The sequence below is a fragment of the Oncorhynchus nerka genome, linkage group LG10 (assembly GCF_034236695.1).
Source record: "Oncorhynchus nerka isolate Pitt River linkage group LG10, Oner_Uvic_2.0, whole genome shotgun sequence".
Lineage (NCBI taxonomy): Eukaryota > Metazoa > Chordata > Actinopteri > Salmoniformes > Salmonidae > Oncorhynchus > Oncorhynchus nerka.
The window spans coordinates 39,744,744-39,816,230 of NC_088405.1; the positions used below are offsets into that span (position 1 = coordinate 39,744,744).

Here is a 71,487-nt window from a genome sequence, read left to right on the forward strand (position 1 = left end):
ATGTAACTCTATGGCAACACTCAAGGGGCTTGAATTTTCGAGCTGTCCCCATAGATTTTGCGGTGACGTAGTGTCCCCATGAGTGACAGAACACTGAGCCAATCACGGCACGACTACAGAACATTATCAACCCCTATGCTCCGTATTTTCCACTGGCTTCCCCACCACCACAGAAAGCACTGAGCTAGGCTGAAACACCTGCATTTTGGAGCTGCCTTACTCAAGAAAGAGAAAAAGACACCATGTTTGTATGCAGCTTTATTAACTCAATGATCCTTTTTTATTTACATTGTTTGCAAACTAATATGTGACATGTATTAATGCCAAAGTTACATGCAAAACAGGCAAACATGTGGAGCTCAAAACAGGTGAATGATGGGTCGCCACCTAGGCGTCGTGGCCTTTTAACCATTTTAAATGAGGATCTTCCTGCTATGGCACATCTGTGAGAAGGGCTGTCCAACTGTAGACAATGAGAACAGACCCCTGCATAGCCCATGTACAAAGCGCTACAAGCTTACTGAGTGACTGCTTCAGAATACAGCAATATTTTCTGCCGTATCTATAAATAACCAGATAAAGAGATTTGCTGACCTTTTGCTAGAAATATATTTCTTTCGATGAACAAAATATCACAAGAGGGGAAATGTGCAAAGGCAAACTAGTAAATTACCCACCACCTTAACATGTAAATTACCCACCAACATAACTTGTGAATAAGAAAAATATATATAATAGAGAAAAACGTGTTCACCACCAACATCTACACAACTGTCTTGAGCACCCAACATCCGTTTTTGGGGAGACATGGGTTGTTTTTGGGTTGAGACGTAGACTGTCGCACTCGGAACCGGACGGAGCGGACTCAAGGTACTGTTAGATGATCCTGAAAAAGTTAAATGTCATGTCCCGGACAAATGCAATACGGTTGTCAGGAGGAAAACGGGGTTCAATGGCGTCAGATGACACTTGCTGGACTCTGTCGCTGTTGCATTATTTCAGCTTCCAAAGGACTCTCATCTGTCGTCCTCTTCGGCCACTGGAGCTGGGTCGGGCAGATGGGGCGGAGGTCAGAGAGTGATGGCACGTCTGGAAGGTGCGTTGGTGAGAAGGGCCAGGGAAGTGATGAGCCAGGTCGGATAGATGATGAACCACCTGTTGATGGGCCATTTGGCCTCTGCTCGGCCTCTTGGCTGTCCACAACACCATACAGACATACAGTGCATTCAGAAAGTATTCAGATCCCTTGACTTTTTTCACATTTTGATACGTTACAGCCTTACTCTAAAATAATTATTTGTTTAAAGATCCTCACAAATCTACACACATTGTATAAATTGTATAAACTTTTTCAAATATACATTTACATAAGTATTCAGACCCTTTACTCAGTACTTTGTTGCAGCGATTACAGCCTCGAGTCTTCTTAGGTATGACGCTACAGGCTTGGTACATCTGTATTTGGAGAGTTTCAAATTCTTCTTCTCTGCAGATCCTCTCAGGCTCTGTCAGGTTGGTTGGGGAGCATCGCTGCACAGCTATTCTCAGGTCTCTCCAGAGATGTTCGATCGGGTTCAAGTCCTGGCTCTGGCTTGGCCACTCAAGAACATTCAGAGACATGTCCCGAAGCCACTCCTGCGTTGTCTTGGCTGTGTTCTTAGGGTCGTCTGAGGTCCTGAGTGCTCTGGAGCAGGTTTTCATCAAGGATCTCTCTGTACTTTGCTTCATTCATCTTTCCCTCAACCCTGACTAATCTCCCAGTCCCAGCTACTGAAAAACATCCCCACAGCATCGCCACCAACATGCTTCAACGTAGGGATGGTGCCAGGTTTTCAGACGTGATACTTGGCATTCAGGCCAAAGAGTTCAATCTTGGTTTCATCAGACTAGAGAATCTTGTTTCTCATGGTCTTAGAGGTTTTTTTAAACTGCAAGCAGGCTGTCATGTGCATTTTACTGAGGAGTGGCTTCCATCTCGCCACTCTACCATAAAGGCCTGATTGGTGGAGTGCTGCAGAGATGGTTGTCCTTCTGGAAATTTCTCCCATCTCTACAGAGGAAGTCTGGAGCTCTGTCAGAGTGGCCTTCGGGCTCTTGATCACCTCCCTGACCAAGGCCCTTCTACCCCGAATGGTCAGTTTGGCCGGGCGGCCAGCTCTAGGAAGAGCCTTGGTGGTTCCAAACTTCTTCCATTTAAGAATGGTGGAGGCCACTGTATTCTTGGGGACCTTCAATGCTGCAGACATGTTTTGGTACCCTTCCCCAGATCTATGCCTCGACACAATCCTGTCTCGGATCTCCACGGACAATTCCTTCGACCTAATGGCTTATTTCTTGCTCTGACATGCACTGTCTACTGTGGGATCTTATAAAGACAGGTGTATCCCTTTCCAAATCATGGCCAATCAATTGAATTCCAAGTTGTAGAAACATCTCAAGGATGATCAATGGAAACAGGATGCACCTGAGCTCAATTTCGAGTCTCATAGTAAAGAGTCTGAATAATTATGTAAATTAAGGTATTTCAGTTATTTATTATTTTAATTAGCAAACATTTCTAAACCTGTTTTTGCTTTGTCATTGTGGGGTATTGTGTGTAAATTGATGAGGGGAAACAACATAATTAAATACATTTGGAAATTAAGGCTGTAACGTAACAAAATGTGGAAAAGGTCAAGGGGTCTGAGGACTTTTGAGTGTAACGACAGTCGAAAATAAAAGCAAACGTGCAAGTAGAGTAACAGTAGGAGCGTGTCCATTGATTCCGTGTTTATAAATACCATAAGGGTTGTGATGTAGACACAGGGACAGCGCTTCCGTTGCAAAACTTCCTCAATACTGCCCCTCAAGTCTGCTCAAGGAGCTATACGCTGCGTTCCAAATTTCTTGGGGCGCACTTGTGCATACAAGGAGCAGCCCATTTTGTGACTTACAATGACACTGCGATACTCCGTCGGCTCCGTAGAGGTCTTATCCGTTTTGTTCGATCAGATAATATCAGCCAGTTAACATGACCTTTATTAATTATGAAGCCTTTATGTGCTTATTTTGATTACATAAGCTTCAAAATTCAAAAAGTGATGTTAGTTGTTGAATATTATCTCATAGAACGAAAACGTATAAGATCTTCTAAGCTTACAGTATGTTTGCCACGTTGGCTTTGGCCAACGAGCCATCGCGGAGTTAGTCTCCATTAGCGCCTACAAAAAGACTCCATAACTATTATTGGCCTAAAATGCACTTCAATGCCAATATCCAGTAATGTCTGCTGACGCAGCATTGACTTTTGTCATTGCAATGTTGACGCTTTTTGTCTCTCTCTCTCTATCTCTCAGACCTAGCTCCCGTTTGTTGTGGTGGGTCAAAAGAGGTCTCCTGGTTGTGTGTGTCATTTATGTTTCTGTGCCTTTCATGATGCGACTGTTCCCTGACATCATAAAACACCTGGTGTATTCTCACAGAGGTGAGTGTAAGCTAATCATGATAATTATCCAAAATACTGGACAAATCAGGGATTACAAATCATATAACATATCGTCTGTTTCTCTTTCTTTTTAGTCAGGGTCCCATTCTTCGTCAACCTTAGCCAGCCAGCTGACCTGTATCTTAACCACACTGTGAACATGTACCTTAAATCTGAGCAAGGGATCTCATTGGGTGTTTGGTGAGTAGGCTTTCTCCAGGTTACTTTGTGAGTAGGTTAATGTAGCCTACCTACCTTACTTCAGAAGTACACTCACTGCCACTGGACAGTATAGCTTTTATAAAGACAGCATTGAACTTTATACATCAAAGTCTACACATCGTCCCTTCCACGTGTTGTCACTTCCTAATGTTATCACTGTACAATATCTTCAAGGCACACAGTCCCTGAAAGTCAGTGGAAGGAGGCACAGGGAAAGGACTTGGAATGGTACCAAGATTCTTTGGGAGCTGGAATTCCGATTATCATTTATCTCCATGGCAATGGAGGCACAAGGTAGCAAGAACAATGGATACCTATACAATAATATTGTTCTCACTTTGAATCTAAAAGTACACATTCTTTCATACAGGGCAGCAAGTCACCGTGTGGGATTAGTACGTGTAAGTGACTGTCGACTACATCAAAAGTTACTTCATCATGGCAGAAAATTACATTGGTGATTGATAAATTTGTGATTGGCTTTTGTGTCCACAGGTGCTGAGTGCAATAGGTTACCATGTTTTGGCTTTGGACTACAGAGGTTGGTTAAACTTAAGTTTGACTAGACCGTTAAAACATATTTGCTTTATTTATTTAGTCTGAATACATTTTAATAATTGTTACACACGTCCTTGATAACCTAGCGTTAGTCTACATTTTGTGGTGTGACAGTGTTATTTTACCTTGCTTGCTGTAAGGAGAGTCCGATAACCAACTCCCAATTCCTTACACTGCATTAGAGCTCACCCTCTGGTGTGGGTTGCCTGTGACTGCCCCCTTGTGCTCAGATACGAATCATTGCACAACTCTGCATCAAGTTTACCTCAGGCAGACAGACATGACATCATAGGCCTATACATAGTCTATTATGTTTGCATAATGAACAACCATTGATATAAGAAACTCTTAACAGGTTTTGGGGACTCCACCGGAGAGCCCACTGAAGTTGGTCTAACCACTGACACCCTCTACTTGTACCAGTGGGTAAAAGCCCGCAGTGGGAGCAGTCTGGTGGTATTATGGGGACAATCTCTTGGCACTGGGTGAGTGACCAAACGTGTGCCTTCAGGTGGATGGTTCAGTTTGTAGAGATGAGATAAGCGAGTGGAAATTATTATTTATGTCGATGCGCAGCAGACCTGGGCAAACAATAGTTGTATTTGGACGTTTCTTTTAAAATACTTTTAAAATACTCAAGGTAGTCTAATGTAGTTTGTATAGAGTTTCAACTAAAAGGCAACTATTTTCTTTAATATTCAAATACATGTCTCAATAAAACATCATATTTTAAAGTATTTTGAATACCTCAGAAAACCAAATAATATTTGAAAATATTTGGGAAAAAATGATGTATTTGATGACTGCAAAGTATATGGTGAAGAACAGTTAGTTGAATTAGTCTAAATATGTCAACATTAGCACATGGTTTGGAGGGCTCTCCGATATTGATATGAATCTTAATATAATTTATAGCCTAGAATTACATACATGAGGGACATGGAATCAATCACCTCAACATTTGAGCAGACCACTTTTGCAGATTCAAAATTACTAACAAATGCATTTTCATAGTGAGTGAGACAAAGTAATACAGTAACACTAAACATCAAGTTCTTATACATGTGTAGTGCTAGTACCTTTGTGATTATTACATTAGCAACATAGTTGTTACATAGAACTTTGGAAATTGCTTTATAATTGAATAACAATGGAGTGATTACATATAAGGAACAGTCACTTTCTCTGTGTACAGTACTTTCAAAAATGCTCAGCTCTTTGCTATGTAATTAAAATGCAATTACCAAAGTATCATGTAACAACATGCTAATAAAATGTTGCTCTATTAAGTATAACAAAATATATCCCAAAACAGCCTTCTTGAATTAACTACAGCCAAGATAGGTGGAAAATCATGTTAGTTTGTATTTCGAGTCAAATTCAGAGTAAAGTATCCCTTTAAAGATGGTGTGGTGTGTGTTGGAAATAAGAACCATTAAAACAGATGGACAAAGAATTTCAACGTTGTTTTTGCTAAGCATCCAACTCGCTGTTTGCAAAAATTCCTTTGAATTTCTCTTCAGTATTTTCAGGTATCATAAAATGAATTGCTGCTTTCGACCTTTACAGAGGCATGTTGAAAGAGTCACTCACAACTTATTTATACATATGTACTAAATATAATTGGTTAATTGGTTGGACTTGATTATGTACACATTCAGGAGAATTTACATTTACAGAAGGTTCAGATATAAATGTATTGTGTAGATCAAATATGACTGTCAGATTGGAATAGCATAGGAGATTGGGTTCTATTCATTCTCTTTCTATATGCAGTTCCATACAACTGTGCCATTAGTTGAAGGCAGCCAATTCCAATAGTTTCTGAAAAGTAGTCACTCCCTGAGGTCCGTATTCAAATGTTTTTTTATGTAGGTGTTTTCTCAGAAATGTATTCAAATCGTTTTTAAAAAGTAGGTACTTTCTCATATCTGTATTCAAATAGTTTTAAAAAGTAGTCATTTTTTGTGATTTGTATTCAAATAGTTGTAGTCAAAGTAACTATTTATTCCCCCCAAAACGAGTTACTTTCCACAAAGCATAGTTAAAACTACAGTGCATTCAGAAAGTATTTAGACCCCTTCCCTTTTTCCACATTTTGTTACGTTACAGCCTTATTCTAAAATAGATTAAATAAAAACATTTTCTTCACCAATCTACACAGAATACCCCATAGTGACTGCACGAAAACAGGTTTTTAGAAACTTTTACAAATGTACAAATAAAAACAGAAATACCTTATTTACATAAGTATTCAGACCCTTTGCTATGAGACTCGAAATTGAGCTCAGGTGCATCCTGTTTCCATTGATCATCCTTGAGATGTTTCTACAACTTGATTAGAGTCCACCTGTGGTAAATTCAATTGATTGGACATGATTTGAAAAGGCACACACCTGTCTATATAAGGTCCCACAGTTGACAGACATGTCAGAGCAAAAACCAAGCCATAAGGTCGAAGGAATTGTCCGTAGAGCTCCGAGACAGGATTGTGTCGAGGCACAGATCTGGGGAAGGGTACCAAAAAATGTCTGCAGCATTGAAGGTCCCCAAGAACATAGTGGCCTCCATCATTCTTAAATATAAGAAGTTTGGAACCACCAAGACTCTTCCTAGAGCTGGCCGCCCAGCCCAACTGAGCAATCGGGGGAGAAGGGCCTTAGTCAGGGAGGATGCCCAAGAACCCGATGGTCACTCTGACAGAGCTCCAGAGTTCTACTGTGGACATGGGAGAAACTTCCAGAAGGACCACCATCTCTGCAGCACTCCACCAATCAGGCATTTATGGTAGAGGGGCCAGGCGGAAGCCACTCCTCAGTAAAAGCTACATGACAGCCTGCTTGGAGTTTGCCAAAAGGCGCCGAAAACAAGATTCTCTGGTCTGATGAAACCAAGATTGAACTCTTTGTCTTGAATGCCAAGCGTCACATCTGGAGGAAACCTGCCACCATTCCTACGGTGAAGCGTGGTGGTGGGAGCATTTTTTTCAGCAGCAGGGACTAGGAGACCAGCCAGGATCGATGGAAAAATGAACGAGGTAAAGTACAGAGATCCTTGATCAAAACATGCTCCAGAGCGCTCAGTACCTCAGACTGGGACGAAGATTCACCTTCCAACAGGACTACGACCCTAAGCACACAGCCAAGACAACGCAGGAGTGGCTTCGGGACAAGTCTTTGAATGTCCTTGCGTGGCCCAGTCAGAGCCTGGACTTTGTATCAACCGCTAGAAAATGTCCATTAATTATAATCCACATAATAATTTACATTTCCTGTTACTGCAGGATTATTGTCGCAAACTGTCTCAAATGACGATCATTTATCTGTAAAGGTAATGTCGTGGAAATTCTTACACAGGGACACTCAAAGTCAATCTGAAATGAATGATTATTTATTGTCAGCACGCTGGATAGGTTCCAACTAACTCAATGCACCATAGTACACATGTCAAACAGGAGCTCTACCTGGGCAGACCCAGCAGTTGTCTTATATACAGCTATACACAGACAAGTTATATTTGCATGATTTAGCATAATTAATTCATCCTTATCCTTTTTTTGTTTCGTCCATGTGACAAACCAATACTGGTTCATAACATGTGACAGCCCAATACCTGACCAGGTTTCTCCTCTCTAATCTGAGACCTTGGAATTGAGATATCTTTCGTTCTCAAAACAAGGTCTGGGCGTGCTGCCAAATTGCAGCTACTGATAGTGAGGATTTGTACAGTCAGCCACTTGCATGAACACAGAAATTGGTTTATAGAACAGCACATGAATATAACACAGAAATTAGTTATAATAAAAGCCCAAACATTAAAATGACGTTATAGTCATCAAAGGTAATATTGTGTCTGTTACTAAAGTAAGCAAACACAATATAACCTATGATTACTTTTTAATGTTTTTACATTTACCTTGATTAACTTGACCTGTACGTTTTATTACCTTTGCCTTACACTCCAAATAGATATGTATTCCATTCCACTGGTAGGCTTTTCATGATTTAAATCGTATCATATTTTAACTGTTTGTTTGATTTGAAAAGTAAGCATTGTCCATTCAAGAGACTGAACGGCAGTTAGCCTAGCTATAACCGAACGGTTGCTGGTTCGAATACCCAAGCCGACAAGGTGAGAAATCTGTCGATGTGCACTTGAGCAAGGCACTTAACCCTAATTTGCTCTCTATGGCTGACCCTGTAAGAAACAACACATTTCCCTGCACCGATCAGGTGTGTGTGAGAAAACATTTTTTTTAAATTAACACTTATTTGTTTACTTTTTTGCTTGTTCCACCCCTCATAAACAATATATATATATATATATTTGTGAGATGTTTAAGTTAGAGAATCTGTCACTACTACTACTTATCTACCACCACTAACGGTGACGATTGAAATAATCCAATCAATAATTAGAAATATGACAGAACATTTTGACAGTGACTCAAAGTACGAGACATGATCAGTAAACACCATTTTACCCCCCGTGTTTGTACAGAGTGGCCACTAACACTGCAGTCAAACTAATTGAACAAGGTAGGCTTTACTGGACCCATTAAACGTTTTATACCCTCTAGTTACAGTACAATACACATTTCATGAATGTTTTTTTGTGTGACTCAGTTCATGGAAGTTGACCTGATGTAGTTAGACTCAGAATATTTTGCTTTTATCAGGGATTGTTGTTGATGGTGTGATCATTGAGGGAGCATACACCAACATTCGACAGGGGGGTGCCCATCATCCGTTTGGCTGGGTAAGACTCACATACCCTCCTCTCCATGGCAATACAGTGCATCTGAAAATGCCATGATTTAGAATGTATTAATGTACTAAACTGCACTTCTTTTCCTCTTTAATTTTCCTTGTGTCCTCAGTTTTATTGGAAGTTCCCAGGTTTTGAGTACTTTTTCCTGGACACAATGGCAGAAAACAATGTCATCTTCCCTAATGATGAAAAGTACGTATTTTCTCGATTTAGATTCAAATGAATACAAAACATTTTCTTGTACATTTATTTTGGTTTATGCAACTTTTCAGTGTTCTTGTCATCCTTTATTTTGAGATTATTAGTACAGGTTTGCGAAATGCGATAAGAAATCAAATCAAAATAACTAACTGTTACGGTGCCTTCAGAAAGTATTCACACCTTAACTTTTTCCACAATTTGTTGTGTTACAGCCTGAATTCAATATTGATTCAATTGAGATTTTATGTCACTGGCTTACACACAATACCCCATAATGTCAAAGTGGAATAATGTTTTTACAATTTTTTTTAACAAATTCAAATGAAAAGCTGAAATGTGTCACACCCTGACCTTAGTTATTTTTGTTTTCTTTATTATTTTGGTTAGGTCAGGGTGTGACGAGGGTGGTATGTGTTTTATTGTCTTGTCTAGGGTTTTTTGTATTCTATGAGGTTTTGGTGTGTCTAGGTAAATGTCCCAATCAGAGACAGCTGTTTATCGTTGTCTCTGATTGGGGATCCTATTTAGGTTGCCATTTCCATTTTGGTTTTGTGGGTTATTGTCTATGTATAGTTGCCTGTGTCAGCACTCGGTTTAATAGCGTCATGGTTGTTTAGTGTGTTCATTTAGTGTGTTCATATCATGCTGCGCCTTGGTCTCATCAATACGACGAACGTGACAAAATGTCTTGAGTCAATAAGTATTCCACCCCTTTGTTATGGCAAGCCTAAATAAGTTCAGGAGTAAAAATGTGCTTAATAAGTCACATAATAAGTTGCAATAACAGTGTTTAATGTGATTTTTAAATGACTACCTAATTTCTGTGAATTGCAAACACAGATTTTTCAATTTCTCGCAAAGAAGGGCACCCATTGGTAGATTGGTAAAAGAAAGCAGACATTGAATATCCTTTTGAGCATGGTGAAGTTATTAATTACACTTTGGATGGTGTATCAATACACCCAGTCACTACACAGACACAGGTGTCCTTCCGAACTTAGTTTCCGGAAAGGAAGGAAACTGCTCAGGGATTTCACCATGAGGCCAATGGTGACTTTAAAACAGTTACAGAGTTTAATGCCTATGATAGAAGAACACTGACTATGAATCAACAACATTGTAGTTGCTCCACAATACTAACCTAAATGACAGAGTGAAAAGAAAGAAGCCTATACAGAATAAAAATATTCCAAAATGTGCACCCTGTTTGCAATGAAGCACTAAAGTAAAACTGCCAAAAATGTGGCAAAGAATACAAAGTGTTATGTTTGGGGCAGATCCAACACATCACTAAGTACCACTCTTCATATTTTCAAGCATGGTGGTGGCTGCATCATGTTATGGGTATGCTTATCATTGGCAAGGAATAGGGATTTAAAAATATATATATTCTAACATGTATTGACTCAGAGGTGTGAATACTTAATGTAAATTAGATATTTCTGTATTTAATTTTAAAATAAATTTGCTAACATTCCTAAAAACATGTTTTCACATTGTCATTATGGGGTAGATGGTCATTATGGGTGAAAGAAATGTTGAATTAAAATCAAATTGTATTTGTCACATGCGCCGAATACAACCAGTGTAGATCTTACAGTGAAATGCTTACTTACAAGCCCTTAACCAGAGTCAATACCAAATCTTTTCAGTCTTTTGAGGGGGAATAGGTTTTGTCGTGCCCTCTTCACGACTGTCTTGGGTGTGCTTGGACCATGTTAGTTTGTTGGTGATGTGGACACCAAGGAACCTGAAGCTCTCTACCTGCTCCACTACAGCCCCGTCAATGAGAATGGCCCTCCTTTTCCTGTAGTCCACAATCATCTCCTTAGTCTTGATCACATTCAGGCTTTTAACACAACAAAATGTGGAATAAGTCAAGGGGTATGAATATTTCTGAATCACTGCAATCAAATGTGTTTGAGAATCGTTCTGAGAGATTGAGGTTGACTGTTCATGAAAAGTGATGCTTTATCAATTCTCCACAGCTTGAAGAGGATGAGGAGTCGTCTTCTGATCCTTCATGCAGAGGATGACCACATAGTGCCCATCCACATGGCTCAGCAGGTGTGGCATGATACTTTGACTGTAACTGACAATAATTCCTCTATTGTCATCTGTCCATAGTATCCCAAGCAACATTTCTGATGTTATCTGTATGGGTTGAATGAATATATATCAAGAAGAGTTCCTGGAAACATGATAGTTACAATAAAGGACTTTTCCACTTCTAATTCTTTGTTGTGTTCCTATCAAGCTGTATGAAATAGCACAGAGCGCCCAGAACTCAGAAAATCAAGTGAAGATGATACCGTTTTCCGGATCCCTTGGGTACCATCATAATGGATTATACAAAGACCCTCACCTGCCAGACATCATCCGGTTAGAAAATCTTGGCAACTCTTCAGTTGCAGTTTCTATTTGGCAAAAATTGCAATTCTGATTCTAAATCATTTCATTCTAACAATAAAAGTAAAAATGTTTTCATCCATATTGTTACAGGGAATTTGTACATACATTGGCCCCCTAATCCAGTGACCTATGCAGAAGAGCCTTTGGACATCAAGTGTTTCAACATATCTAGAGGACCGCAAATCCTAGATGCACAGTTTACACATAAATGTGTCTCTTTACCTTATGGCAAATCAGTAGGATGACCTTCAATCACATGGTCCAATCATTGACCTAATATCAGATACAAGTTACATTGTTAGTAAAGTTAAGCAGTTACTTAGCCAATGCATTATTATCTAGCTATAGCCTATGTGCAAATGACAAAATCTCTGAGATGGAAGCAATGAATTTGTTGACTGTCGGTTTATGAATGACAAATGTGAAGAATGATGACTAATCAATGTTTAAAGTGTCAAACTTAGGCACATTTTTTTGTATTGATTACAGAAAAGTTACTGCTGAAAACTTTTCTTTTTGGCTAGTATTATCCCCAGATTCCAAAATCATGTTTACAAGTACAAATAAAACCTGATCGATGCTCATGAATCTCACTCCATGACTCCTGCTTCTTTGTTGATTATGAACTTGCTTGTTTACCCGACCGTGGGAAAGACTACTCACTGGGCAAAAACTGGTTGAATCAACGTTGTTTCCATGTCATTTCAACCAAATAATTCAATGTGAGGATGTTGAATCAACATGGAAAACTGGTTAAATTAGCAAAAATGTTCAATCCAATGACGGGGTGAAATAGTTTGTTGATTTCAATTTGAATTCACGTTAGTTGACAACTCAACCAAATCAATACTAGATGTTGAACTGACGCCTGTGCCCAGTGGGAATGTTTGTTTCCACACTCACGACTCTGACTCTATTGGTTACACAGACAAGGCCTTCCATCTTATTCTAACCCTCTCTCGGCGGCTTTGTATTCGTTACCTGATAAAACTGCTGTACAATATGATCTTGTTGCCATCTGATGCACATTCAAATGTCATAAAAAATCTACACTGCAAAGCTCTCCCTGTCTTCTGCTGTGCCCTGATTGTATTACTGCTGATGATATCTGGAAATGTGCATGTACACCCTGGCCCATCTATTGTTAATAGCCCCAATAGAGAGCAATAGTAATGCTGTCTTTTTGTAGACACTGTAACTCCACCATGGTTCATTGGACAAAGCCTAATGGAAAATTAATGGAGTTTTGGGGGGGGTTGGATAAGCGCCCACTCAGGCTATCTGGAAGGCCAAAGTCAGTTACTTTAAGGAGCTGTTCTCTCTGGATCTAACCCCAAGAGTTCTGGAAAATGGTGAGATACCTGGATAATTAACCCTCCTCTTCACAGATGCCAATGTCCCTTAATGTTGATAATGTGGTTGTTACTGACAAGGAACGTATGGCTGAGCTCTTTAATCACTTCATTAAGTCAGTATTTCTATTTGACTCATCCACACCTCCTTGCCCGTCCAACACTTCCTCATCTCCCAGCCCTTCTAATGTGACTAGCCTTGATGCTCCTCCCTCTTTTTCCCATGCCAAGCTTCTCCCTGCAGGCGGTCACAGAGTCTGAGGTGCTAAAGGAGCTCCTTAAACCTTACCCTAAGAAAACATCTAGGTCAGATGGTTTAAATCCTTTCTTCTTTAAGGTTGCATCCGCTGTTATCGCTGAGCATATCTCTCACCTTTTTAACCTGTCTCAACCGTCCCGCAAGGGACCCATCAATTCTGAAGTTAAGGATGTCTCACTGCAACCTTAAAGGCCCTAAATGATGTCACCACTGCCCTTGACTCTAAGCAATGTTGTGCTGCTATCTTTACTGCCTTTTCCAAAGTTTTCTATACAGTAGACCATTACATTATTGTGGGTCGGATAACGAGTATTGGTGTCTCTGAAGGGCATTTGGAATGGTTTGCTAACTACCTCTCTCAAAGAGTGCAATGTGTAAGGTCAGAACATCTGCTGTGTCACCCGTGCAACTAGAGGTGACAAAAATCTAGATTGCCTTTATTCCACACACAGAAACACATACAAGGCCCTCCCTCACCCTACCTTTGGCAAATCAGACCATAACTCTATCCTCCTGCTTTCTGCTCACGAGCAAAGACTCAAATCGGAAGTACCACTGACACACTCAATATGGAGTGTGTCAGCTACAGGACTGTTTCGCTAGCACAGATTTGAATATGTTCCGCGATTCATCTGACAACATTGAGGAGTTTACCTCATCAGTCACCGGCTTCATTAATAAGTGCATCGATGACATTTACATTTACATTTAAGTCATATAGCAGACGCTCTTATCCAGAGCGACTTACAAATTGGTGCATTCACCTTATGACATCCAGTGGAACAGCCACTTTACAATAGTGCATCTAAATCTTTTAAGGGGGGGGGGTGAGAAGGATTACTTTATCCTATCCTAGGTATTCCTTAAAGAGGTGGGGTTCCAGGTGTCTCCGGAAGGTGGTGATTGACTCCGCTGTCCTGGCGTCGTGAGGGAGTTTGTTCCACCATTGGGGGGCCAGAGCAGCGAACAGTTTTGACTGGGCTGAGCGGGAACTGTACTTCCTCAGTGGTAGGGAGGCGAGCAGGCCAGAGGTGGATGAACGCAGTGCCCTTGTTTGGGTGTAGGGCCTGATCAGAGCCTGGAGGTACTGAGGTGCCGTTCCCCTCACAGCTCCGTAGGCAAGCACCATGGTCTTGTAGCGGATGCGAGCTTCAACTGGAAGCCAGTGGAGAGAGCGGAGGAGCGGGGTGATGTGAGAGAACTTGGGAAGGTTGAACACCAGACGGGCTGCGGCGTTCTGGATGAGTTGTAGGGGTTTAATGGCACAGGCAGGGAGCCCAGCCAACAGCGAGTTGCAGTAATCCAGACGGGAGATGACAAGTGCCTGGATTAGGACCTGCGCCGCTTCCTGTGTGAGGCAGGGTCGTACTCTGCGGATGTTGTAGAGCATGAACCTACAGGAACGGGCCACCGCCTTGATGTTAGTTGAGAACGACAGGGTGTTGTCCAGGATCACGCCAAGGTTCTTAGCGCTCTGGGAGGAGGACACAATGGAGTTGTCAACCGTGATGGCGAGATCATGGAACGGGCAGTCCTTCCCGGGAGGAAGAGCAGCTCCGTCTTGCCGAGGTTCAGCTTGAGGTGGTGATCCGTCATCCACACTGATATGTCTGCCAGACATGCAGAGATGCGATTCGCCACCTGGTCATCAGAAGGGGGAAAGGAGAAGATTAATTGTGTGTCGTCTGCATAGCAATGATAGGAGAGACCATGTGAGGTTATGACAGAGCCAAGTGACTTGGTGTATAGCGAGAATAGGAGAGGGCCTAGAACAGAGCCCTGGGGACACCAGTGGTGAGAGCACGTGGTGAGGAGACAGATTCTCGCCACGCCACCTGGTAGGAGCGACCTGTCAGGTAGGACGCAATCCAAGCGTGGGCCGCGCCGGAGATGCCCAACTCGGAGAGGGTGGAGAGGAGGATCTGATGGTTCACAGTATCGAAGGCAGCCGATAGGTCTAGAAGGATGAGAGCAGAGGAGAGAGAGTTAGCTTTAGCAGTGCGGAGCGCCTCCGTGATACAGAGAAGAGCAGTCTCAGTTGAATGACTAGTCTTGAAACCTGACTGATTTGGATCAAGAAGGTCATTCTGAGAGAGATAGCGGGAGAGCTGGCCAAGGACGGCACGTTCAAGAGTTTTGGAGAGAAAAGAAAAAGGGATACTGGTCTGTAGTTGTTGACATCGGAGGGATCGAGTGTAGGTTTTTTCAGAAGGGGTGCAACTCTCGCTCTCTTGAAGACGGAAGGGACGTAGCCAGCCGTCAGGGATGAGTTGATGAGCGAGGTGAGGTAAGGGAGAAGGTCTCCGGAAATGGTCTGGAGAAGAGAGGAGGGGATAGGGTCAAGCGGGCAGGTTGTTGGGCGGCCGGCCGTCACAAGACGCGAGATTTCATCTGGAGAGAGAGGGGAGAAAGAGGTCAGAGCACAGGGTAGGGCAGTGTGAGCAGAACCAGCGGTGTCGTTTGACTTAGCAAACGAGGATCGGATGTCGTCGACCTTCTTTACAAAATGGTTGACGAAGTCATCTGCAGAGAGGGAGGAGGGGGGAGGATTCAGGAGGGAGGAGAAGGTGGCAAAGAGCTTCCTAGGGTTAGAGGCAGATGCTTGGAATTTAGAGTGGTAGAAAGTGGCTTTAGCAGCAGAGACAGAAGAGGAAAATGTAGAGAGGAGGGAGTGAAAGGATGCCAGGTCCGCAGGGAGGCGAGTTTTCCTCCATTTCCGCTCGGCTGCCCGGAACCCTGTTCTGTGAGCTCGCAATGAGTCGTCGAGCCACGGAGCGGGAGGGGAGGACCGAGCCGGCCTGGAGGATAGGGGACATAGAGAGTCAAAGGATGCAGAAAGGGAGGAGAGGAGGGTTGAGGAGGCAGAATCAGGAGATAGGTTGGGGAAGGTTTGAGCAGAGGGAAGAGATGATAGGATGGAAGAGGAGAGAGTAGCGGGGGAGACAGAGCGAAGGTTGGGACGGCGCGATACCATCCGAGTAGGGGCAGTGTGGGAAGTGTTGGATGAGAGCGAGAGGGAAAAGGATACAAGGTAGTGGTCTGAGACTTGGAGGGGAGTTGCAATGAGGTTAGTGGAAGAACAGCATCTAGTAAAGATGAGGTCGAGCGTATTGCCTGCCTTGTGAGTAGGGGGGGAAGGTGAGAGGGTGAGGTCAAAAGAGGAGAGGAGTGGAAAGAAGGAGGCAGAGAGGAATGAGTCAAAGGTAGACGTGGGGAGGTTAAAGTCGCCCAGAACTGTGAGAGGTGAGCCGTCCTCAGGAAAGGAGCTGATCAAGGCATCAAGCTCATTGATGAACTCTCCGAGGGAACCTGGAGGGCGATAAATGATAAGGATGTTAAGCTTGAAAGGGCTGGTAACTGTGACAGTATGGAATTCAAAGGAGGCGATAGACAGATGGGTAAGGGGAGAAAGAGAGAATGACCACTTGGGAGAGATGAGGATCCCGGTGCCACCACCCCGCTGACCAGAAGCTCTCGGGGTGTGCGAGAACACGTGGGCGGACGAAGAGAGAGCAGTAGGAGTAGCAGTGTTATCTGTGGTGATCCATGTTTCCGTCAGTGCCAAGAAGTCGAGGGACTGGAGGGAGGCATAGGCTGAGATGAACTCTGCCTTGTTGGCCGCAGATCGGCAGTTCCAGAGGCTACCGGAGACCTGGAACTCCACGTGGGTCGTGCGCGCTGGGACCACCAGATTAGGGTGGCCGCGGCCACGCGGTGTGGAGCGTTTGTATGGTCTGTGCAGAGAGGAGAGAACAGGGATAGACAGACACATAGTTGACAGGCTACAGAAGAGGCTACGCTAATGCAAAGGAGATTGGAATGACAAGTGGACTACACGTCTCGAATGTTCAGAAAGTTAAGCTTACGTAGCAAGAATCTTATTGACTAAAATTATTAAAATGATACAGTACTGCTGAAGTAGGCTAGCTGGCAGTGGCTGCGTTGTTGACTTTGTAGGCTAGCTGGCAGTGGCTGCGTTGTTGACACTACACTAATCAAGTCGTTCCGTTGAGTGTAATAGTTTCTACAGTGCTGCTATTCGGGGGCTAGCTGGCTAGCTAGCAGTGTTGATTACGTTACGTTGCGTTAAAAGAACGACAATAGCTGGCTAGCTAACCTAGAAAATCGCTCTAGACTACACAATTATCTTTGATACAAAGGCGGCTATGTAGCTAGCTACGATCAAACAAATCAAACCGTTGTACTGTAATGAAATGAAATGAAAATGTGATACTACCTGTGGAGCGAAGCGGAATGCGACCGGGTTGTTGAGTGCGGAAGTTCTATTCGGTAGACGTTCGCTAGCTGTTGGCTAGCTAGCAGTGTCTCCTACGTTAAGGACGACAAATAGCTGGCTAGCTAACCTCGGTAAATTAAGATAATCACTCTAAAACTACACACTCTAAACTACACAATTATCTTGGATACGAAGACAGCAAAGACAACTATGTAGCTAGCTAACACTACACTAATCAAGTCGTTCAGTTGAGTGTAATAGTTTCTACAGTGCTGCTATTCGGTAGACGGTGGACGTTTGCTAGCTGGCTAGCTGCTGGGCAGATAGCAGTGTAGACTACGTTAGGACGACGAAATACGATAATTACGCAATTATCTTTGATACAAAGACGGCTATGTAGCTAGCTAATGATGACGTCATCCCCACTGTCACCGTACGTACATACCACAACCAGAACCCATGGATTACAGGCATCATCCGCACTGAGCTAAAGGCTAGAGCTGCCACTTTCAAGGAGTGGGACACTAATCCGGTCGCCTAAAGGAAATCCTGCTACGACGTCCAGCAAGCCATCAAACAGGCAAAGCATCCATACAGGACTAAGATCGAATCCTACTACGCCAGCTCTGATGCTCGACGGATGTGGCAGGGCTTGCAAACTATCACGGATTACAAAGGGAAACCCAGCCGAGAGCTGCCCAGTGACGCGAGCCTACCAGACAGGTTAAATGTCTTCTATGCTCACTCCAAGGCAACACTGAACCATGCATGAGAGCCCCAGCTGTACCGGATGACTGTGTGATCTCACTCTCTGTAGCCGATGTGAGTAAGCCCTTTAAATGTGAGTAAGACCTCTTACTGCAGTGGGCTAAATCAGGGTCACACAGAGTGTTTCTTTGTGGTCTTAAACTTCTTGAAACTAGGGGGCACTATTTTTATTTTTGGAAAAATAATGTTCCCAAAGTAAACCGCCTATTTCTCAGGATCAGATGCTAGAATATGCATATAATTGACAGCTTAGGATAGAAAACACTCTAAAGTTTCCAAAACTGTCAAAATATTGTCTGTGAGTATAACAGAACTGATATTGCAGGCGAAAGCCTTAGAAAAATCCAATCAGGAAGTGACTCATGTTTTGAAACCGTTGTATTCCTATGCATCCCTACTGGCTATTGAAAGGGATATCAACCAGATTCCTTTTTCTACGTATTCCCTAAGGTGTCTACAGCATTTTGACGTAGTTTCACGCCTTTATGTTGAAGAATGAGCGTAAACGACTACATTGCGTAAGTGGCCAGCTGAGGGCTCTCAGAGTGATTCTTGCGTAAAAGACAGAGGTAGTCATTTTTCCTCTCGCTCCTACTGAAAAGCCAATTGTCCCGGTTGATATATTATCGAATAGATATTTGAAAAACACCTTGAGGATTGATTATAAAAAATGTTTGCCATGTTTCTGTCGATATTATGGATATAATTTAGAATTTTGTTCGGCATTGTCGTGACCACTATTTCCGGTGGATTTCTCAACATAACGTGACCAACATACAGAGTTATTTTGGGTATAAAAATAATCTTTATGGAACAAAAGGAACATTTACTGTCTAACTGGGAGTCTCATGAGTGAAAACATCCGAAGCTCATCAAACATAAACGGTTCATTTGATTGCTTTTCTGATTTTCGTGACCAAGCTTCCTGCTGCTAGCTGGACATAATGCTATGCTAGGCTATCGATAAACTTACACAAACGCTTGTCTTGCTTTGGCTGTAAAGCATCATTTCAAAATCTGAGATGACAGGGTGATTAACAAAAGGCTAAGCTGTGTTTCACTATATTTCACTTGTGATTTCATGAATATGAATATTTTCTAGTAATATTTTTTGACCGTTGCGCTATGCTAATTGGTGTAGTTGATGACAATTCTCCCGGATCCGGGATGGGTAGTTCCAAGAGTTAAACAAAACTACTTTGATAAAAAAATATACACCTCACACATGGATATGAGCTTAATTTTTTTAATATACCTGTACCATTTCAGATATAGAGTTGAAATGTATTCAATTTTGATTTTGCATCCCTATATTACACTTTATATACATCACCGAAGACTGAAATATAACAAAACAGTTTGACATAGAAACACTGGATTGTCAGCGTAAAAAAAAAAGTTGATTAATTATGGAATTATGAAAAATATCAATAACATTCCACCTAAGAGGCCACTAGGTCATTTGACTGCAGGAAAGGGCTACACAGGTTAACATTCGCAAGGTCGCGGGGCCAGACGGAATACCAGGACACGTACTCAGAGCATACGCTAACCAGCTGGCAAGTGTCTTCACGGACATTTTCAACCTATCCCTGACCTGGTCTGTAATACCAACTTCTTTCAAGCAGACCAACATAGTCTCTGTGCCAAAGAATGCCAAGGTAACCTGCCTAAATGACTATCGCCCCGTAGCACACATCTACAGCCATGAAATGCTTTGAAAGGCTGGTCATGGCTCACATCAACACCATCATCCCAGACACACTGGACTCACTCCAATTTGATTACCTCCCCAATAGATCCACAGATGATGCAATCTCTATTGCACTACACACTGCCCTCACCCATTTGGACAAAAGGAATACCTATCTAAGAATCCTGTTAATTGACTACAGCTCAGCATTCAACACCATAGTCCCCGCCAAGCTCATCACCAAGCTCAGGACCCTGGGACTGAACAACTCCCTCTGCAACTGAATCCTGGACATCCTGATGGGCTGTCCTCAGACTGTAAGGGTAGGCAACTGCACATCTGCCGTGCTGACCATCAAAACGGGGGTCCCTCAGGAGTGTGTGCTTAGTCCCCTCCTGTACATCCTGTTCACCCACGACTGCATTGCCGCGCACGACTTCAACACTACCATCAAGTTTGCTGACAACACGACAGTGATAGGACTGATCACCGATGATGATGAGGCAGCCTGGCAGTGTGGTGCCAGGACAAAACCTCTCCCTCATCGTCAGCAAGACAATAGAGCTGATCGTGGACTACAGAAAATGGAGGGGCGAGCACGCCCTCATCAACGTCGTATTGGAGCGGGTCGGGAGCTTCAAGTTTCTCAGTGTCCATCACTAAGGAATTAACATGGTCCACACACACCCACACAGTTGTGAAGAGGGCACATTCCCTCAGATCGTCAAAAAGTTGCAGTGTTGAGAGCATCTTGACTGGCTGTATCACCGCTTAGTATGGCAACTGCAAGGCACCCGACTCCGAGGCGCTACAGAGGGTGGTGAGCATGACCCAGTACATCATTGAGGCCGAGCTTCCTGCCATCCGGGACCTCTATAGCAGGCAGTGTCAGAGGAAGGCCCAAAAAATGGTCAAAGACGCCAGCCACCAAAGCCATAGACTGTTCTCTCTGCTACAGCACTGCAAGTGGTATCAGTGCAGTTTCTACCCCCAAGCCATAAGACTGCTAAACAAGGCTGCTAAATAGCTCATCAAATGGCAACACAGACTACCTGCATTGACTCTCTTGCACTGACTCTATGCACACACACTGGACTCTATTCACACATATATACACTGACACCCCCCCACACACATACAATGCACACACATGCATACTGAAGCCACACACACACACAAATACTCACACTTTCACACTCAACACACACTGCTACTACAGGTCAGTCTATTATCTATCCTGTTGCCTAGTCATTTTACCCCTACCTATATAGTTTCCTCAATTACCTCATACCCCTGTACATTGACTTGGTACTAATATTCCCTGTATATAGCCACGGTATTTTTAACTCGTTATTGTTGTTCATTATTCACTGTGTATTTATTCCTCATGTCACTATTTCACTATATTTTGTATCTTTATCTTTAACTCTGCATTGTTGGAAAAGGACTTGTAAGTAAGCATTTCACTGTTACTCTAGACCTGTTGTTTACAAAGCATGTGACAAACAGCCTAGTTAAATAAAGATTAAATAAAACAATTAATGCAAATAAAATGGTATTATATTTTTGATTTGAGATTACGGAGACGTAATTTATAGATTGGCAAGTAAGGGCGCTCTCGAGCAACTAGATCCGGCCATCAGATTTGTCACCAATGCTCCTTATAAGACACATCACTGCACCCTGTACTCCTCTATAAACTGGCCATCTCTGCATACCTGGCACAAGACAATTGGTTGATGCTTATTTATAAAACCCTCTTAGTCCTCAATCCCCCACCCCTATCTGAGATCCCTATGACAACCCTCATCATCCACATAGGCAGCAGGTAGGCTAGCGGTTAAGAGCGTTGGGCCAGTAACCGAAAGGTCGCTTGTTTGAATCCCTCAGCCGACTTGGTGAAAAATCTGTCGATGTGCCCTTGAGCAAGGCACTTAACCCTAATTGCTTCTGTAAATCGCTCTGGATAAGAGTGTCTGCTAAATGACAAAACAAACATACTATACCTGTTCTGCCAGTCACATTCTGTTAAAAGTCACCAAACCACACACACATCCCTGGGTTGCACCTCTTTTCAGTTCGCTGCAGCTAGTGACTGGAACGAGCTGGGAAAAAAACACAAACTCAACACTTTTATCTCCACCTCTACATTCAAAGACTTAATCATGGACACTCTTACTGTAATTTGTGTCTGCTTCGCTTGATGTGTGTTTGTCTCTACCATTTTTTTCTTTGTGATGCTGTCTGTGCCTAACAATGTGCTGCTGCCATGTTATTATCCTTTTGCCTCTTGCTGGGTCGGCATTGTAAATAAGAATTTGTTCTTAATTTACTTGCATGGTTAAATAAAGGTTCAATCAAATAAATTAAAAAGTCCTTGTTGGATGTTTTACATGGCTGGCTAAGTCTGAGATAAAGACTAAAAGAGACACATCACTACAGTGGAACATGATACAGTTATACATATTTTATGTCACATGATGTAATGAGATGTACCTAGTATTCCAAGCAGATATGATAATGATGACAAATCTGTTAAATTAGTTAGATATCACCAGTGTATGCCGCGTTCAAGTACTAGTCGGAACTAGGAAACTCTGTCGAAAATTGCTGAGTTTTCTAGTTCCAACGCTGCAATAATCATACATGAGAAGTGGGCCAAAAAGGGTGCAACTGCAGCCCGCAATTTGGGGAGTTCCTGCATGTGGGCATTCCTGCATCTGCATGAACCGCTCTTTATACTTCTATTGGTCCATTTTTAAGCTATGACTCCAGTACATAGGGGGAGGCAGGGGGGCTCCAGTACAGCAGATGGCGGTAATGCACCATAACATTGGATGCCAACTGCCGATTAACCTCACAGAAGAAGAGGCGAGGCGACAACAGTAGCTACCAATAGCTATTACACACCAGTAGCAAAAATGTGTATAACTATAGCTAGTTAGCACACTGTGTCGCTCCAGCCTCCCACCTGATGTACTAGCGGGAGGCAGGGGGCGACCGGTATACAGTCCTTCGCCCCACCTGTCGGGCACTGTTCTCTCGCAGTTCTGTTAACAACTGACCTGCCAGGCGGGAGTGAAAAAACTCAGATAATACTTTTATTTCCCTTTTGACCCACATTCATAAGGGGGTTTCTGCTTGGGGGGTTCATGAAGGGGGAGGGGGGCGTTCCTGCAGATTCAGGGATGGCCACATGCAGGAACGCCCCGAATTATGGTCTGCAGTTGCACACTTGAGTGGGCCAGGTTTCAGGTTATATGCACACAAAGGTGAGGCAATTCTGGTTCTCGCAGTCGGATGACGTGGCTGAAAGTGGCGGAATGTGTAAGCCAACAGCCGGAGTTACATTATTCAACGTTTCTTCATCGTCTTCGACATTGATTGGCGAGTACAAGCCATGTGACATGTACGCGTCAATCACATGCGAATACGATGTGAGCTCGTGAGGCAATTTACGCCATATGCGTCTGAAGAGCATCCTACAAAACTGCCACTGTCATACAACCAGGAAGAAGGTGGGATAGCCCTAAGAAAGCTAACATCCCAAATCTGTAAACTTTCCCCCAGAAAAGGATGGGGTCTTCCAGGTGGAAGATTGCAGTTGTGGCCTTTTTTTCGTTTGCCGAGTTATTAATGCCGATCGAGGCAGATGAACACGAACACACGGTAAGATCATTTGAGGCCGATTGAAAATGGAAAGCCTTGTGTGTGTGGTGGTGAAAATAATGCACATTCTGGCTCGTTAGCTATATTAGTAAACCGATTAGCTTATATGTGCGATAAGAGGAATAATGTATGTAGTTAATATGTTAGGTTAAACACTTTTAACGGTTGATAAATAATTAATACAAGAACTAACGTTCGCGAACAAGTTAACGTAGGGGACCACGTAGCATTAGCTAGCTAACGTTTGCTAGCAAAGAAGCTAACTATCAAAGAAGCTAGCAAGTAAAGAAGCTAGCAAGCAGTAGTTAGCCAGCCAGTGACATCCGTGCATAGTAGTAGGCCTAGCTACATCTGATAGGGGGCAATCATTTGCTTAACCAGTCATCCATAGGATTTGGTTATTTAGTTGCTTGACTTGCTAGTTAGCTAAATATTCCAAAATATCTGCTAGGAATATGCCCTAGCCAACTAGCTAGTATGTCAGTACGAAGACTGCATATCCGGTTATTCAGGCCTGTCATTCTATGTAGGACATCCAATGGTCAAGACAAACTCAAATCGCTTTCCGTGTTTTCTGGTACAATTGGGAATAACATTATTTTGCACGTCTTGATGTGTGGTTTGATCATGCTTCAACCTGTAGTACCGTAGCCAGCTATTACGTTTGCATCCGCACTTAGTGCTGAAGGAAAATCTGGCTAGGTAACGTTAACTAACTACACAACCAACCAGCTAGCTGCATGCAGACATCCTTAGTTACCAATGCCATGTTGTCAGTGTAAATGTGATCAGGAGAGTTTTTGCATTGATAAAGCACGTTGTTGTATCTGCATTGTGTTCTGCCCATAACTGTCAAGATGAAAACGACTAATGACAGAGCTTGAACTTGATAGCTGTCACTCAGGTTGAAAAGACCTGTATGCATTTCGTTGCTGTTGACTCATGCTTGTATGTCATGTTTTCATTGGTTTTTGACATGGGTCATTTAAATATTAACTCTATGTATTTTTGTCACAAACAGCTGATATCTGATTATCTTTACGGCTGGAATCTGCTTGGAATAGACTACCATGTTGGCTGAATAGAATACCGAATGGAGCCATCTGACGACAAGCAAAACAAGTATAGCATGTTTGAAATGTGTAATGTCTTTCTTCCCCTTTGTAGTACACAGATAAAGAAGAGGTGGTGTTATGGATGAATACGGTGGGGCCTTACCACAACAGACAAGAAACATACAAATACTTCTCCCTGCCCTTCTGTGTGGGCACCAAAAAGACCATTAGCCACTACCATGAAACGCTAGGAGAGGCTCTGCAGGGAGTCGAGCTGGAGTTCAGTGGCCTAGACATCAAGTTCAAAGGTATCCAAAAAGCTACACCCACAGGCAGCCTTGCCTTTAATAAAGAGTTATATTATTAGTCACTATTTGATCAGCATTGTTTGATTTGGAGTAGTCAATATAATCTTTCCTAGCATGAGGTTAGATCCAAAAGCAGCCTACACTTGCATTTCTTCTTGTAGTGTGTTATGCCATACTAATACCAACACTTTATGTTGTTTTGTTCTCACAGATGAAGTCATGCAAACAACGTACTGTGAAATCGAGCTGGACAAAGCCAAACGGGATGCCTTTGTATATGCCATTAAGAATCACTATTGGTACCAAATGTACATTGATGACTTACCCATCTGGGGTGAGTGATCTTGCTACACAGCCTGTTGTGACTTGTCCTGTAATTTAGTTACGAGGATTCAAAGTCATGCTCCAGAGGCAGTTGAAAAGAAAGCATCCAAAGTTCATTCTGAACATTATACTTTTCTGAGCTTATCTGTTGCCTCTCACTGGTTGTTATAGAAAGTAGTTTGACCATTACAAAGGTTATGTATGGAAAAGCCTAGTTCACCACGGCTGAGATGGGCCCAGTTCTATAATGAGGAAGGTCTTAAACATAGTGGTCTTTTACATTGAATGGTGCCTACAAACCACATTTTCCTGAACTTCATTGTATTTGGGTTCACAGCAGATCTTTTCATTGGGCCTATAGTTGTAATGTGAATCAGCCTAGCCTTACTACAGATTTATTATGTTTTCAACTTGGTACAGGTAACCAAGACATCAATCATGGTCAATGACCTGTTTTTAAAGGGAAACAATCATAAATAGATACACTATATATACAAAAGTATGTGGACACCCCTTCAAATTGCTGGATTCAGCTATTTCAGCCTCGCCCGTTGCTGACAGGTGTATAAAATTCAGTACACAGCCATGCAAACTCCACAGACAGACATTGGCAGTAGAATGGCCTTACTGAAGAGCTCCGTGACATTCAACATGGCACCGTTATAGGATGCCACCTTTCCAAAAAGTCAATTGGTCAAATGTCTGCCCTGTTAGAGCTACCCTGGTCAACTGTAAGTGCTATTATTGTGAAGTAGAAACGTCTCAGCCGCAAAGTGGTAGGCCCAAAAATAGTTTTTGTCTGTCCTCATTTGCAACACTCACTACTAAACTGCCTCTGGAAGTAACGTCAGTGCAATAACTGTTCGTTGGGAGCTTCATGAAATGGGTTTCCATGGCTGAGCAGCGGCACACAAGCATAAGATCACCATGCGCAATGCCAAGCGTCACCTGGATTGGTTCTAAAAGCTTGCTGTCATTGGACGCGTTCTCTGGAGTGATGAATCACGCTTCACCATATGCCAGTCCGACGGACGACTTTGGGTTTGAGGTTTTTATTTATACATTTTTTACACCCTTTTCTCCCCAATTTTGTGATATCCAATTGGTACTTATGGTCTTGTTTCTTCGCTGCAACTCTCCAACAGACCCGGGAGAGGCAAAGGTCGGGAGTCCTTGACCTGCCAAGCCGCGCTGCTTCTTAACACTGCTCACTTAACCCGGAAGCCAGCTGTACCAATGTGTCGGAGGAAACACCATCCAACTGACGACCAAAGTTAGCTTGCAGGCGCCCGGCCTGTCACATGGAGTTGCTGGAGCACGATGAGCCAAGGAATCCCCCCTGCCAAACCCTCCCCTAAACCAGACGACGCTGGGCCAATTGTTAGCCATCTCTTGGGGGTCACGGCCGGCTGTGACACAGCCTGGGATTGAACCTGAGGCTGTAGTGGTGCCTTAGACCACTACGCCACTCAGGAGGCCCCAGTGTGGAAGAACTTGACTGGCCTGCACGGAGCCCTGACCTCAACCCCATCGGACACCTTTGGTATGAATTGAAATGCCAATTGTGAGCCAGGCCTAATCGCCCAACATCAGTGCCCGACCTCACTAATGTTCTTGTGGCTGAATGGAAGCAAGTCCCTGCAGCGATGTTCCAACTTCTAGTTGAAAGGTTTCCCAGAAGAGTGGAGGCTGTTATAGTAGCAAAGGCAGTACCAACTCTATATTAACGCCCATGATTTTGGAATGAGCTGTTCAACGAGCAGGTGTCCACATACTTTTGGTCCTGTAGTATACATTGGCTAAACAGCTGCCATTATATGCCGTGCCTTGCAAAAGTATTCAGACTCCTTGGATTTCTTCATTTTGTGTTACAAAATCTTGCCATAGATTGTTAAGCAGATTTAAGTCAAAACGGTAACATGGCCACTCGGGAACACTCACTGTCTTCTTTATAAGCAGAGCCGGTGTAGATTTGGCCTTGTGTTGTAGGTTATTGTCCTGCTGAGAGATGAAATCTTCACCCAGTCCCTGGTGTAAAGCAGGTCTTCATCAAGGATTTAGCCTGTGCTTAGCTTCATCCCATTTACTTTTTATTCTGAAACTCTCCAGTATTTGCCAATGTCAGGCATCCAAATCAAATTATATTTGTCACATGCTACTTAAAAACAACCAGTGTAGACTAACAGTGAAATGCTTTCTTACGGGCCCTTCCCAGCAATGCAGTGAGAAATAACAGAAAAGTTAAACACCCAATAATGAATACACAATGAGTCTTGACTATAGACACAGGGCACCAGTACCGAGTCGATGTGCAGGGGTACAAGGTAATTGAGGTAGATAATGTGCATATAACTAGGAATAAAGTGACAGATCATAAACAGTAGCAACAGCTTATGTGATGAGTGCAAAAACCGTAAATGCAGATACACTGAACAAAAATATAAATGCAGCATGTAAAGTGTTAGCCCCATGTTTCATGAGCTGAAATCAGAGATCCCAGAAATATTCCAAATGCACACAGCTTATTTCTCTCAAATTTTGTGCACAAATGTTTACAACCCTGTTAGTGAGCGTTTGCCAAGATAATCCATTCACCTGACAGGTGTGGCATATTAAGAAGCTGATTGTTACACAGGTGTACCTTGTGCTGGGGACAGAAGGCCACTCTAAAATGTGCAGTTTTGTCACAGATGTCTTCAAGTGTTGAGGGAGTGTGCAATTGATATGCTGACTGCAGGAATGTCCACCAGAGCTGTTGCCAGAGAATTAAATGTTAATTTCTCTACCATAAGCCACCTCCAATGTCGTTTTAGAGAATTTGACAGTACGTCCAACCGGCCTCACAATCGCAAACCACATGTATGGTGTTGTGTGGGCAGGCAGTTGGCTGATGTCAACGTTGTGAATAGTGCCCCATTGTGGCGATGAGATTATGGTATGGGCAGGCATAAGCTACGGACAATGAACACGATTGCATTTTATCGATGGCAATTTGAATGCACAGAGATACCATGACGAGATCCTGAGTCCCATTGTCATGCCATTCATCCGCCACCATCACCTCATGTTTCGGTATGATAATGCACAGCCCCATGTCACAAGGATCTGTGCACAATTCCTGGAAGCTGAAAATGTCCCAGTTCTTTCATGGCCTGCATACACACCAGACTTACTGTACCCTCTAGCGCCTTGGGGTTGGATGTCAAGCGGTTTCCATACCAAGTTGTGATGCAGCCAGGCAAGATGCTCTCAATGGTGCAGCTGTATAACATTTTGAGGATCTGAGGGCCCATGCTTAAGCTTTTCCACCTCCCAAGAGGCATTGTCATGCCTTCTTCATACCCATACCATGATGCAGCCACCACTATGCTTGAAAATAAGGTGGGAGTTACAGTGATGCGTTGGATTTTCCCCAAACATAAGACTGCATTTAGGCCAAAAGGTGTATTCCTTTTTGCAGTATTACTTTAGTGCCTTGTTGCATACAAGATGCATGTTTTGGAATATTATTATTTTTATTTTGTATATTTATTTTCACTCTCATTTAGTTCATTATTGTGGAGTCACTACAATGTTGTTGATCCGTCCTCGGCTCTCTCCCGTCACAGCCATTTAACTCTGTAGTTGTTATGAGGACATTGGTGATTTTAAACATCACTGAGCAGTTTCATTCCTGTCCTGCTGCTCAGTTCAGAAGGATGACTATCTTTCATGTGTCTGGGTGGTTTCATACATAATCCACAGCATAATTATTAACTGACCATGCTTAAAGAAATATTCTGATTTTGTTACCCATGTACCAATCACTGCCCTTTTGAGGCATTCGAAGAGCTCCCTTGTCTTTGTAGTTGATTTGAAATCCAGTACTTGACTGAGGGATCTTTACAAATGTTAAATGTCATCAAGGACACTAACCACCTGGGCCCACTACCTGTTCACCCCGCTTCCATCCAGAAGGCGAGGTCCGTAGAGGTGCATCAAAGCTGGGACAGAGAGATTGAAAATCAGCTTCTATCTCAAGGCCATCAGATTGTTAAACAGCCATCATTAGCACAGAGAGGCGGCTGCCTACCTGCAGACTTGATATCATTGTCCAATTTAATAAATGGAACACGAGTCACTTTAATAATGCCACTTTAAGAATGTTTACATATCTCGCATTACTTATCTCATGTATATACTGTATTATTCACTATCTATTGCATCTTAACCGCTCTGTCACTGCTCATCCATATATTTTATACTTATATATTCTTATCAAATTCCTTTACTAGATTGTGTGTATTAGGTGTTGTTGTGGAATCTGTTAGATATTACCTGTTAGATACTGCTGCACTGTCGGATCTAGACGCATAAGCATTTCGCTACACTGCTAACCATGTGTATGTGACCAATAAAATATGATTTGTTAGGGGGACCGAGGAAGGGTCATTCAAAAATCATGTCAACCCCTATTATTTCACAGTGAGTCCATGTAACTTATAATATGATTTGTTAAGCCAAATTTGACTCTTGAATTTAGGCTTGCTTAAACAAATGGGCTCACTACTTATGCAACGACTATTTTACTTATATAATTAAAAAATAAAAATAACATTTATTCTACTTTGACCGTTTTGTGTCGATTGGTGATACAAATGACAATGAAATCCATTTTAATCCCACTTTGTAAGACAATAAATGTTGAACAAACCCAAGGGGTCTGAATACTTTTGCAAAGCACTGTATGTATGTACAAATATATGTATGCACAGGAGGTGGGGCAGATGGCCCAAGTTTTCATACCCATACGGAATACTATTCTGAGTATGAATAAATATAGACTTTAAGCCCTGGATCTGCTTACTGCGTTCCACACCAGACTTGCCAAGTTGCCAATACATTTCTGGTAGTAGTGCACTCATCCCACACCTCTCTATTTTCTAGGAATTGTCGGTGAGGCCGATGAAAATGGAGAGGATCATTATCTGTGGACTTACAAGAAATTGGAGATCGGCTTCAATGGCAACCGTATTGTCGATGTCAACCTGACAAGTGAAGGCAAAGTCAAGCTTGTGCCCAACACAAGAATTGCAATGTCGTACTCTGTAAGTATTTGCATTTTCTTGTCAGAGATGGGAAATGGGACTGGATTTTTCTATTATGCACAGGGTTGAATACGTATTTGAAGTGTGATGAGGTTTCCCACACAGAGCTTTATATTGTTTTACATAAAGTAAGGTCACCCATGTTGTCGTCATCCATACGTGGCTTGTTCGCCAAAGGAACAGTTGAGTAAAACATATATTTATTTTTTTCACAGGTAAAATGGAAGAAGTCAGATGTGAAGTTTGAAGACAGATTTGACAAGTATCTTGATCCATCTTTTTTCCAACATAGAGTAAGTTTCTTCTTCTCCGAAAAAATTATGCAATTTTGCACTGAACTGCACAATACAGGGAAAGTGGCCAGCCTGTTTGACCAATTCTCAAGGATGCCATTGTTCTATAATCAAGTGGAAGAATCTAGGCATGGGTTCTGTGTGTGCATTTTAGATATTCCCCGTGGTGTGGTAATGAAACATCTATTTTCCCTTCTTTAGATTCACTGGTTTTCCATCTTCAACTCCTTCATGATGGTTATCTTCTTGGTTGGCCTGGTGTCCATGATCCTGATGAGAACGCTAAGAAAAGACTATGCTAGATACAGCAAAGAGGAGGAAATGGATGACATGGTAACGTTTCATGGCCTCGGTAGCATTAATGACAGAATCTTACATTGAACAACATGCACTTACATTTTTTTGCTGTGATAGTTTAGGCTCCAGTGCTTCGTCTAATTTTGGCTAGCTGCATGTCCTTTTTGTCTTTAATGTACCCCTGGCCCTTTCCCGCTTCTCCCTGCTGCAGGACAGGGACCTGGGGGATGAGTATGGATGGAAGCAGGTCCATGGAGACGTGTTCCGGCCGTCAAGCCACCCCATGATCTTCTCCTCCCTTATTGGCTCTGGATGCCAGATCTTCTCGGTCTCTTTCATCGTCATCATCGTGGCCATGATTGAGGATCTGTACACAGAGTAAGTGATGGGCGCCACCTGCAGATAGAAACCTAATAGTGTTGTTTCTTCACTGCTGTCTAACGTGTGTGTGTGCACTGCGGCTTCGCATTTGTTTCTACAGGAGAGGATCTATGCTGAGCACAGCCATCTTTGTATATGCTGCCACCTCTCCGGTCAATGGCTATTTTGGCGGAAGTTTGTATGCAAAACAAGGAGGTATGTAAGGGTTTTTCTTAAATTGAAACTCAGTTCCTACACAGCACAATTCCATTATTACTGCACTCTGCAAGGGCAGTTTTGCCGAGCAGAACATTGTCACCTATGACATTTTCTTAACCTGAACATGGAGCTTGGGTTGTCAAACCATTGTTTGTGATACCTGGTGTAGAATACTGTTTGAAACCTATTGACATGGGTATTGACAAATTAGGCTACATTGTTAGTGTGATTGTGTAAATAACACATGGTGGATTATTGCGATTCACCCATAAATGTGCACCCTTATGATAACTGATGATATTTGATCCTATAGGCAGACGGTGGATTAAACAGATGTTTATCGGGGCCTTCCTGATCCCTGCCATGGTGTGTGGGACAGCCTTCTTCATCAACTTCATCGCCATGTACTACCATGCCTCCCGAGCCATCCCCTTTGGTACCATGGTGAGTTTAGAGTGTCGACGCCCACTCCCTCCGCTTAGCCAACACCTGCCTAAACAACGAGCACATTTTTCTCTCATAGAAATTGAAATGCCAATTTATTTCAGTCTTCCTATTGGTGTGTAAAATCAAATTAACCAAAAGGTTTATTTTTGGAAATATTGTTTGCTCTCACTATGAAACCTTTCTCATGGATTCTACTGTTGCATTTTGCTTTCAGGTGGCTGTTTGCTGTATTTGTTTGTTTGTTATCCTGCCACTCAACCTTGTGGGAACCATTCTGGGAAGAAACCTCTCTGGCCAGCCCAACTTTCCTTGTCGAGTCAATGCAGTGCCACGGCCAATCCCTGAGAAGAAATGGTATCTATGACTCTGATCTTTTTTTGTACAGCATTACTTAATAATAGCCATGTATGTGTGACATTTGTTTTCATTTTATTGGAGGCCCAAGTGTTTGTTTATTTGGGCCCAAGTGCTGATATGGACTGTGTTTGCTCCTTGTATGTCTCTGATTGTAGACTGATCCCATTTTACAGGTTCATGGAGCCAGCTGTCATTGTCTGTCTGGGAGGAATCCTTCCATTTGGTTCCATTTTCATTGAAATGTAAGTCCCGCCTCACTTTAATCTAATCAAATCAAATGTATTTATATAGCCCTTCGTACATCAGCTGATATCTCAAAGTGCTGTACAAACCCAGCCTAAAACCCCAAACGGCAAGCAATGCAGGTGTAGAAGCACGGTGGCTAGGAAAAACTCCCTACAATTACTTTAACCTCACTATACTATAAACTAGATACAGGTAACTACCAAAATAAAGGAAATACTTGAGTAAATTGGGGTTCTGGCAGCTCTTATGTTGTGGGGTGCATTTCCCAACCCTTTCATAGCCCCCCTCCCCCAGACATTTCACACCTTTGTTTTAACCCTAAACTAGCACACCTGATTCAAATAGTCAAATGCTTGATGATTAGGTGGCTAATTGAATCAGGTGTGCCAGTTTAGGGTTAAAACAAAAATATGAAACATCTGGGGTGGGCACGAGGAGAGTGTTAGGAAACCCTGCCTTAGAGGGCAAGGTAAATGCCAATAAATACACAGCCATTCTGAGTGATCAAATTCAACCTATGGTGAAGCATTTATATTATGATGGAAGTGATCTCTTTCCAGGATGACAATGCCCCCATCCACAGGGCACGAGTAGCCACTGAATAATTTGATGCGCCTGAAAACAATGTAAATCAGGGGTTTCAAACTCATTACACGGAGGGCCTAGATTCTGCTGGTTTTTGTTTTTTCCTTTCAATTAAGCCCTAGACAACCAGAAGAGGGGAGTTCCTAACTAATCATCAACCTTTAATTAATCAATCAATCAAGTAAAACAAAAACCTGCACTCTCTCGCCCCTCCATGGAATGAGTTTGACATGTGATGTAAACCATATGCTAGGGATCAACTAGATTCAGCTGCGGGACAATTTTTGTATTGAGCGGATGGTCAGGGGCCCGGAACATAATTACAAATCATTTGTAGACTGTAAATTGACCGCAAGCAGTCCAAACGGATATAATATTTGATATTTTACGTTTTGTAGACGGTCACATATATATCTGTATTATGCGTGGGAATATTTTGGAACAGATTTCCTAAATTAAAATCACCTGGAGCCGATTGATTTAATTTTTTCAGTCTTTTATGTCCAACAATATTTTTGCGAAGAACTTCGGGGAGCCAAATAAAATCGCCCGCGGACGCCAGTTGGTGAACCCTGCCATATGCCATGGCTGTCTCGGTCACCAGATCTCAACCCAATTGAACACTTATGGGAGATTCTGGAGCGGCGTCTGACTATGAATTTTCAACCACAATTAACAAAACACCAAATTGTATATATTTTTTTTGTATAAGAATCGTGGCACATCCCTCCAATAGAGTTCCAGACACTTGTAGAGTCTATGCTTAGGCACGTTGAAGCTGTTTTGGTGGCCCGACATCCCTATTTAGACACTTTATGGTGGTGTTTCCTTTGTTTTGGCAAATCGTTAATTCACCATATAAAACCTGTGCATGGCTGGAAGTGGAAATGCATTGTTTGCTTCTTATTTTCCAGGTACTTTATCTTCACTTCATTTTGGGCCTATAAGATCTACTACGTATATGGGTTCATGATGCTGGTCCTGGTTATCCTCTGCATTGTCACAGTGTGTGTCACAATTGTCTGCACTTACTTCCTCCTCAATGCTGAGGACTACAGATGGTGAGTTAAAGACAGAGCCAGCAATGTATGTACTTGTCTCTACGATTACATGAATCATTAATGAATTAAATGGATTAATTCCATTAATTAAATGGAGGGACCTTGTGTGTGTGGGCCTTATACACCACTTGGTGTGATTAGGCGTAAGTATAATTGCATGTCTAGCTTAAGAACTATAACACAGCTGAATACAGTATATTTTGTGTTCAGGAAAATCCTGAAACACACTATCTTCAGGCTGGCTATGGTATTTGTGCTTTTTAATTTACGTTCTACATGTTTTTTTTTCTCCTCTCAGGCAATGGACAAGCTTTCTCTCTGCTGCATCCACTGCAGTTTATGTTTACATGTACTCCTTTTACTACTATTTCTTCAAAACAAAGTGAGTTCCAATATTATTTTTATTATATAAAATGCATATTGTACACAACTGAAATCATCTGTTGACTGTAGAAAACAAGACTGTGTTGCCCTAAAGCATTCTGTCAGATTAGGGATGGGCGCTAGTACTCAATTCAAATACTCAATGTACAAGTGAAACCGTTCAACAGGTGAAATGTATAATCACTGACAGAATTTCACTCATAAGATGTGTTTGTTTGGACTATTTCAGGTGCAGTGAACATTTGTATTGAAATCATAAGTATATTTGCACAATGAGCACTTTTTGTCTTTCAAATACATCGCTAGTTGTTTGGCTAGCTAGCTAGCTAGCTAATTTTAGCCATATTAGCATTGACATGAAATCAGTCAAGACACCTACAAACAAGACATGGTATCAAAAACTAGATGAAACTAGCTAAAAACAAGTCACTTACGATTTCCCACATGGCAGTTTCTTGTCATTGTTGGTAGTTATCTGGCCATCCAGAATCACAACTTCTCACAGACTTCACTGCCCCATTGAAGCGTGTGAATAGTTTTTATGATTTTGTCAGCTAACCCATCTGAGGTTGGAATAATACTGTGAAATTGTGAAAATTTGTCTGGGAGTGGTACCTATCAACATTTTTGCTTGAGAAATTACTCTTTGCTAAGAATCTTTGTTTCCTTTTATTGAAAACAATTACAATAAGATACTTGTTACCCTGAAATGATTTGATATTGAGCTCAAAACGGCTGCATTTGGACCCTATTTTAAGTTTCGTTTTCAGTTTGTTATGTGTAATTGGATAGTATGAAGCAAACTTTTTGCTCTGTTATTTCACGCTAACGTGCGAGTACTACAATATTTTCATGAAAGTGCCTCAACATAGACATTTTTTTTCCCCAAATGCCCATCCCTACATACAGTACTGTATGTGTATGAAAGATTTTTCAGCAGTGTCTTCCTGTGTATTACCTCCGCTGACAATTGTTTTGTCCCATCTGTTTCAGGATGTATGGTCTGTTCCAGACGTCCTTTTACTTTGGCTACATGGCAGTGTTTAGTTCTTCTCTGGGAATTATGTGTGGTGAGTTCCACTTCACTTTTCACAGCATCTGATTTGATTTGATCCGAGTATTGGAATTCGTATGATATTACAGTTTAGGCTTTAGAGGTTATTCCGTAAACACAATCTTTTAAATGTAGCTCAGACGGTGGCAAACATACATGGTTATTGATGCAATGACACATTACAACAATATCTTTTTGTAGGAGCTGTTGGGTATGTGGGAACAAGTGCCTTCGTGAGGAAGATCTACACAAATGTGAAAATTGACTAGGACAGATGCAAGCAAGGGATCCACAGATAAGCTGACGCTTTCCCCAGCATACTTTTTTTCATTTTTTTTTCACGGTATCTCACTTTGTACAAATGTAGTTCTCCTTTTTCTGAATGAATTTGAATGTTGCAAAACAAAGATTGTACAAGAGCAAAACTGCGGAAAAAGAAAATTCTAACCGGTTCTGTTTTTATCAATTGCATTCAACCAACGTTCTGAAGCAGATGCTGTTCAAAACGTAACATGGCTTCCCCCTTTACAATCCAGTCCCACCCACCACCAGAGAACATAAAGATCTTTATTATGGAATAGTCTAGCTCTCTTCAGTGAAGAGGCCATATTGAAAGCCTTTGTTCTATTGTATTAGAATATTGGAGAGTTGGGTTTGCGTCCATGCTCTGACTTGATTCTATTTTCTATTATTGTCACTCAGAATTCCATTATATTATTATATTCTGACTTCCACATTCATTTTTACTAGCTACACTAGACACTTAACATATACTGGATGTTATACTAACTTATCAGAGTTAGAACCATTCCCATATCTAATTTCCAAATACAGTAGTTTAAAATCAACCAACCAACCAAGATAAATATTTTAGATCTGCTGAAGTTTGCTGTACAGATGGGGGGGGGGGGAAAGAAAAACATTTTTTTGCGAAAGGAACGAGTGATCAACAGTTGGTTTTGAAGTACCGTATAAATGACAGATTGTTTTAAATGGATGTTTGATGTGATTCAATTTCCCGCTTATGTTTTCTTAATGTTTGGGTTTGAATGAAGTCTACTTGTAAAGATAATATATGGATAGGGGGAAAAGTGTATATAACCTTAATAATGTAACGTTAGATGTAGATCTCAAATGTATTTTGGTTGTACAGATTTACTACAGGGTTTTTTTGGGGGGCTTTTTTTAAAATCATTCGGTTATAAACAAAAATATATATTTCGTTTTTTTTGCTGTTTTGGTGCTTGGGATGGGGTGGCGCTGTTATCTTGCCTGAAATTGCATGAAGTTTCCATCGAAACATATGCTTATCAAATTCCATTTTGTTTGGCCATTCGTTATCTACATTTCCTTCACTTTCCCTGGTTGTGGACATCTCATGTAGCAGTCTCAAATTCAAAGAAGTGTGTGCTGGCTGCTTGCCAAAGAGTGAGATGACAGAAAACTGACTGTTTATTTGGTTTGATGTATGCTTTAAACGGCTCTCCATTCTTTGGTCAGCCATGTCCCTCACGTTATCTTTGGTTTTCATAACCTGAAACATTGTGGATGTCAGATGAAATGAGGCAATTGTGCTAGTTTCCACAGAAGTGACATTTATGTACACTTAACTAGATGTGTTCATAGCTACATACAGTGCTGCAGTGTTTTAAAACCTTTTTGTTGTTGCTGTAAAATACAGTATGTACCTTAAATGTATGAGAAGTGGCAATACCTTTCTCATTTCCAATACTGAAGTTGATTTTTGGCACCTCATGTTGTGTACTATATGTCTAAAGACATTTTAAACCTGCATATTAACTTGCTGTAAAAAATGAACAAAATAAACATCTTTATGTACAGGGGTTATACAGGCATGGTTTGTAAATGGTTACATTGTCTGGCTTATACATTTCGTAACTGATTCCTTTCTTTTTTCAACTATCCAAGACCAGAAGCAATATTCTTTGGGCACTGTTTTGGGAAAATACAATCTGTGTATGATCACACTTTTTAAATCGGTAGAATAAAACTGGTGTGATGGCAGCTTTTCCCTTTCCTTATTTTGACACTGTCAGACCTCATTCTCTTTACAATATTCATGTACATGCTCGTTTCAATTTTAGAACCATTAAAATAATGCAAACACGTAGGCTCAATACAAGCAATGTGATGAAAGGGAAACTTTATTACATTAAGTTCATGACGCTAGCTAACAGGATGAAATATTTCAACTCTGACAAGTTTTTCTGATTGCTTTGAACACAAATGTACCTTTTTTTTAATCTAAACCTAATGGAAAATATTTGGTATAGCTATTCAGTGTTTTCTTTTCAGTTGTGGATAATTTATTGAATATTAAGCTGTGAAGTGCAAGTCCTCTAGTCGTTGACCTTCTCAAAGTACTCCTTCGAACCATCGGGAGTTGGCTTGATCTGAAAAAGAAGAACTGATGAGACCAAGACTTTGCTACACATTTTTTGGTGCTTGTATTTATTTCAGATGTCTGAGGGCCTGGTGGGGTAGTGAAAGGGGGTGTGAAGGGGAGTGGCCTCACCGTAGGAGAGTCAGGGGTCCAGCTAGCAGGGCACACTTCACCGTGAGTCTCCACAAACTGGAAGGCCCTCACCAGACGCAGGGTCTCGTCCACACAGCGGCCCACTGGCAGGTCGTTGACGCTCATGTGCTTCACCACCCCATTTGGATCAATGATAAACAGTCCTCTAATGAACAATGGACAACTACTTAATGTCAGGGTAGAAATCCATGATATACAGTGTCTAAAATTCAATGTTTATTTACTCGAGGCAGTTTGTCTGAATATGTATTTACATACACTTAGGTTGGAGTTATTAAAACTCGTTTTTCAATCACTCCACAAATTTCTCGTTAAACTATAGTTTTGGCAAGTTGGTTAGGACATCTACTTTGTCCATGACAAGTAATTTTTCCAACAATTGTTTACAGGCAGATTATTTCACTGTATCACAATTCCAGTGGGCCAGAAGTTTACATACACTAAGTTGACTTTAAACAGCTTGGAAAATTCCAGAAAATTATACAAAGCATAAATACCTCATTTACAGAAGTATTCAGACCCTTTGCTATGAGACTTCAAAATTGAGCTCAGGTGCATCCTGTTTCCATTGATCATCCTTGAGATGTTTCTACAACTTGATTGGAGTCCACCTGTTGTAAATTCAATTAATGGGACATGATTTTGAAAAGGCACACCTGTCTCTATATGGTCCCCAAGAACACAGTGGCCTCCATCATTCTTAAATGGAATAAGTTTAGAACCACCAAGACTCTTCCTAGAGCAATCGGGGGAGAAGGGCCTTGGTCGGGGAGGTGACCAAGGACCCAATGGTCACTCTGGCGATGGGAGAACCTTCCAGAAGGACAACCATCTCTGCAGCACTCCACCAATCAGGCATTTATGGTAGATTGGCCAGATGGAAACCACTCCTCAGTAAAAGGCACATGACAACCTATTTGGAGTTTGACAAAAAGGCACCTAAAAGGACTCAGACCATGAGAAACAAGATTCTCTGGTCTGATGAAACCAAAATTGAATTATTTGGCCTGAATGCCAAGTGTCACGTCTGGAGGAAACCTGGCACCATCCCTACGGTGAAGCGTGGTGGTGCATTATGCTGTGGGGATGTTTTTCAGCGGCAGGGACTGCAAGACTAGTCGGGATCGAGGGAAAGATGAATGGAGCAAAGTACAGAGAAATCAAGCTCCAGAGCACTCAGGACATCAGAATGGGGTGAAGGTTCACCTTCCAACATGACAACGATCCTAAGCACACAGCCAAGGCAAAGCAGGAGTGGCTTCGGGACAAGTCTCTGAATGTCCTTGAGTAGCCCGGACTTGAACCTGATAGACCATCTCTGTTAAACCTGAAAATAGCTGTGCAGCGACGCTCTCCATCCAACCTGACAGAGCTTGAGAGGATCTGTAGAGAATGGGAGAAAATCCCCAAATACAGGTGTGCAAAGCTTGTAGCGTCATACCCAAGAAGACTCGAGTCTGTAATCGCTGCCAAAGGTGCTTCAACTAAGTACTGAGTAAAGGGTCTGAATACTTTTGTTGTAATAAAGTTGCTAAAATTTCGAAAAAACTGTCTTTGCTTTGTCATTATCGGGTATTGTGTGTCGTAGATCGATGAGGGGGAAAAAAGCAATTTAATCCATTTTAGATTAAGGCTGTGTAACGTAACAAGATGTGGAAAAATTGACAGGGTCAGAATACTTTCCGAATGCACTGTATATTGGGAACAGGGTGCCGTTTGGGACGCACACATAGTTACTGTACCTCAGTGCAATGCCAGGGCCCTCCAGAAGTACACCATAGTCTCTGGACACCTGTTTGTTGAGGTCTGCCAGCAGAGGGATGTGGATTTCACCCAAACCTCCAGCCTGAGAATAAGACGCCATGACAAATGATTAGCATGTAGCCACACAACTGCTGTTTGTGTCTATGGAACACTGTCTGTATAATAATACTATATGGGATTTAAAGCACCTTTAAAAAAATAAGGACACTGTAGAGCAAAGAGTGTAAAAAAAACTAAAAACAGGGATAAAACAACTCAAATTGAATTAAAAGCTACTTAGCTTAAGCTAGGGCTGAGTAAGGGGGCAAGCTAAGTTGAGGGGAAAGCCAGACGGAACAGGTGGGTTCTGAAGCTGGTTTTGAAAGTGGTGATGGAGTCAGAGTTGCAGATGGCAGAGTTTGAGGGCAGTGGAGCTGAATGCCCAGTCCCCCATGGTCTTGTCTTTGGGATGGTATGTAGTCCAGAGTCAGAGGAGCAGAGACAGTGGGAGGGAGTGTGCGTGTAGAGGAGGTCAGAAAGTTATGGAGGGCCTTGTAGGTGAGCAGTAGGATCTATTGGTACAGTGCCTGTCTAATAGTACAATTTCAGCCTATTTTGGTGGGATGGAGTTTTGGCCTGCCTCCGGCAGTAAATTTGTTAATAGACAAGAGAGTTCCAAGCCTCTCTGCCAACAACAGCTATTTTTCAGTTTTCCCCTCCCCACCTACTCAGTCCTAGCAAAATTCTTGCTTGAGAAATTGCTCTTTGCTAAGAAGCTCTTTTGGTTTATTTTTGATCATTTTAATTGAAAACAATCACAGTACTTAATTGTTACCAAGAAATGACTTGATATTGAGATTGAAATAGTTGCATTGGACCTTTAAGTTCGAAGACACACCAGAATGGCTTTACAAGAGGTGTCGAAGTGTTCCTGAGTTGTCCAGTCTCCGATTTGACTTCAATTTGCTTGAAAATCAGAGACAAGGTTTGAATATTGCTGTGCATTAATGATTCCCAATCAAATTTACAGAACTTGTGCAAATTTGACAAAAACAATGGATAAATGTTGCCCTAAGTGTTGTGCAAACGTATTCCTTTTTAGATTGCATTTTAAGGCAGCAAAGCAAAAATGTGAAGACTGTGCAAGGGGTGTGTTGATTTTCACTAGCGGCTGAATGTATATAGAATAATGGTAAGTCTATGTACACCCACTGTACCTTGCGTGGGGTGTTTATCCATGCCAGGTGGGCGAAGTGAGAGTCCACTGACACGCCCACCACTTCACAGTTGATGTCATGGAACTCGCTGGCCTTGTCACTGAACGAGATGATCTCTGTCGGGCAAACAAATGTGCTGTAAGGAGACAAAGAAATGTTTAAAAAAACATATATAGAATGTCACATCCACAATCTCTTGCTTAGGTATCTGTAGTGCAAAGGGAATAGGCCGCTAAATCATTCCTTAAATTGTGAAGATGAATAAAGTCACAGATTGTGTACACCACATGCAGCTAATCAAAGCAATCCATTTGTGTTTTTCCAGAGGAATAGAGGTACTCACAAATCGAGTGGGTAGAAGAAAAGAACCAGGTATTTGCCCTTAAAGTCATCTAGGCCCATCTCCTTAAACTCGCCATTGTGGACAGCTGTAGCTTTAAAATGTGGTGCATGTTGAGTGACAGCTGGAGCCCACTTGGCAGTACCTATTGGGAGAAAGATATTAAATGAATAACGTTGATTCTATATTTACATCACAATGACAAGAAGTGCATCTATCTCTCACTTTGATCAACTTCATTCCCTGTCCCGAAGGTCTACAGTCAATACCTACTGGTGGATAAACAGGCTTTCTGCAGTGCAGGATGGGTGAGAATTCTTGAGGCCTTGCTCACTGAAGTTCCATGTGGCAAAGCTGCTTTCAGTCCTCCAGATGCAACTATTACCTTGATGTGGGCAGTGTTCATTTCATCAACAAAAATGGATTAACTTATCCGTCAAACATGTATTTTTATGTGGCAATTGATGAGACTGACTAAATAAACCCAGAAAAAAATCTGGAGGCGCGTTCAGAAGGACGCAACGTTTTGGAACGTTCAGATTGAAAAAATGCTACGTAGAACAAACATGCCTCTCTGACATGTTGAAAAATGAATAACGTCTGCTCTATTCATGGAATTTCTATCTGCAACGTTCGAGAACGTTTTGCAACGGAGCATGGCCCTGGTAACATTACCAGTAGCCTATATGCAAATACTTGGTGGCACATAAAGAAAGGAAAAGGGATAGCAAACAATTTGACTAAATTATTATTGCCAGTGCGCTACATCTGACTGGGTAAATAACTTTATTTCGAGTTAATGTGGACTCGGTGACATACAGTCCACAGAATTGGGCACTTGGACCAGGACTCGAGCCCTGTTACTCGGACTTCAGCCATTGGTACTCTTGACTCAAAATGTAGTGAATTGACTGCATCACTGAGCGAACAGTCATTAGCTCCCGTTCTACTTTTGGACATCAATGTGGCTGCTGTGTCTGTCGACCGTTGATAACAACGGCAAAGCGACCGAGTGACGGATCTGGTTTTTTTTGTGCTACACGTCTGTTTGTTTTGTATGTAATATCTATGTGGGCTGAATTAGGAATTTACATGGCCAGATAATTGCTATACTGTTTATGATTGTCATATGTCTGCTGTTGGGAAGAGAATTGGATGTTATGCAGAAAAATATGTTGGTAGGACAAGGCGATGTATGTTTGTGCACATGGAAGTCAGTGATTACAGTGCCTTCAGAAAGTTCCCACCCCTTTTCCCACCTTTTGTTGTGTTACAAAGTGGCATTAAAATGGATTTGTTTTTTTGTTTTTTTACGATTTACACAAAATACTGTAATGTCAGTGGCAGAAAAATGTGAACATTTGTAAAACATGAATGAAAAGTAAAACACTAATATATCTTTATTACATAAGTATTCAACCCCCGAGTCGATACATGTTACAAACACCTTTGGAAGTGAATACAGCTGTAACCTGGGTACATTTCTAAGAGCTTTCCACACCTGGATTGTGCAACATTTGCCCATTTTTATTTCAAAATTCTTCAAGTTCTGTCAAATTGGTTGTTGATCTTTGCTAGACAACCATTTTTAGGTCTTGCAATAGACTTTCAAGTAGATTTAAGTATGGAGAAAATATGGAGAGTTGTACTCAGTACTGTGTTGTATTGGATTTGCCCCAAACATAACCATTTTATACAAGACAAAAAGTGAATTGCTTTGCCAATTTCTTTTTTGCAGTATAGCTTTAGTGCCTTGTTGCAAGCAGGACACATGTTTTGGAATATTTTTTATTATGTACAAGCTTATTTCTTTTCACTCTGTCAATTAGGTTAGTAATTGTGGAGTAACTAAAATGTTGTTGATCAATACTCAGTTTTCTCCTATCACAGCCATTAAACTCTAACTGTTTTAAAGTTACCATTGGCCTCATGGTGAAATCCCTGAGTAGTTTCCTTCCTCTCTGGCAACTGATTTAGGAAAGAAGTCTGTATCTTTGTAGTGACTGGGTGTACTGATACACCATCCAAAGTTTAATTACACTTAAAATATTAACGCAACATGTAAAGTGTTGGTCCCATGTTTCATGAGCTGAAATAAAAGATCCCATTAATTTTCCATACACACAAAAAGCTTATTTCTCTCAAATTGGGAACAAATTCATTTACATCATTACTGCACCTGTACATAGCCCACCTATAATTTAGCCCAAACAACTACCTCTTTCCCAACTGTATTTAATTTATTTATTTATTTTGCTCCTTTGCACCCCATTATTTTTATTTCTACTTTGCACATTCTTCCATTGCAAAACTACCATTCCAGTGTTTTACTTGCTATATTGTATTTACTTTGCCACCATGGCCTTTTTTGCCTTTACCTCCCTTCTCACCTAATTTGCTCACATTGTATATAGACTTGTTTTTTTTTTTACTGTATTATTGACTGTATGTTTGTTTTACTCCATGTGTAACTCTGTGTCGTTGTATGTGTCGAACTGCTTTGCTTTATCTTGGCCAGGTCGCAATTGTAAATGAGAACTTGTTCTCAACTTGCTTACCTGGTTAAATAAATAAATAAATAAATAAAACATCCCTGTTAGTGAGCATTTCTCCTTTGCCAAGATAATCCATCCACCTGACAGGTTTGGCATATCAAGAAGCTGATTAAACGGCAGGATCATTACACAGGTGCACCTTGTGCTGGGGACAATAAAGGGCCACTCTAAAATGTGCAGTTTTGTCACACAACACAATGCCACATATGTCTCAAGTTGAGGGAGCATGCAATGGCATGCGGACTGTAGAAATGTCCACCAGAGCGGTTGCCAGAAAATGTCATGTTAATTTCTCTAACATAAGCCGCCTTCAACATTGTTTTCGGACACGCAGACCACGTGTATGGCATCGTGTGGACGAGTGGATAACATTCCACAATCAACTGCCTGAATAATGCTATGCAAGGAATAAGTCGCTATGCATGAGGCAAATGGTGGACACACCAGATACGGACTGCTTTTCTGAGCCACACCCATACTTTTTTTTTTTTTTTAAGATGCATGCATATCTGTATTCTCAGTCATGTGAAATACATAGATTAGGGCCTAATGCATTTATCTCAATTGACTGATTTCTCAGTAAAATCTTTGAAATTGTCGCATTTTATATTTTTGTTCAATATAACTTCACCATGCTCAAAGGGATATAGGATGTCTGCTTTTAAATGTTTACCCATCTACCAATAGGTGCCCTTCCTTGAGAGGCATTGGAAAACCTCCCTTGTCTTTGTGGTTGAATATGTGTTTAAAATTCACTGCTCGGCTGAGGGACCTTACAGATTCATGTATGTGTGGGGTACAGAGATTAGGCAGTCATTTACACATCATGTTAAACACTATTATTGCACACAGAGTGAGTCCATGCAAATTATGATGTGACTTGTTAAGCAAATGTTTACTCCTGAACTTATTAAGTCTTGCCATAACAAAGTGGTTGAATACTTATTGACTTAAGACATTTCAGATTCATTTTTATTCATTTGTACAAATTTAATAAACCTAATTCCACATTGACATTATGGCGTATTGTGTGAAGGCCAGTGACAAAACAAATCTGAATTTAATCCATTTTAAATTCAGGCTGTAACACAACAAAATGTGGAAAAAGTGAAGGGGTGTGAATACTTTCTGAAGGCACTGTATGTTTACTATAGGTTAATGAGGCAATACGAATGTGATGTGAAAATGTGACAAATATTAAAGGGCATTCAGATTACTAAAATGACCCACTGTTTGTGATTTTGAAAATACCTAGACTAAAATCATTATTCAAATGACAAAAATGGCCCTAAGACTTAATGATACATTGGTCAAATCGACTAAGACTAGACTAAATATCATTTGTTTTAAAAGAGTGCCAAAATTAACACTGACGTTAGAGGGCAAGAGAGACACATTGCACATCGTGACAACTGTTATTGGCGCTGAAGAGCATTAGACACTTAGTATAACAAATTATTGTATATTTAGATGTTTTACTTAATTTAGCATTAGCTGCTAAGCCTTTGAGCAGAGGGATTTGTTCTGAAGACGGTCACGCAGTTACAGTGATGTAGCCGTCAATATCTAAGATGAGACTCATTGCAACTCCTCTTACAATTGGCATTGCCAATTTATATAGCCACAACGAAATGATAAATTGCCATTATACCGTTTGCATTTCAATGCAGCACACTACTACTGGTAACATAAACATATATTCCTAAATGAACTCACAGAGGTCTTTAGTAGTCTCCCAACGGTGGCTGCCATCTTGTATAATGACGTTGTTTTAGGGTGTCATACAAATGTTTTGCGCAGGTAGGCTGCGTAATGGCACTTAACTTATGTAGCTAGGTAAAACACATTTGCAATCCCTTGTAAAATTGGCTTTTTGAATATAAATATATAAATAAACATATTGCAGATCAAACCACAGCACACTATTTGTATGATGTGGTTTGTTTGCCAGTTTCTGCAAATGTCTTGATTTTCTTGATCACGCTTGGCAATCTGCGCAGCGCTCAGCTCGCAGGCTCTCGTGAACATGGCAAACACACCTCTGCCATGTGAGCTTCTTCTTCTTCTTTTATTGGGTTTAACGGTGGTTGGCATTCCATAAATGTTGCATTACGGCCACCTACTAGACTGGAATATAATTCCCTTATATTTTGCTTAAAATTTAAAAAATATATATATATATATAAATCAACAAATACACTACCATCTAACCCTTCACTCGCTAAAAACCCACCACCCTACTCCACTATTTATATCTATTTAGTCATATTTCAGGCCAACAGCCTGAAAGGATGGGACATCACCACTCAACACACCCTGTAACTCTTATGACATCAAGTTTATTACACCCAAATACCTCTGCAGCTGCCACCACAACCAAAATGTTCTGCGACTTACATTCTATCCATGCAGTACAGTTGATAATCATTGCTATAAAATGCAAACAATACAATCTTAGTGAAGCATATAGCACCTGCTGGCCTATAGCGTAGTGGTTAGAGCGTTGGGCCTAGTAACTTAAATGTTGCTGGATCGAATCCCTGAGCTACAAGGTAAAAAATATGTTGTTCTGGCCACGAGCAAGGCAGTTAACCCATTGTTCCCTGGGTGCTGTGGATGTTGATTAAAGCAGCCCCCCGCACCACTCTGATTCAGAGGGGTTGGGTTAAATGTTGAAGACACATTTCAGTTGAAGCCATTCAGTTGTACAACTGACTAGGTATCCCCCTTTCCCTCTGTACTGGTACAGATCTATTACTCACACCACTCCCATTGGGATCCCTTGACCCATCTTCCTCCACTTTCTTCACTGCCACAGCATTTGACAACTTCTGCGCTACTCTAACCATGGAAACCTCAACCTGCCTCTCTCGCACTGGACATTTCTGATCCCCAACCCCATGGGCACCACTACAATTAACACATACCACTACTTTCCAAAATTCTACACATTCCTTTGTCTCGTGCCCTTCTGCACAATTCTCACACCTATGACCCACACTGCTGCTGTTAACCGATGTGAAATGGCTAGCTAGTTAGCGGTGGTGCGCGCTAATAGTGTTTCAATCGGTGACGTCACTCTGAGGCCTTGAAGTAGTTGTTCCCTTTGCTCTGCAAGGGCTGTGGCTTTTGTGGCGCGATGGGTGACAATGCTTCGTGGGTGACTGTCTGTGTGTAGAGGGTCCCTGGTTCAAGCCCAGGTAGGGGTGAGGAGAGGGACGGAAGCTATACTGTTACATTGATGCTGTTGACCCGGATCACTGGTTGCTGCGGAAAAAGAGGGGGTCAAAAGGGGTGTGAGTGTAACCATGTGAAATGGCTAGCTAGTTAGCGGTGGTGCGCGCTAATAGCGTTTCAATCGGTGACGTCACTCGCTCTGAGGCCTTGAAGTAGTTGTTCCCCTTGCTCTGGGATGCTTCGAGGGTGACTGTTGTCTGTGTACAGAGCCCAGGTAGGGGTGAGGAGAGGGTCGGAAACTATACTGTTACTCTACCACATGCCCATAAGCTTGACACCTGTAAAAACAATGTGTAACTTATATATCCTAACATCACTTTGTCGGGCAAAGACTCAACATCAAAACTCAAAAGAACAGGCAAAGACTATTCTGTTTCACCACTCACACCACCATGTCTGCATCGCACCAAACGATGAGAATCACAAACACCGGGAATCTTCCCCTTCAGTCAACTTTCACATTTACCGCTACCCCAGTAATCACTCCTTTCAATGGCAACCTTTCAATGGCAACCAAAACAATTCACATATCTTCAAATCAAATGTTATTTGTCACATGCGCCGAATACAACAGGTGAACAGTGAAATGCTTACTTACAAGACCTTAACCAACAATGCTTTAAGACGTTAAGAAAAATAAATAAACAAGTGTTAAATAAAAAATAGAAAATAGAAAAGTAACAAATAGTGAGGCTATATACAGAGGGTACCGGTACAGAGTCAATGTGCGGGGGCACCGGTTAGTAGAGATAGCTGAGTTATTATGTACATGCAGGTAGAGTTAATGTGACTATGTTAATGTGACTATAGATTATAAACAAAGAGTAGCAGCAGTGTAAAAGAGGGATCTGGGTAGCCCTTTGATTAGCTGTTCAGGAGTCTTATGGCTTGGGGGTAGACGCTGTTAAGGAGCCTTTTGGACCTCCGGTACCGCTTGCCGTGAGGTAGCAGAGAGAACAGTCTATGACTAGGGTGGCTGGAGTCTTTGATAATGTTTAGGGCCTTCCTCTGACACCACCTGATATAGAGGTCCTGGATGGCAGGAAGCTTGGCCCCAATGATGCCCAAAGGTTTGTTGTCGATGCGTCATTCGTTTAACGCGGAGCACCTGCTCCCTCTGACCAGCAGAAACACAAACAATTAGATGTCAGCCACAGTTGTCAGTTGTGATTAGAATTGTGTCACTGAAGGAGGAACCCCACATAAAGGAACATTTTATTGGGTTTTGGAGTCAGAGGAGTCCACGGGCCAACATTTGACATCCCTAATTCTCAAAAGATAAGAGGAGCTAAAAATTCATTTTGAGGACGGCAGCGGACAGTCTTGTGATAATGGGGCCAACATGAGAGGCAAAAACAAATGTGTCCAAGCCAGACTCCTGGAAATGAATCCAAATGAATCCATTTGTGCCACATTGAACCTGGTTGTGGCTGATGATTCTAAAAGTTCTGTCAATGCCACAAGGTTACTTTGGCATCTTACACAAACTGTACATCTTGTTCTCAGCCTCCACACAGCAATGGGTCATCCTGAAAAAACATGTGGACATCACTTTGAATATGTGGACCGATACAAGTTGGGAGAGTAAAGTTAAGAGTGTCGAGCCACTGAGGTATCAGGCAGCAGCGGTGAGAGAGACACTGATTGAGGTGAGGGATCAAACTAAAGACCCTGTGATAAATATTGAGGCCCAGTCCTTGTCAGAGGAGGTGGGATCATACCGCTTCAGCATCTGTACAGTGGTGTGGTATGACATCTGGAGCCAGATCCAACATGTGAGCAAGCTGATGCCGTCTCCCAGTATGCAATGTGGATGTTGCAGTCAGTCTTCTCAGAAAGACAGAGATAGGTCTCAGCAACTACAGGGCACCAGGCTTTATGGCTGCACAAACGTCAGCCAAGGATATTTGCGAGGGTATGAATGTAGCGGTCGTTCTACAGCAAAAAAGGCTGAGGTCCACAAAGCGACACTTTTCATACAAATCATTTGATGAGCCTTTGAGTGATGCCCTGAAGAAGCTGGAGGTGACATTTTTCAATGTCGTTGTTGATGCTACAACCTCAGCCTGTCAGGAAAGATTTTCCCCATTGGAAAATGTGGGAGAGAAGTTTGAAGTGCTGTCAACCTTCCAAAGTCTCTCAAATGAGGAGCTGACAGAACAATGTGAGGCCCTTAGTATGACACTGCACTATAAAGAATACTCAGACTTGGATGGCAGAGAGCTTGCACAGGAACTGAAGAACTTGCCTGACTTGCCATCGAAGACCATGACCCTGCTTGAGCTGCTGATATTTATACATGAAAGGGAGCTCTCAGAGATGTTTCCAAATTTGTGGACTGCTCTCAGAATTTGTCTTACTCTTCCAGTGACCGTAGCTGAAGCAGAGAGGAGCTATTCGAAGCTGAAGCTCATCAAATCCTACCTGAGGTCCACCATGTCACAGAAACGCCTTAGTGGCCTTGCTGTCATCAGTATTAACCATGCAATTGCTGGACAGATTTCTTATGATGATGTAATTGATGACTTTGCATCAAGGAAGGCAAGAAAAGTCAGGGTTTAGATGGCAGTTGTGCAATTTAGTTTGTATGTTTCTTGTTCGAAGTGCAATAGTGTAATAATCAGGTTCTCTTCTTTATACGTGTGTTATTCTATTTGTGTATTTGTGTGATATAGGATTTGTGCAATTTAGTTTTATTTGTGTGTTTTTTTATTGTAACCATGAGAATGTGTATAACAAACAATGTCCTTCCTCATACAGCATTTCACATGTGATTTGGTTTGCATGTTTTCATATTGCGCTCCATTATTTACTTGCTAAACATTTAAAGGAGAAATACCTATTTTTCCCATATTACAACAACAGTTAGGCTATTTTCAAAAGACTCTCCCCCTTTCCCTACCCCCACCACCTTTCTCAACAAGCCTAGAGTCACTTCCCCTTCGCATGGCTTTTTGTTCTCTGACGTGATGGAACAGCTGCTTCACAGGATTGTATTATGTTGAAAATGCCTATATATTTAACAAAAATAAAGTATTTTTTCTTGAGGACTTGAATAGTCAATGTATGAACAGAATAATTGGTGGCTGAATACATTTTGGTTTTTGGTATTTCTCCACACATATTACTTTCAGTAGAAACCTGATCTAATTTCATCAATTTGCAATAGAAAGTAGTGTTTGAATTGGCCTTGAATGAATCGTAGACCTTGCCCATACACATGAAAAATACCTTTAGTTGGGTGTGGAGAGAAATATCACATTCTGCCTTAATGATAATAGGCTATGTGTGCATCTGTTCAGTCATCAGGGAGATGAATGATGCAGACAACAGGGAGGTGGCGAGGCTGATGTTTCAGCGAGAGCCAAGGTTGGTTTTTATGTCCTAGAGATTTACCGGCGGATGAATGGTGAGCCACCACCTGCACATGTACCAGGTGCACCTGTGGCAACTGCGGGGAGATGCCTATAGACAAATTTGTTCTTATTAACTGACTTGCCTAGTTAATTAAAGAAAGGTAAAATAAAAATAAATAAATTGACAGAGAGAGGAAGTGTTGCGGTCAAACCAAACTTCTGTGTAAGCCAGCTGCCACATTTCGCCCATTACTGTCTAGACAACGGCTATTTACATTTGCACAGACAGTATAGGGTTGACGTGCTGGCAGTGGCTAATGCAGCAGAGCCTGGAGATGATGCCCGGGAATACCAGCATGCTGACTACACACAGTTTGTGATGTGGCAGCATGATGCCCTTAGTGCAGGAAATCGAGTTGTCATCCCCAGTTGCTGTGTTTGGAGAATCAGGAACACTTTCCCTGATCCCCATTCACAGTACACTTGGTTCCACCCTGGGCGCGTTTGGCATGATGACATACTAGTCTGTTGCCAGATACTTATTGGCATGACATTAGTATGGCATCATGCCAATTGCTGTGAACAGAACACAACCTCTCCCTCAGTTTGCATTCTCCACACACAAACACCTGCCAGGTGCATCTTCAGGACATCACCAACCTTCTTTCTGGGCACACCATGTCATATCAAAGATTTTAAAGGTTGTTAGTTTATTTCTCACCCAAAAGTGTGATCACTGCACTTTCTCCCGGCACAACAAAGTTGAAATGGGAAAAATGTCTGATTTTATTTATACATCAGAAAGAGTGCTTGAATAAATAATATTTTTTACATTAGTTCGTTTGCATATTGTTTTTTTCTTCTGGATATACAGTTTCAAAGTCCCAATTCTACACATTTTAGAAAATGTTTGTCTATATTGAAAATTGGTTACCATTGACATAATTCTACGGGTGAAATGTCACCGTCTAAATAACAGTTGACACCACTGACTTGTGCCAGGTCTATGTAGGTAATTGAGAACTTACTCCAAGCCTTGGTTTTCAAGGAGACATGGGATGTCCGGTGAAATAAGACAGAGGCGTGCAATGATGCGGTTATGGTACCGATATTCCAGGGGAGTTTCAACTGGGATATAAAACACATAACTACCCCTGGACAAATGAACTCAATTGCATATTTAATTAAAGTGGTAATCAGTGAGTCGTCCATGACCCCAGGCTCACCCCGCTTCTTGTGTTGTTTATATATACACTGTGTATGGTTGTGAGAGAGTGGGAGAGCGCAAAGATGCGTGAGAGAGCGCTTGGGCATGAGGGAGCTACTGTAGAATGTAAACAGCAGGGTAGTCAGCTGCTAGCTAGTTGTAGATAAAACAGGTCTGGTAGCAGGGACAACGTTTTTAAGAAATGTTCTACTGAACAAGCGACATCATCATTAGTATTGGATCTGGATTAACTCAACCCGAAAAGAGAAGTGAGAAAAAGAGGTCAGTGTGGGGTTTTGTTACAAATGAAATATCAAAAGAGGTGCTTCCTGGTTTTCGCAGACGACTCACTAATTCTAGCTTTAAGGAGTTAAGATGCAATGTGAACATGATAAAACGCAAGTTAACCCTTAGCTACCAAGAACAATGGTCAACAGATAAATGGCTAAAACAGAAACTCAGAATATAACCAAAAACAGAAACTCAGAATATAACCAGATCAAAAACACCTTTGATCCAGAATCTTGTGTCACTTGTCACCTAACAAGAAATAAAAGATGTGTGTGTCAGCCCAGACATAATACACACCCCTAGAGGCAGGTAGAGCCCCATGAACACAGGGATGGGAAGGTTAGCGGAGCGTAAAGAGGCCAACAATATCTTTTAATAGAGACAGGTGACAGGTGGTCCGGGTAAGATGTAGCAGCATAGGTGGCTCAATGGATCTAGCTGTGTAAAGACCTCTATAGATTTAATCTGAATTAACTGATTCGTTTGCAAGTTGTGATGTCACTTTTTGCGAAGAGCCTTTTAGGAGGAGCTGCTTGGCAACTTGTATGGGGTGATCATGTGATGACGGCGGGCCTTTAAGGAGGTAATGTACTCTCCAAAGTAAGGCCATGTTTACAGAGTAAAGTAAACCTATGAAAATGGTCTGGCACTGTAGGACCTCTATACAGCATTATATTAATGCTAATGTCATCTAATTCCTTCCCTATGCCAGCGAGTTTAAGCTGTCCATGTGTATGTTCCTGTCATCAGGTTGTGTGTGTGTGTGTGTGTGTGGTCTGGTACATGGAGAAAGTGCTGCATCAGTTTTTGGGTTGGGACTGTGAGGCAGCAGGGAGGTCTCCCCCTAGTGGCTTGATAGTGGAGGCTTCAGAGAGGTCTTCAGAGAGGTCTTTAGAGAGGTCCAGCAGCAAGGGTATTGGTCCATCGGGGCCTTTACTGTTAATCTAGAGATATTCCAACAGATAAATCAGAAGAAATATAATTGTTACTATGAGGGGCAAAGAATTCTGTAGTGCAAAAACTAAATGAAACCGCTACTTTCAAATGATTTTCTTTCAAATGATTTTCTTTCAAATTCTTACATTCATTGTAATGTACTTGGTGTAAAAGGGTTTGTAAGTACACTACCGTTAAAAAGTTTGGGGTCACTCAGAAATATCCTTGTTTTTGAAAGAAAATTACTTTTTTTTATTCCATTAAAATAAAATAAAATTGATCAGAAATACAGTGTAGACATTGTTAATGTTGTAAATAACTATTGTAGCTGGAAACGGCTGATTTTTTTATGGAATATATACATAGGCAAACAGAGGCCCATTATCAGCAACCATCACTCCTGTGTTCCAATGGCAGGTTGTGTTAGCTAATCCAAGTTTATCATTTTAAAAGGCTAATTGATCATTAGAAAACCCTTTTCCAATTATGTTAGCACAGCTGAAAACGGTTGTTCTGATTAAAGAAGCAATAAAACTAGCCTTCTTTAGACTAGTTGAGTATCTGAAGCATCAGCATTTGTTGGTTCGATTATAGGCTCAAAATGGCCAGAAACAAAGACCTTTCTTCTGAAACTCGTCAGTCTATTCTTGTTCTGAGAAATTAAGGATATTCCATGTGAGAAATTGCCAAGAAACTGAAGATTTCATACAATGCTGTGTACTACTCCCTTCACAGAACCATGGAAACTGGCTCTAACAAGAATAGAAAGAGGAGTGTGAGGCCCCGGTGCACAACTGAGCAAGAGGACAAGTACATTAGAGTGTCTAGTTTGAGAAACAGACACCTCACAAGTTCTCATCTGGCAGCTTCATTAAATAGTACCCGCAAAACATCAGTCTCAACGTAAACAGTGAGGAGGCGACTCCTGGAGTTCCTCTGTCCATTGTCTGTGTCCTTTTGTACATCTTAATATTTTCTTTTTATTGGCCAGTCTGAGATATGGCTTTTTCTTTGCAACTCTGCCTAGAAGCCCCCCTAGGGGGGAGGGAAACCCAACTCTAGGGGGGAGGGAAAGAATGAGGAATGTGGAGGTTTATTATACCTATACCGTGAAATTATAAAAAGACAACTATTCATTGACTGCATAGGTATGATCTCCTACAGGCTTTGTTGTAACTCACTCTGAGGTCTGATGCAATTCTACCTGATATTCCTGCCTTCAGTTTTTTACTTACCTACGCCTCTTCTCACTTGTGATTGCACAAGTTCCTCAGTTGTTGGTAGAGGAATGGGGTAGGATATTATTTCTTTATTGAAGACTCATCTCTTCAGTAGGTCCTATGATTGAGTGTAGTCTGGCCCAGGGGTGTGAAGGTGAACGGAAAGGCACTGGAGCAACGAACCGCCCTTGCTGTCTCTCCCTGGCCGGTTCCCGTCTTTCCACTGGGATTCTCTGCCTCTAACCCTATTACGGGGGCTGAGTCACTGGCTTACTGGTGCTCTTCTATGCCATCCCTAGGAGGGGTGTGTTACTTGAGTGGGTTGAGTCACTGACGTGATCTTCCTGTCCGGGTTGGCGCCCCACTCGGGTTCGTGCCATGGGGGAGATCTTCGTGGGCTATTCTCAGCCTTGTCTCAGGGTAGTAAATTGGTGGTTTGAAGATATCGCTCTAGTGGTGTGGGGGCTGTGCTTTGGCAAAGTGGATGGGGTTATATCCTGCCTGGTTGGCCCTGTCCGGGGGTATCGTCAGACGGGGCCACAGTGTCTCCCGACCCCTCCTGTCTCAGTCGCCAGTATTTATGCTGCAATAGTTTGTTTCGGGGGTCTCTCTCTCTCTCTATCAGCCCTAGGACCATGCCTCAGGACTACCTGGCCTGATGACTCCTTGCTGTCCCCAGTCCACCTGGTCATGCTGCTGCTCCAGTTTCAACTGTTCTGCCTGCGGCTATGGAACACTGACCTGTTCACAGGACGTGCTACCTTGTCCCGGACCTGCTGTTTTCGACTCTCTCTGTCACGCCCTGACCTTAGTATTCTTTGTTTTCTTTATTATTTTGGTTAGGTCAGGGTGTGACATGGGTGATGTTTTTGTTCCTGTCTAGGGGTTTTGTATGTCTATGGGTGTTTACTAGTCTGGGTGTTATGTATGTATTTGTGAGACGTAGAGTAGTGAATGGATGATCTCCGCATGTATGGTTCCCACCGTGAAGCATGGAGGAGGAGGTGTGATGGTGTGGGGGTGCTTTGCTGGTGACACTGTCAGTGATTTATTTAGAATTCAAGGCTGTTGGAAAAGCATTCCAGGTGAATCTGGTTGAGAGAATGCCAGAGTGTGCCTCGTGAGGTATTGGTTGGTCTCATAAAGGCAAGGCAACCATACTGCCGAGCACCATTACAGCTGCTAATGTTACAGCCGAGCGTCATTACAGTTCTATCACTCTCAAACAGAGAAATGCACATGAAACGTTAGCTAGCCGCCAATGCAATACGTAAATACGTTCTAAAATGTAAGTTAATTCTAAATGATGACTCTCAAAAACACACATGCTTATGTCAATATGGTTTTATAACGTAAATACCATGTACACCGTAGTTACTTATGAAGACAGCCATATAATTTAGATAGCATAAAGCTAACCCAGATTCTCCATTCATAAACATCACAGCTAACATTAACTGGCTAGCTAGCTACTGTAGCTGGCGCAATGTCTTGGTACTGCAACCTGTCAAGCAGAAAACAGGCCATCTCTGCATCAGACTTCAGCCCTTTTAAGGGCCATAACTTCACTCCAGCGATAAAAATGGTTACCTATATTTACTCTTTTTGGCACATGTTTCCGCAACCAGTGGGGCTGGATGCTTGCCAAAAAAATCCAGCATTGTTGATTGCGCTCGGAAGAAGATGATCAGGCCTCAGAGTGACGCTTCTCAAAGAGGGAAGGTGCAGCCCTCCAATTTGAAAACAAGAAAGCACCGTCTTTTGTTGACCATCAGAAAAACTGAAATTCTGAACGCAATTTTGTAAGGGCCCAAAGCATTTTCTTTTTCTTTTTTTGGGGGTGTGAAACACTATCGTTCCACTATTACTGCAGATATATTATGGACATTTTATGACATAATGCAAAAATTCTACATAATGCTCCGTTAAATAAATGTTTTTTAAAACTATTTTATGCATGTTCTTGATTTAGTGGCACAGATACTCGCATGCATTTTAGAACAAATAGGATATTACGAAAATGTAAGAAAATATATAGTTGAATCTCCTAAAACCAGATGAGGACATACATATTCCACGCAACGTTAGTGTTTCATTTGATCTATTCAGGCACAAAAACCTACTTTACTGAGTGTGTTTGGGACTAGTACTAAGTGAATGTTAGAGTTGTGTGAGTGTTGAAGTTAGGTGTTAAGAGATTGAAATTTGGATAAGTGGTAAGCTGAAGTTCAACAAACGACTGAAATGTGGATAATAAGAGGATTTAAATTTGGATAATAAGATATATTATTAGTACTGAGTGGTTGGAGTGATTAGATAGGAAGTTTCAATATATAACGTTATCTAGGGGTTCCATCCACCACCACCCATCGTAGTCTGGGACTACTAGTAATAGCACAAGGTGTTATTGAGCATGGGGTGTTGTTTTATATGTATAGGAAGTAGCAGCAAGTCTTTAGGCATTTCTGAGAATTGTCTATGTGGTCTGGGACCACTGTACCATAGTTCTGTGAGGCTAGAGTGTACCATATTCTCTGCAAGGCTAGAGAACTGTTGAAGATACATATGGAGTGGTGTAGATGTGAATACCTAAGACTTCTGTGTGATGTGAAAGAGGTGCATGTCTGAATGAATACCCCAACAGTTCCGTGTGAGTTTTTTTATCTATAACATTATCTAGGGGTTCTGTGATCCACCACCCGTCGATCTACAGGTAATGAGCACTGACAGGAGAAGTCATTGAAAAGTATGTGAGGGTAACAGCTGATACGGGTAAGGGCTGTTCATTGATGCCACCTGACACAGATTTCCTCGAGAACATGATACAGTTGAAGTCGGAAGTTTACATACAACTTAGCCAAATACATTTAAACTCAGTTTTTAACAATTAGCCTATTGGAAGTATGCTTTGGGTCATTGTCCATTTGGAAGACCCATTTGCGACCAAGCTTTAACTTTCTGACTGATGTCTTGTGATGTTGCTTCAATATGTCCACATCATTTTCCTCCCTCATGACGCCATCTATTTTGTGAAGTGCACCAGTCCCCCCCTGCAACAAAGCAACCCCACAACATGATGCTGCCACCCCCGTGCTTCACGGTTGGGATGGTGTTCTTCAGCTTGCAAACCTCCCCCTTTTTCCTCCAAACATAACAATGGCCAAACAGTTCTATTTTTGTTTCATCAGACCAGAGGACATTTCTCCAAAAAGTACGATCTTTGTCCCCATGTGCAGTTGCAAACTGTAGTCTGGCTTTTTTATTGCGGTTTTTGGAGCAGTGGCTTCTTCCTTGCTGATCGGCCTTTCAGGTTATGTCGATATTGGACTCGTTTTACTGTGGATATAGATACTTTTGTACCGGTTTCCTCCAGCATCTTTACAGGGTCCTTTGCTGTTGTTCTGGGATTGATTTGCACTTTTCGCACCATAGTACGTTCATCTCTAGGAGACAGAACGCATCTCCTTCCTGAGAGGTACGGCAGCTGCGTGGTCCCATGGTGTTTATACTTGCGTACTATTGTTTGTACAGATGAACGTGGTACCTTCAGGCATTTGGAAATTGCTCCCAAGGATGAACCAGACTTGTGGAGGTCTACAATTTTTTTCTGAGGTCTTGGCTGATTTCCTCTGAATTTCCCATGATGTTAAGCAAAGAGGCACTGAGTTTGAAGGTAGGACTTGAAATACATCCACAGGTACACCTCCAATTCACTCAAATGATGTCAATTCGCCTATCAGAAGCTTCTAAAGCCATGACATCATATTCTGGAATTTTCCAAATTGTTTAACCGTCTTTAGAAACTTGTTTCAGGCTTCTGCTATAAAGGAGGGGGGAATGGGAGCAGAATGAGTCAGTGGTCTGGCAGAGTGTCTCAAGCTCGTGACGCGCGGTCCCGACAGAGTTAGCTCTCGTTCCAGTGCTTTTCTTCAGACAATGGAATTCTACGGTTGGAACCTTATTGATGATTTATGTTAAAAACATCCTAAAGATTGATTCCATACATCGTTTGACTTGTTTCCACGACCTGTAACGGAACTTTTTGTCTGGACGTAGTGCTCGCGCCTCATGAAGATGGATTACTGGGCTGAACACGCTAACAACACGTGGCTATTTGGACATAAATGATGGACTTTATGGAACAAATCAGTCATTTATTGTCAAACTGGGATTCCTGGAAGTGCCTTTTTTGATGAAGATCATCAAAGGTAAGTTAATATTTATAGTGTTATTTCTAACTTCTGGTGACTCCAACATGGCGGATATTTCTTTGGCTGGATTGGGCTCTGAGCGCCGTTCTCAGATTATGCTTTTTCCGTAAAAGAAATTGAAATCTGACACAGCGGTTGCATTATGGAGAAGTCTATCTTTAATTCTGTGAATAACACTTGTATCTTTTATCAATGTTTATTGTGGGTATTTCTGCAAAATCACTGGATGTTTTGGAATCAAAACATTACTGCACGTAACGCGCCAATGTAAACTGAGATTTTGGGATATAAATATGCACATTATCGAACAAAACATACATATATTGTGTAACATGAGTGTCATCTGATGAAGATCATCAAAGGTTAGTGATTAATTTTATCTATATTTCTGCTTTTTGTGACTCCTATTCTTTGGCTGGGAAAATGGCTGTTTTTTTTTGACTTGGCTATGACCTAACATAATCACATGTTGTGCTTTCGCTCTAAAGCCTTTTTGAAATCGGACACGATGGGTAGATTAACAAGAAGTTTCTTTCATTTGGTTTATTGAACTTGTTAATGTATAAAAGTTTCATAATTCTAAAAAATATTCCTTTTCAACGGAATGTTGTCGAGGGGTTCCGCTAGCGGAACGCCTGCCCTAGAAAGGTTAAAGGTACAGTCAACTTAGTGTATATGAACGTCTGATCCACTGGAATTGTGCTACAGTGAATTATAAGTGAAATAATCCGTCTGTAAACAATTGTTGGAAAAATAACTTGCCATGCACAAAGTAGAAGTCCTAACCGACTTGCCAAAACTATAGTTTGTTAACAAGAAATTTGTGGAGTGGTTTAAAAACGAGTTTTAAATACTCCAACTTAAGTGTATGTAAACTTCCGACTTCAACTGTATACTCTTGGGCTGGCTGCGCTGTGATCATTGCTGGTGGTGTGGATGTGAATACCTAAGTTGTTTTATAACGTTATGTAGGGATTCTGTGTGATGTGAAGATATGAAAGGAGAGAGTACTATTACTGAATATGCTGTATGAATAGTATAATGGGTTACTATAAATTTGATAGAGTAACAGTGGAAATAATTATAATAATATACAACTTGCATACCCACACGTAGATGTATGTAAGGGGTGTAAAAGTATTCTGAGAAATGTTCAGTGTGGTCCCTTTATGGATCATGTGATAAAGATAAGGTTAAAGCATTGTATGACTGCCTAAAGGGTCTGGAATATAAAGTCTCAGACAAAGATTGGCGCATATCCACTTTTGGTAAATGTACAGGACTTCACTTACCCCTAACCAATAAAACTAGAGATGTTAACTAACCTTAAGGCCCAGTCTATCCTGTCTCCGGTGCCAGACTTATTATGAACAGAACACTCCATCTACAGTGGGTTGATAGGCAGTGCTAGTCCAGTTATAATAGACATGGCCCCAGAAGGAAACCCTAGTCTAGAGAGCTATCTCAAAAAGGAAGCTTCCTCCAAAAGTTTCTCTCTTCCCTTATATTTTATACATTTGGCGCATTACATGTTCATCTTAAAATAATAGACATTTAATAAGTGTGAAGCAGAAAGTGAATATCGAACAAAAATTAATAATAAATATTACAGGTAACATTGTTAGGGTAGACTAAAATGCCAACAATGCCTTCCAATTTGGAGAAAGTTATCATGTTTGTTTTGTTTGTTTTTAAACCCTTACAATAGCAGTAATAGCAGAACATTGAGAGTGATCCATGCGTATTAGCAGTAGTAATTGAGAGGGTCTTCCAATTGGGAAGAAAGGGTCCTAGTTGAAGGAAACAGAAATGAAGACTAGTGAAAGTAACAAAGTGAATGGCAATATTAGTGGCTTTCAGATAGCACTCTAATAATGCCACATTTTAGTAATTTGAAGAAGCTGAAGTTTCAATACAAAGTTGCATTACGAACAGAGGGACAGATATTAAATTAGAGGCTGCTATCTGGTGTTTGGGTTAGAGATAAGCTTCCTGTGGACAAATAGATAAGCCGCCAGTGAAAATAAGTGGTACTCACTGAACTCAAACAGGCTGTAAGGGATACATTGGGACATTTGGGACAGAGGTATGACTAATTGAATAAGAGACGTTTTGACAATTTTCAATTATTATTCCTCAATTATATAGTTTTGGTAACACCAGTAATTTAAGTAAGAAGGTAATGTCAAACAATAATATGTTTTCAATATGTGGAACTGTGTCCAAAATTGAAGTAAATCCAAGTAAATGTTTCAGTACCGAGTATTGAGTTGATAAGCCAGCGCATACTTTTTGAGGGACATAGCAGATTTGATAAACAACAGGTTTCATATTTTGACTAGTTGATGTCAAAGGGGCAGTCAGCAACAAGTAAATGCAACAAGTCAAAATTATAAGAAAGTGCCTATGTTGCTTAACAGGACACTGTATCTGAAGTACAATTCTGTATATGCATGGTTTTATCAAGACTTCCTGCCCAAGATGCAGTAAGCTCGATTACGATTTTTTTTTTACACAGTTCCAAATTAAGTAAGGCTTGGCCATTTTGTTTGTTTTTACCCTACATTTTACCACACATGCCAGCACCCACACACAACCCACCTGTTATGAATATTTGTCATTTGTGTTAATACCGTGTTTGATTTATTGTGTTGGGTCTTTATATTTGGTTTTAGTGGGTTCTTCATAGGTTGGGGGAAAAATGCACCTTAAAGAGCACACAAATAACATTTTCTGAAGTTTCTATTTTCCGGATTTTGGTTGCACACATGCAAATACTCCTGATAAGAAATGTACTGAAAAACCCAATGTAAACCTGGTACAGAAATGTTTGAAATGTCTTTAGATAATGAGTCTGAATACAGGGAAAGAAAAGGCAAAGACACATTCACTTACTGGGGTTGAATGACCTCATTAAGGCTAGAGACATTGGGTGAGATTTAATTGTAATATGTAAACACTTATAATTAGTCCTATGTGTGATTCAGACCATGAGAAGGAGAGAGCGCTGCCCCTGAATGAGGGAAACCTGTCTCTAGTCTATTTTACTACGCCTTGAATGACCTTATGGGATACAATTATTTCCTTCTGGAGTTATCAAGGGTTGTAATTCAAATTTGATTTGTTCTTCTGATTAGTACAAATGTTATTTAACTGGCAGTGTTGTTGTTTTTTGGACGCATGAATCCCGATGTGAGACATGTGTCCAAAGGGAGAATTACCTGTCCCCTGGGGCCCTTTGGTAAATATGCAAATGTATTTTGTTTACATGCCTGCCTGTAAAAGGAAAACATATATGTTGGTAATGGATGACAGTTACTCCAAATGGATTGAAGTTTTCCCTGGGTCAAACACTTTCTTGCAATTATCTAGTAATGGCTCTGTACTACAGAATGTATCATATTGTTGGGTTTGTGGATTGTTACCAGACAGTGCTGAGACTATGCCATTACTTGCTATACCCCTCGGTGCATATGAAATATTGATGTGGACCAAAGCAGGTAACCTTACAGACAGAGAGCTTGATTGGGTAAAGGATAAGTTGTTTTATATGAATAAGTGTTTTGTTTGTTTTGTTACAGACAGAGAGCTTGATTGGATAAAGGATAAGGTGTTTATATGAAGAAGTGTATTGCTGTTGTTGTTGTTTTTGTAACACAAATCGCACCAGTTTGGGTCTGCAGGATTAGCTCTCTAACTCCCTGACCCTGTATCTCTGCGGTGAGGTTGCCAATGTGATAGGGGAGGAGAAGCCTATTTTCAAAAATGGTTTCAACAGTGCGTTGTTATTATCTTTGACATTTGTATTAAGAATATTAGTGGTAGTATTAATTTGTCATAGAGTGAATAGTTTGTCTGGATTTCCTGAATCAGAAATACCCTTAACTAAACTGTTGTTCTGGTCTGTCCTCTCTCGGGGTTATGGCGAAGGTGACCACAGATGGTATCTATCAAGACTTCATGGAAGGGATAATTAGACCGAGTGAGCCTCACGCCCTCTAACCGGCTGAAGTGATGGCAACAATGGCGTTCACTATGGCCCCTGTCCTTCACCACTTCTACCGGAGACCTGAGTCTGGGTCAGCAACCTGTGCACAGCATCCAGTCTAAGCTATCAACTGCTTTTTCTCTCAGGAGTGCGGCATGAGTCCACATGGAGTGAGCATAGAGAGAGGTCCGTCCAGACATCTCTCATGGTTGTGTGTACTGGTCAGAAAATGGAGAAGACATAATGGACTGTAAAGGATGGTGGCAGCTCAGGTGAGAGATTTGTCTGCTGTTTGCAAAAATCAGATTATTCCTCCGATATTGAAATTGGAACATTATCAAGGGCCATCTACATTGAACATGTGCCATTGGTAGGTCAAACTGAAGAAGAAAATGAAGAAACGCAAGAAGAAGGAATGCCAGGGAATGGCAACCGATGATGGTCAACCGTGCCCATATTTGATTTAGGCTTGTCCAAAATGGTTTATTTGGGGTATCGGGTTGATTGTGGAGGTCTGCACACTGCAAAATTCATAGTAATTTAGACAAAAAAATGCATTGAGATACCAATTTGTCATTAACATGCCAATCGCTACAAAAGCTCCATCTGAAATGTCATTGCCAGAATCCATAAATGAAAGTGTCTGTGGTTTTATGAAGCGTATGTGTAACTGTATCATTCTACTGCAATGGTTTTACAAGTAAGGGCTATGGAATTACGATCAGTTACTAGTTGGATTGTACAACCCAGAATGAAGGGTAAGTGTCTGTGGTTTTATTAATTAATTTAATTTACTTATGTATTTTGATAGAAGCTCCTTTGATAGAAGCTATAATCTGATGCTTACCTTAAAATGTAATGATAATTATCACATAGTGATAAAAGCAGGGAATGTGTGGGAAAATGTTGTCTGAAGAGATAGCATTGAATTGTACACAGCATCTCCTTCCCCTCTTTCTTGGTTCATGCAGGTGACTGTGACCTCCTCCTCAGACCAATTCGCAGTACGCCCAGAACATTGTTCTGGGAATCAAAAGGGATATCTCAGTTTCAAGGTCTCAGCTTGGAAAGAAGCCGTGTGGTGAGGTATTGGTCAATCACATACAGGAACCAAATATTAATTATTAATTAATTATGAGTAATGTAAATCATGCAAATATAACTTGTCTGTGTAAGCAGTATATAAGAGAACGGGACTGCCCCAACTGACATGTACTATGGTGCATTAAGTTTGTTGGAACCTCTCCAGCTTGCTGCCCCTGGTGGTAATTTCCACGACACCAAGATAATCCATCCACCTGACAGGTGTGGCATATCAAGAAGCTGACAAAACAGCATGATCATTACAGGTGAACCTTCTGCTGGGGACAATAAAAGATCACTCTAAAATGTGCAGATTTGTCACAACACAATGCCACAGATGTCTCAAGTTGAGGGAGCGTGCAATTGGCACTCTACCGTAAACCGCCGCCGGCGTAGTTTTAGAGAATTTGGAAGTAGATCCAAACGGCCTCACAACCACAGTATGGCGTCATTTATTTATTTATTTTTTAAACTTAGATACTGCACTGTTGGTTAGAGCCTGTAAGTAAGCATTTCACTGTTGTATTCAGCGCACGTGACTAATAAACTTTGATTTGGGCGATCGGTTTGCTGATGTCAACCATGTTAACAGTGTCTCATGGTGGTGGTGGTGGAATGGTATGGGCAGGCATAAGCTACGGACAATGAACACAATTTAATTTTATCGATGGTCATTTGAATGCAGAGATACCGTGACGAGATCCCGATGCCCATTGTCATGCCGTTCGTCCGCCGCCATCGCCTCATGTATCAACATGATAATGCACGACCCCATGACGCATGGATCTGTACACAATTTCTGGAGACTGAAAATGTCTCAGTTCTTCCATGGCCTCCATACTCATCAGACATGTCATCTGTTGAGCATGTTTGGGAGGCTCTGGATCGGCATGTGTAACAGCGTGTTCCAGTTCACGCCAATATTCAGCAACTTTCACAGCCAGCGAAGAGGAGTGGGACAGCATTCCACAGGCCATGACCAGTAGCCTGATCAACTCTATGCGAAGGAGATGTGTCATGCTGCAAATGGTGGTCACAACAGATACTGACTGGTTTTCTGATCCACGACCCTACCCTTTTTTTAAAGGTATCTCTGACCAACAATATTCCCAGTCATATGAAATCCATAGATTAAGGCCTAATGAATTTATTTCAATTGACTGATTTCCTGAAATGAACTGTAACTCAATAAAATCTTTGAAATTGTTACATGTATTGTATATTTTTGTTCAGTATACAATATTTCCCATAGATCGCTTTCTTTAATTCTGAAATATAACATGCTAAATCAAGGTTCTTGAGAACTCAAATTAATCTGTTAGCGGTTTTAAGATTAACTATTGAATTGCTGAACTATGGAATGCTATGTAAATGTTGTTATTGTATTATTGTCAAAACAAGACAATGTCTGTATATCTCATTTGTCTGTTACATTGTGAAAAGTAGGCTCTGTTAGTATTGTTAAGAGTCAGGAATGCAATTGTGTGCAATACCTAACACCTGAGTTCTTCCCATTCTCCTTAACACGCCACTGTATGTATAATTACATAGATGAATGCCTATGCTAATATTCAGTCCTCACACGACATGGCATGTTACATGATGTAGGAGATCAAGGGTCATATCTTGAGGAGCTGCTCAGCAGCTGCCAAGTGAAACAGGAAGTTCTCTGTAGCAGGCGGGAAGTGGCGCTGCTTTAAGGTCTCCAGGGTGATTTTAGAGTTCTCACATTCCTCGGCTAACGACGCCAAGTTAGCAAGGATCTCCCTCGTCTTTATGGAAATGTCCTGAAAACATCATAGCAAACAGACAGCTTTTTTCGTGATTGTGCTAAATACCGGGATACTTATAATAACATATTTACTGTATGAACACTGTTCATCTTTGAAAAGGAATACCTCACACCTTCTCTGATCACTGAAGAATGAATGGTAAGGATGTCATGTGTACTTTCAACTCTCACCTTGATAATCTGCCCGTCTGTTCTATCAGCATTCTCTGCAGACTGGACAATGACGAGCCCAATGTCTTTGTGCAGCTTTCCCATAGACATGGCCTCTTTGGTGTATAGAGTAGATAGGAGAGACATCATATGGTTTAAGAAATGGTGGATGCTTGAGGGAGGACTAGGTAGCAAGGTTTCTCTACATTCCGTTATTTTTTTTTTTAGATACAGAGCATTCTTCACTTTGGCCAGACTGCCTTTTACAGTAATAGGAAGGAGATTAGAATTGAGACACCCACCTTTGGCACTCTGGGATATAGTAATCTCACTATCTGGGAGGTTTACATATACGTCAAACAAGTCCGATCTGTTGCTCACTTCTGGGTCAACAAATCCTGCGATGTACCCTGCAGAGACAGTGAGCATATGGGTGAATCAACTATTCATTTCTTCACCATAAGGCTTTTCAGGGACAGTGCAGATGGGGGTACTCACAGAACTCTACGTTGAGAATCTCCAAGGAACATGTTTTCAAAACAACAGGCAAGTAAAATAATGTAATGCAAGTCGATTATTGCATTCCTGTGTGTGTGTGTGTGTGTGTGTGTGTAGAACTGACTGTTGGGAGACAATGGGAATCTGGGTTGTGTTCATTAGGACACGCAAAGGAAAACATTTTGCAAGAGAAAATGAACATTCTATTGGACAGGTCAAGGAAGTCCCTGACTGTTACAGTCCATGTTCTTCTCTTTGGTGTTTAATGAACACGACCCTGGGGTCTGAATCAGTTTGCTTTAATGTGGACCTAATGAACCAGACATCCTCACCAGTGCACGTCCTGAGATTCTCGAGCTCACTGTCAGTCAGGTGGACATAAGGGTGCAAAATGGACCAGTCTTTCCTGTGCCATGTCAGAGCCGGAAGAGCTCTAGGAGGGAAAAATACAATAAAATCATACATTTGATATGAAGAAGTCTGGTTCTCTCAAAAACATCAATTGTAATCCACTTCAACAATGAAGTCCATGAACAGTCAAAGGTCTGGGCCCAGTTTCCCCAAATCATCTTAAGGCTAACTTCATCGTTAGAACCTTCATAGGACTATTGTTAAATCTCAGAGCCGTTTACCAAAACCATCGTTACTGAAGTTGCACTTGAAAAGGCTTGCTATTTAATGACGGCCTCAGACCACTAGTAGAACAGCTAAGTGCGTCGTTAGATGCTTTTTTGCCCTTCCGCATCAAGATGTTTCTCTGTCTTTCTGTAACTGCTGATAACTTTAAACCGATTGTGACTACAAATAGAAAGTTGCCAATGTCTTTGCAAATGATACAAACAAGCGAAAGATATTAGATGCTTCAAATAAATACAGTATAGGCACTATACTATATTTCAATGATTTTGAAATACATTTCTTGTTATTTCAATTGAGTTTAATTCAGCTATTTGTATGCTACTGTCTGTTATTTTTGCCTACATGTGCACAAACGATGTGTCAAATCTTAATTTCGTGCATATAGGATAAGCATTAGAATAAGCCACCTCAATATTTGTAGCCATAGGTGATAATATCTCATAGGGGCTGATCTGTCATCAGTATTGTGGAATAATTCTAATGTTAAGGTAAGACTTGAACGGGAGAAAGCTGATCCGAAAGCAGCGGTTTCTTTCGATCACATCACTTAGCGAACTCTCCCTCTCTGCGCACTGGTGGTGTTTTGGGAAACGCATGTTACATCGTCGCCCATATTTTCCTCTGTGCATTTTCTCTATTGCCTTAGTCACCTTGTGAACTCCAACAGTGCTTCAACCTGAGGGTGATGGACCACGATCCTCTTCTTTAGCATAAGGGCTGTGTACAGGATGATGGTCTCCATCCCAAACTGGGACACCACATCTGAAACAGTAAATCACAAGATAGTCTACCTAATCCTGGTAATCGAATGGGATCAGCTTCTTCAAGGAAATGCTTCTTTGCATACCAATAAGGAAACTGGACAGTGTCAAGCACCTTGTATGAACAATCATGTCTTTATACTGTAATAAGTGTTTTATATTTGTACATGTCTAACCTTTCACTGAGCCTGCTAAGTAGGCCTTCCTGACATCGTAGTCCTTGATGAGAAAGGAGCCATTCTCATCACTTTGGCAGACGCCTTTGGTGAGGACTGCAATGTAACCCTCCATCATTTTCACGGGGCTCCCATGTTTGATGTACATCCTGAATGATAAAACACACATGAAGAAATGAATGAAGAAATATGTTTTGGGGAAGTATTAAACAAGCAGACATTTAGCCATGGGGGTGCATTAGCGTAGTATGCTGTACCTGCATAGTACTCGACTGAATGCTGCATACTTCTCAGGGTTGAAGTCCTTTGTTGTGACAACTATTGAAAAATGTGTGACCTAAAAAGAGAGAAATACGAGCAAAATAAATGTATCATTAGACCTACAGGTTAAAATTATTTAAATGAATGGAGAATTTCAAAACTAACGGTACCTTCTTTAGAGCGGTTGGTTCCTGCACCTCTACAGTGGATATGTAGTACCAGGTACGGCGGAACTGGCCAAACACAAAAGTGTGCAAGCCTCGGCTGTCCTGTCTGAGACAGCACTTACTGAGCAGGACCTCCCGGAGCTCAGCACTGACTGAGGGATAGCACCACACCCACAAGGTGTCTGCATTCACATCTTTCTCTGTGTGGGGAAGAATATGAGAATAACGTGTCATATTGTTTTCACAACTAATTATTATCAATATTACCAGATCTTTAACTAAATTAATCTGTTCTCATGCTTACAGGAAGTAAAATCAAAGATGGTAAAATACTTAATCACATTGATATCACAGATAGAACAATGAGACAGATATTTCCCTGGACGTATAAATGTGAAGCATCCGGTTGGCGTTTCCACTGACTACCAAATATGGTAGTGAGAGGAAGCCCACTGGCGGGCAGTGGGAGAAGACTGGAACGAGATGGATTTTGGCCGAAATTCTGCAAATCTTCTCATCAATTAAACATTTTATCTCAATACAGTTCTGTTCCCAAAACTAGAATCTGTTATGAACAGAACATACTAAATTTTGTAGACTTCGCCCTTTGCCAAAGTTTCTACAAATTTAGTTCTTTAGAAGGAGAGTAAAGACGAATTGAGTTATAGCATACACGCAGTTCACAGCGTAGGCGTTCCCTAACGGAAATAAACTAGAACGCGCCAATAGGATCTCGCTAACTCGTGCTTGGTTCTACCCACTATGATTAACTTGCTCCCATTGGAAACGACAAGTTGTGGTCTATCTTGGGTTAGTTAAACAAATCTTTGTTGATATCATGTGATGCCAGTCAAAGCCGAACAGGAGCAAACTTGGCACGCATCAACCAAAAAAAGCAGGGTAAAAATAATTTTAAAAAGGGGAAGGATATGTATTTCCTTACCAATTAACCCAACGCTTAACATGAGCTGAGTTTCTGGTGCCGCCATATCCCATCACAATTCTGTTGTACTGTGGGAGTTGACAATTAGGGACGCATGACAGCTTGTCTTGGGAAAGGAAGTACTTTCACCAAACGAACAGCTAGCTAGCTGTTCCTAACTGTTTGGAGATAGGATGAGCAAGAAAGAAGAGTAAAACATGTTCATTGGCTCTAGCAGGTTAGAGGCTATACCGAAATCAACAAATTAGCCACAATGAATGATTAGCTACAAGTAGTTCGACAGTGATAACATTTGATTTGAGAAGCTATGCACAGTTTGATGATAACAGTCTAAGGATTCTAGCTAGCTACAATATAGGACACACAAAGTTGATGAAAGTACAGTTACTGTACCGTGTGTCTGGTCCAGATCAGCGATTGGATTTAGCGAATCTACAAAATGTATAAATGATTAGCTAACATTGATGCTTTCAAAACACACAAGCATTGTGAACCAATCGCATTTGAGATCATGTGATCATACGTAAAATTTTCTAAATAAAAGTCCCCCAAAAATCTGTTACAGGACGTTTATCTGATTTAAAAATCACAAAACATATAGTTAAAAGTTACTCAAACATTTGAAAATGAACAAAGATAGATTCGCTGTATTATTATTAGCCTAATGATAACGCTTTTCGTTATAGTGCCCTGTAAAAAACAATACCAACACTGTTGCTGGAAGTATTAGTGGTTTTCTAACTACTGTCAATTCGTAACAGAACAGGATTTAAACATGTTTTGAAAAGAACATTTTCACATTGGCCCCGTCCAGTGATAAATTTGGACGGGGATCCTTGGGAAGTCCTTACCCCATTGAAGTTGACATTTTCAATGGTTAACACAAGGGTTGGGGTAGGGTAAGGGTAGGGGTTAGAGTTTAGGGTAAGGATGTCCCATCCCGGATAGCATTGAATTTTACCAAATAACTTAATCCCAATGTTTATTTCATGATTGTGCCACTTGCATGGTTTATGAACAAAATCTATTCAGTGTTTTGTGTTATTTTTGACCTGGGATTTTTTATTGTATTCAAAACTAAAAGGTGAATAAAATGAAAATCTAACTCACTTGACCTATTGTTATTTCCCCTCTAGGAAACCTGCAATGACATAGATGCATGACCTGCCTGGATATGAGCAGCATGGAGAACAGTGCCATCTAGTGAAATGAAAAATAAACTATTATTACAGATAATTTAAATGAACAATATTGAACTCATGTATATTGAAGACTGCAAAAGCAATTTGTTTAATACACATTTCGATGTCCCCTTATTAAAATAATTACATGTACCAATTACATGTTTTATTTAATGTAACCACTAGCACTCAACAATAAGACTTAACACCTCCTACAATAGCATGAAAAGAGGAGGGTAGGAACAATGAAACAGAATAAGGCGTATTGATACAGCCAAATGTACCATTTGTGAGTGTTCAAGTAAACGGAGGACCTCTATTTTGAAGCTTTTTGCGCGACTTGGATCCGTTAATGACGCTTATTTTTTCATCCGTACTCCAGGACGACCCACGTGACCTTAATGAAACCGTTGTCGCTCGCTTCCATATGCCGCGTTCAAAACAATATTAAAATAAAAAATATTCGACCTTAGTGCATTCGAGACAACTGGGAATATGATGCTGCAATTTGATGCACTATGCAGGTGTCGCTCCACCATTTCCTGGTTGCTAAAATTCGAATAGTTCGCCTAATTTCAGTTTATGTGAAAAAACAAGCAAGTATAGTGTAAATAATCCTAATACCAACTAAACCACTGTGAAATATATATTTTCCATGGGAAAAAATATAGTATTTTCAGCTGTTTGAAGCAAAGCCTAATTTAAAATTCAAAAACGAAATTTATGAACGTGAAGCATAGAAATTGCACACATAGCACATATCTACTGCTTCTGAGACTTGCTTTCAATGAGAATGACAGATCTATAACATAACTTTTCTATGTAGATTTGATTGGGTCCCCCCCAAAATGTAAATATTGGAGCTGTAATTCCTTGTATCCTCAAGATGAATGTCAATGTATCACCAATAAATGTATCTAAAATTGTATTTAATTAAACTATGATGTGTTCACACAATGTCTGATTTTAATTTCACATTAAATGTCAGATTATATTTGTCTCATATGCCTACCAAGCAAATTAATGTATCATAAAAATTGAATATAAATTCATATTAATTTGTTGAAACCTACCAGGTGCAACCCCAAATCCGTAAACACAGGCGCCCTCATAGATGTCATCCTAACTAACTTGCCCTCCAAATACACCTCTGCTGTTTTCAATCAAGATCTCAGCGATCACTGCCTCATTGCCTGCAACCGTAATGGGTCTGCGACCAAACGACCACCCCTCCTCACTGTCAAACGCTCTCTAAAACACTTCTGCGAGCAGGCCTTTCTAATCGACCTGGCCGGGG

At 41.3% G+C, this 71,487-nt stretch overlaps 4 protein-coding genes and 1 long non-coding RNA gene across 8 annotated transcripts in view; 3 read left to right on the forward strand and 2 right to left on the reverse strand.

Annotated features, from left to right (window-relative positions):
* The window catches only part of LOC115135292 (lysophosphatidylserine lipase ABHD12-like), a 14,454-nt gene extending 2,235 nt beyond the window's left edge, over positions 1-12,219 (forward strand). The window contains exons 2-14 of one of the 3 annotated variants that reach the window (XM_029669820.2): positions 1,003-1,096; positions 3,336-3,463; positions 3,559-3,664; positions 3,860-3,979; positions 4,056-4,086; positions 4,181-4,226; positions 4,599-4,728; positions 8,744-8,781; positions 8,922-9,001; positions 9,123-9,205; positions 11,203-11,281; positions 11,472-11,596; positions 11,717-12,219. In XM_029669820.2, coding sequence (XP_029525680.1) covers positions 1,003-1,096; positions 3,336-3,463; positions 3,559-3,664; positions 3,860-3,979; positions 4,056-4,086; positions 4,181-4,226; positions 4,599-4,728; positions 8,744-8,781; positions 8,922-9,001; positions 9,123-9,205; positions 11,203-11,281; positions 11,472-11,596; positions 11,717-11,744 — 1,088 coding nt within the window. In that variant the 3' untranslated portion in view covers positions 11,745-12,219. The remainder of the gene's footprint in view (positions 1-1,002; positions 1,097-3,335; positions 3,464-3,558; positions 3,665-3,859; positions 3,980-4,055; positions 4,087-4,180; positions 4,227-4,598; positions 4,729-8,743; positions 8,782-8,921; positions 9,002-9,122; positions 9,206-11,202; positions 11,282-11,471; positions 11,597-11,716) is intronic. The other 2 variants (XM_029669821.2, XM_029669823.2) reach the window with 2 other exon arrangements.
* Positions 12,220-23,388: 11,169 nt separating this feature from the next.
* LOC115135293 (transmembrane 9 superfamily member 3) lies at positions 23,389-37,706 on the forward strand. Its single transcript, XM_029669824.2, has 15 exons — positions 23,389-23,604; positions 24,772-24,967; positions 25,179-25,301; positions 30,218-30,378; positions 30,594-30,671; positions 30,873-31,004; positions 31,180-31,346; positions 31,450-31,544; positions 31,861-31,991; positions 32,209-32,348; positions 32,525-32,593; positions 34,097-34,243; positions 34,542-34,625; positions 35,621-35,697; positions 35,883-37,706. Exons 1-15 carry the CDS (start codon positions 23,512-23,514, stop codon positions 35,948-35,950), a joined length of 1,761 nt encoding a protein of 586 aa, XP_029525684.1. The 5' UTR covers positions 23,389-23,511; the 3' UTR covers positions 35,951-37,706.
* LOC135573705 (uncharacterized) lies at positions 25,308-29,988 on the forward strand. Its single transcript, XR_010464861.1, has 2 exons — positions 25,308-26,339; positions 26,437-29,988. It is a non-coding gene; the product is annotated as an uncharacterized LOC135573705 (long non-coding RNA).
* Positions 37,707-37,828: 122 nt separating the features above from the next.
* LOC115135294 (thioredoxin-dependent peroxide reductase, mitochondrial-like) lies at positions 37,829-45,909 on the reverse strand. Its single transcript, XM_029669825.2, has 7 exons — positions 45,810-45,909; positions 41,812-41,923; positions 41,542-41,683; positions 41,199-41,334; positions 39,981-40,084; positions 38,218-38,383; positions 37,829-38,095 (listed from the first exon to the last, which is right to left on the reverse strand). Exons 1-7 carry the CDS (start codon positions 45,843-45,845, stop codon positions 38,042-38,044), a joined length of 750 nt encoding a protein of 249 aa, XP_029525685.1. The 5' UTR covers positions 45,846-45,909; the 3' UTR covers positions 37,829-38,041.
* An 18,844-nt stretch (positions 45,910-64,753) lies between these two features.
* LOC115135295 (DENN domain-containing protein 10-like) lies at positions 64,754-69,523 on the reverse strand. Of its 2 annotated transcripts, none has more exons than XM_029669827.2 (10): positions 69,403-69,523; positions 69,010-69,077; positions 68,070-68,266; positions 67,896-67,975; positions 67,639-67,787; positions 67,352-67,463; positions 66,395-66,495; positions 65,867-65,974; positions 65,586-65,680; positions 64,754-65,409 (listed from the first exon to the last, which is right to left on the reverse strand). In XM_029669827.2, exons 2-10 carry the CDS (start codon positions 69,053-69,055, stop codon positions 65,242-65,244), a joined length of 1,056 nt encoding a protein of 351 aa, XP_029525687.1. In that variant the 5' UTR covers positions 69,056-69,077; positions 69,403-69,523; the 3' UTR covers positions 64,754-65,241. The 2 variants fall into 2 exon arrangements, with proteins under 2 accessions (XP_029525687.1, XP_029525686.1); XM_029669826.2 differs by having other exon boundaries at positions 69,010-69,167.
* Positions 69,524-71,487: the final 1,964 nt, after the last annotated feature.

Coding starts and splice junctions, on each gene's coding strand:
- LOC115135293 (XM_029669824.2), top strand. CDS start 23,512: ATGGGGTCTTCCAGGTGGAAGATTGCAGTTGTGGCCTTTTTTTCGTTT. Junction 31,347..31,449: donor ATTGAGGATCTGTACACAGA/GTAAGTGATGGG, acceptor TTGTTTCTACAG/GAGAGGATCTATGCTGAGCA. Junction 35,698..35,882: donor TTCTCTGGGAATTATGTGTG/GTGAGTTCCACT, acceptor ATCTTTTTGTAG/GAGCTGTTGGGTATGTGGGA.
- LOC115135294 (XM_029669825.2), bottom strand. CDS start 45,845: ATGGCAGCCACCGTTGGGAGACTACTAAAGACCTCT. Junction 41,684..41,811: donor GAAAGCCTGTTTATCCACCA/GTAGGTATTGAC, acceptor TTCTCCCAATAG/GTACTGCCAAGTGGGCTCCA. Junction 40,085..41,198: donor GGATAAACACCCCACGCAAG/GTACAGTGGGTG, acceptor TCTTATTCTCAG/GCTGGAGGTTTGGGTGAAAT.
- LOC115135295 (XM_029669827.2), bottom strand. CDS start 69,055: ATGGCGGCACCAGAAACTCAGCTCATGTTAAGCGTTGGGTTAATTG. Junction 67,976..68,069: donor AACCAACCGCTCTAAAGAAG/GTACCGTTAGTT, acceptor CTCTCTTTTTAG/GTCACACATTTTTCAATAGT. Junction 65,975..66,394: donor GAATCTCAGGACGTGCACTG/GTGAGGATGTCT, acceptor CTGTCTCTGCAG/GGTACATCGCAGGATTTGTT.